The sequence below is a fragment of the Budorcas taxicolor genome, chromosome 4 (genome assembly GCF_023091745.1).
Source record: "Budorcas taxicolor isolate Tak-1 chromosome 4, Takin1.1, whole genome shotgun sequence".
In the NCBI taxonomy this organism is placed as follows: domain Eukaryota; kingdom Metazoa; phylum Chordata; class Mammalia; order Artiodactyla; family Bovidae; genus Budorcas; species Budorcas taxicolor.
Genome location: NC_068913.1, coordinates 5,102,333 through 5,174,421, shown reverse-complemented (window position 1 = coordinate 5,174,421; position 72,089 = coordinate 5,102,333).

Below are 72,089 nucleotides of genomic sequence, written 5' to 3'. Positions count from 1 at the left end.
CCAGTAGCTTATAATCTAGGGATCCTGGAGTCTTAGAGCTATACAAATGTTTTCCTTATACATGGTGAGGAAATGTATGCCTGAGGAAACTTAAAACTTTCATGGGAAAGGAGAAAAATTGCATTTTAGCAAAACAAGCCATGCAATAGTGTGCCTTTCTTTGGGGGGAATAATAAATAAATAAAAACAGTAGCATTGGCTTTATCACCAGTAAGTATTCCTAGGAGAGCAGACTAACTACCAAATGATAATAGCATAATAACTGGAGGAAAAGTAGATGCAAAACTAGATTCAATAGAGTCAGTTTCCATGATTGAGTGAACTGTAACACCAGGAAAGGGGATTTTCTGTACAAGGAGCAGAGCTGGGGTCATCACAAGCATCATTATGGGGAAAGACCCAGGGCCCAGGAAGGACAATGCTACTTCTCTCAGTGCTTTATGTAAACTGAGCTGGGTTGGAGAAATGTAGTAACCCACAGTTGTGATCTCCAGATGCCACTTCAAAGAGAAACACGGGAAGGCCCCACCCTCCACCAAGGAAGAAGTAAAAGTGTTAGTGAGTCTGATTAAAACATCAGCACAAAACCTTACTTGGCTTAGTAGAAGTAATAAAATTTTTACTTTTCAGCCATTTTTTAAGTGATAGACCCTCACAGCCATTATTTCTTTGTAGAGGACCTGACATTGCACTTGTTTACAGAGCTGTAAAGGAGTGCCTTGGAATAAAGAGCTTCCTGCACCTTCTAATAATCCCATCCCTCTCACCTGTCTTGCTCAATGGCCATTGAATTCACATTTTGTTGACCAGATTGGTCTCTATTGGCTGTCTTAAACTATCCATGCACAATCGATCAGAGAACCTGTGCAGCTGACCCAGTTTGGCAGTTGAGCTGGCAAAGCTGCTGCTGCTGCTGCTAAGTTGCTTCAGTCAAATATAAACTATATAGGTAAATAACTGTGTATACACATGTATGTATGTGCTGTGCTATACTTAGTCACTCAGTCATGTTCAACTCTTTGTGAACCCATGGACTTTAGAACACCAGGCTCCTCTGTCCATGGGATTCTCCAGGCAAGAATGTTTGAGTGGGTTGCCATGCCCTCCTCCAGGGGAATCTTCCCAACGAGGGCTCAAACCCAGGTCTTCCACATTGCAGGTGGATTCTTTACCATCTGTGCCACCAGGGAAGCCCCAAAATACTAGAGTGCATAGGCTATCCCTTTTCCAAGGGATTTTCCTGAGCCAAGAATTGAAGTGGGGTCTCCAGCATTGCAGATGGATTTCTTTACCAGCTGAGCTACCAGGGAAGACCCACATGACATGTGCCTTTATATATATATATATATATTAAGATGGTAAAATAAGAGTATTTGGTAAAGGCCATATGGATGATTTCTATACTGTCTCTTCTTTTGCAAATATTTCTGTAAATTTGAAATTATTTCCAAATAGAATTCTTACTAGAAAATCACACTCAAAGCTCACACACCAAATAACTACAATGTCTAGGAGGACTTCAATATTTCTAAACACTATTATGAGGGGACTTGTCCCATCAAGTAGCATAGAACAGGATTCAAGAGAAACTGAGATCTAAAGCAAAACTAGAGCTAGAAAATAAAGTGGGGAGGGAAAAGAATGCAGGGGTGTGCGGTGGGGGTGGGGAGCAGAGGCCACATACCAAGGCCCTTTGTAGCAGAGAGGAAAAAGTTAAATGGGAGGAGCCTGGATCTCTAAGTAAGAGGAGTTGAAGGCTTAGGGGAAAATTTGACATGTGTGGCTTCGACACACTATTAAAGAGTGTTTTTCCAGAATTCTGGTGGAAGCTGAGGATGGTTCTAAGAATATCTGGTGGAAGTTGCAACTATCACAAGGACAAAGAGTCCAAGACAGTTTCTAAAGATACAAAGGAGAACAAGTGATAAATTTCTTTTTTCTTTTTTTACTTTGAGGAGAGTTAAACTAGAGAAGGAAAAGAACCAAAACAAAGGCAGTGTCAAAATAAGCCATGTTTTTAAAAAATCTAAGGACCTGAATAGTTTAGAAAGTCAAGTGTCCTGAGAAGAGAAACTACAAGTTTTAGCAGTACTATGCTTGGAAAACAAAACAAAACAAAACAAAAAAACTTGTAGCTATGTATAGCAAGTGATGTTAACTAAACATTATGGTTACCATTCAGCAATATACATTAATATTAAATTATTATGTTGCACCTCTGAAACAAATATAATGCTTTATGTCAATTATGTCTCAAAGAAAGGAAAAGATTGTGATTGAGTTTACAGCATGGAAGTGATAGACATGAATCTCAGCAAATTCTGCAGATATTGAAGGACAGGGAAACCTGGAGTGCTGCAGTCCATGGGGTTGCAAAGAGTCAGACATAACCTAGCAACAGAAAAACAAAAAGTGGTGGAAATGTGACTTAATAGGATGGCTATGTGTAGAAAGCTGCTTTGAACGTGGTTGTGATGGAGAGGAGACAGAGAAGCAGGAGGTGGAGGTAGAAATGCTTATGAGAAAGGTCTCTTTTCTCCCCAGTAGGATAGACTTTTCTGCTTTTCCCACATGTATAACAATGAGCATACATTTTTTTTTTCCATCAGAATAAACACAATTGTTTGCCCAAAAATTTTAAAAATGCTACTATACAAAGTATTGTTATAAAATCAGGTCCAGCTCCCCACCACTCAAAAATCAATACTCGAGAAAAGACAAATGTTAGTAGAAAAGAAAATTGCTTTGAATCAGAATGCTGACAATCTGGGGAGATGGTGGACTCAGCATCCCCTCGGACTATTTCTGAAGATTTTGCTGGGTCATGAGTTTTTAAAGGGAAAAAAGGAAGCAATCTTAGCTAATCGTTGAGAGAGAGGGTCAGAGTTGTCACCATCCCCCACTGTGTGCAGGCTTGTGTCCAGGCTTGTGTTCGGGCTCATCAACTGTTTGTGATTGTCTTTAGATGCTGTCTCGTCCACACAGTCTGTCAGACTGCTGAAGGGAAAGATAGGGCAGAGATCTGGTTATCTGTTAATTACTTATTCTTCATTTCTACTTGTTTGATCTATGGAAAGAGCCAACAAGTTAGGCAAGGTGTTGTGTGCCCAAAAGATTTGAAACGTGTGTTTAGGCTGAGGGTGAGGAGAGTATGAGGGTGACTGGTTTAAGGTTAGTGACAGGACAAGGGGCCTCTTGCAAAGAGCTTTTTCCTGCCAAAGATGCTTATAGTATCTACCCCTGTATTAAAAGGGAATGCAGAGGAATTCCTTGTGGGTCCAGTGGTTAAGATTCAATGATTCAACTGTAGGGGACCAGAGTTTGATCCCTGGTTAGGGAAGGCCCACATGACTCAATGGTAAAGAATCCACCTGCAATGTAGGAGACATGCAGGAGTTGTGGGTTTGATCCCTGAGTTTGGACGATCCCTTCGAGGAGGAAATGGCAACTGACTTCAGTATTCTTGCCTAAAAAATCCCAGGGACAAAGGATCGTGGTAGACTACAGTCCATGGGTTCACTAAAGATTCAGAAACACTTTAATGACTAAACAAAAACAATGGGAGCTAATACTCTGCATGCCCTTTGGCATGTCCCCTACTCCCACAAAACAAAAAGAGGATTGAATAAATGAGGAGGTAGTTGATAGTTAATAAATAAAAAAGATTTCACAAAGAGTGTGAGGACAGTGTATGTGTGTTAGGCATGTGAGTAGAATAATAAGAACACAACCTTAGACATTATGACTAATAAGGTTAATCAGTTTATGTACATGATAATTCACTAGCCTGGCTCTGCTTCCTTATTCTCATAGTAAATATAAGGTGGAATAGAATCCTGAAAAGTGCTCATAAACTAGAGGATTTTCATTGTTGTGCTATGAAGAGGACTGCTTCTTGTGCACTCTACAAAGGGGTCTGTCCAACTAGAGAGGCCTGACACATGAGCCACACAGAGCACAGAGATTGAGCAACGATCCCTGCCTGGGCTCAATACCACCTGATGGAGCCTCGTGCTAGCTGGGCCCCATGGAGAGGGAGCAGGGCCTGGAAGCCAGAGAACTGAACTTCACCCTGCAGAGGTTTGAAGGCAGTGGGACTGCCTTCTGAGACTGTCTGTCTCAGTCCCACTCCTGGGGGTGAGAGGAACATTACAGAACCTGAGGATGTCCATGAAGAAAGACCAGGTCTGAAAGTTTTCTCCAGCAGGCCTTCCATCTGAACGACAGGCCTTTATGTGGAGGATAATAGAACTATTGTCTTCAGACATATGAGCTTTGAGGGGATGAAGTGTTTTAATTATTCCATGTGGCCCTGGAGCTAGAGTTAGGGCAGATAAAGAAATTTGTCCAGGTGCTGGGACCATCTGAAGATAGAGCACTGTCCATTGAGGGGAACTCAACCCTAGTCATGTAACCAGCTGGAGCAGAGGTTGAAGGCTGGGGGCAATGAAGGTAGAGATCTGGGAAGAACTGCAGTGAGGAAAAGCCAGTTCTGAAGTCTGCTCTACAACAGTGCTGGCCTTAACAATACAGAACTCACTTCAAAATGTGCTGAGAGTAGATCTCAGGTTAAGTGTTCTCAGCACCAAAAAAGGAACTTAAAAATATTCTGGGAGATGTTCAGTAGGTCTTTTACCTTGATAGTGGTGATGGTATTGATGGTGTTGCATATGTCCAAATTCAGAGATTCCCTGTGAACCAGTTATCTTTCAATAAAGTTGTTATTAAAAAAAAAAAAGAACTTCATAGGCTAGTGATCCATATAATGGCTCTTTCTAATTCTAATTCATATACAAGCCAACAAAAGCAAGACAAGAATGCAAATCTATGTTCTGAATTTCTATAGTTGGGAGGGTGGAGCATAGGGGTCAGAGGACTCTCACACTCTCCTCTAACAGCTATAAATATGGCAATAAACATTGATCTATTTGCTCCTGATGGCTATACAGAGTGAAATCAATATAGTATATTGAATGGGCAATCTGTTCCTAGTTAGAGCAGTACACACTTTGGGGTGGGCAATCAGCTGCATTTAAATATGAACCATATGACTTGAACTGAGAAGAAATGCCCTGTGACTAACAATACAGATCCAGGATCACAGTGCCCACCCCTGCAGATAGCTGTGATGGTCATTATGCTGTGAATTTCTAGGAGGTGATGGTCAGAAACATCTCACTGCATCTCAGTCTCCTTGACTGATCACAGACATGCTGTCAGCAGCACCACATTTGAAGGAGCTGATCTCCACCTGCTTAGAAAATAAGGGAAACAACAGGTGATCATAAACCCTGGAAACTGCCAGGAAACATGATTATAGGCATTTTCATCTTCGATACTTGCACTTGTAATCTGTCACTCTTTCAAAGGCTGTCTTAAGTGAATTTTCTACTAGGTTTCCACAGGGTAAGTGCAGTAAAGCATGGAATGTAATTTGTCATATTATTTTCTGCCCCTATGTCTTTTGTCTTCCCTCTTTTGATCTGTGCTCCTGCCTTGGAATGAAATGAAGTAAGAGAATGTACAGGCAAAATTTATATATTTTTTATAGTCTTCTGAGCTTATCTGCCTGTAAAAATCTTTATATATATATATATATATTTAACTGTTAATTTTTGCAAAATGTTGTCTGACCTGGATAACTGTGCTTTCTTCTAAACCAGTCACCTTTCTCCTCTTCTCTCATACTCACTAGAGTAATCCTTTGACAGAGTAAATAAGATGTCACTTCTATCAAACTCTGCTGTGGCTCCCTATGTCTTTTGAGTGAAAGTTGAAGCACTCACAATGACCTGTTTGTCCCACGAAATCCTGCTCAGGCTTCTCTGAACCAAACCATCCCCTCTTCCACACTTCCATCACATAAGACATGCTTATCTTCTGGAAAATCCAGCCTTCTTCCCATTAGGGTCTTTGTCTGACTGTGTCCAACTCTGAGCCTCATCTAAGCATAGGCAGTACTGACTACCTTGCAGTCTTTGCAGCTGTGCTCAAGCAACTGCTTCACAACAAGACACAGCCACTTTCTCCAGACTTTGTTTCTTTTTGCCATAGAAATAATCATTTTTCTCATTCTCTAGAACTGATGCATATTTATATTTATTGGGTATTCTGCAGCATCACATCCCATTAGAATAGCAGTTTCATGGTTAGGGGGAGATTTTTATTTTGTTCATGAATGTTTCCAAGCTCCTCAAATGGTACCTACATGTACTGGGTACTCAATATCTGTTTGTGAAATTAACATAGTAACATAAGAAATTGAAAAACTTATTTGACAATCTGTCATGCTTCTATCACACAGTGAGGGAATTTCTATATGATTAAACATTACATGAATAAAATTTAGCTCATTGATGTAACTCTGTCCTTGTCAGATGATAACAAACAAACAACAATCATTCTAAATATATATATATATATATATACACACACACATATATATATACATACATACATATGTCCCCAATTTTCCAGCTTATAGCTCTGTATACAAGATAAATTGAACATGTAGAATTTCACAGAATAATTACAAAGTAAAGTGAAATGAATAAAATGGTTATTTTATTATAGGATGGAGAGGCAACTAGGCAGATAAAAGAAACAAAGACACAAAAGTATGAATGCCTGTTTCATCTTCAGGGAAATTAAAGTGGCCCCATGTGGCAATCAAGAAAAAAGAAACCTTTACCAGGTCCCAGATGGGAGAACATGTACTTCTATTCAGGGAATCAAGGTGTTATTGTTGGCAAATTCACAGTACAGTGTAAGAAGGGACATGAGATTATTAAAGTATCCTAAGTACCCCTTTAAGATGTCTTATCTGACCATCCATAAGAATTCCATAAAGATTTTTTTAATAATTAGTTGAACAAATGTGTAATTCATGGCAAAGAATACAATAAATTCTGAGCTCCAGACCAAATATTCAATCAAGAACAATGAAAAGGGTGGTCCTAAGATGGTGAAGGAATAAGAAAGGGAGACCACTTTTTCCCCACAAATTCATCAAAAGAGCATTTGAATGCTGAGCAGTTTCCACAAAACAACTTCTGAAAGCTGGCAGAGGACATCGGGCATCCAGAAAGGCAGCCAATCCACTTCAAAAGAAGGTAAGACAAAATATAAAAGACAAAAAGAGAGACAAAAGAGTTAGGGACAGAGACTCATCCTGAGGAGGAATCGTGAAGGAGAAGTTTCCAAACAGAAGCAAACCCTCTCACCAGCGGATCTGTGGAGAATTTTTGAATCTCAGAGGGCAACATAACCAGGAGAAAAGAAAACACACACACACACACAGAATACAGACCTACCTGCAACTGCCAACAGAGAAGTAGCCCAGACGCTCACATCCACTACCAGCAATCGGGGGCTGGACAGGGAGGCGTGGGTGGAATGCTTAGGGTAAGGACTGGGCCTGAATGCCTTGAGGACAATCTGAGGGAGCTAACATGAGATAGCAAACCAAACTGTGGGAGAGACCAAAAAAAAAAAAAAAAAAAAAGAGAGAGAGAGAGAGAGAGAGAGAACTTTCACACAGAAAGCTCTAACCTAAGGCACAGTCTAGCCTGCTCACAGAACAAAGGATTGAGTGAATACCAGAGGAGAGCTAGCCTGCTGCAGACCAGCCTGTCCCTCCACTGGAGGCAGAGAGGGAGGTGGGTGACAGCTAGAGCCAGAAGTCAAGGGGCAAACTCCACCCCAGAAGTGGCATCCTCCACCAAACTGTGAGCAGGCTCCCAGTTGCTAACCAATACTTCCTGGGATCCTGGACTGTTGACATCTGCCAGGAGGGTCTCAGCCAGATATCAGCTCCCAAGAGGAGACACACAGCACAGTTGAAATAGTGCTCTCACAGCACACCCATGAAACCAAGCGGCTGGGACCAGGGAGTTGATTAAGACACACAGCACACCTGGGACAATGCGCTCACCAAGCACCAGATCGCCTGAGCTTCTCAGACCTGGGAAGGTCACAAAAGGCATGCCCAACTAAGTCTGTGCCTTTGTGAAGTACCCAAGAACCTGAACTTGAACAGCTTAGACCTGTGAATTGCATGGAATGCAAGGCCTACTTTGGACAGCATCCCTCCAGAGCAACCTGGAGCCTGAGCAGTATAGACTGGAAAAGCACATGCCACTATGAGTTGGGGCAAACCCAGTGTGGTCCATACACTGTGAGCACTCTCCACACACACCAGTGATATTTGTTTGCAGTGTTCCTCCCTCCTCACAGCACAGCTGAACAAGTAAGCCTAAATAAGTGACCACCTTTGCCCCCTTTTGTCAGGGCAGAAATTAGACACTGAAGAGACTTGCAAACAGAGAAAGCCAAAATAAACCAAGAAGACGGAACCTCTCTGGAAATGACAAGTGCAACAGATTAAAACCCTGTAGTAAACACTGACTAAGCATTAGATGGGGCCTATACCTGGAGAAGTATAAGATGGAACAAGGAGCTATCTGAAACTGAACTGACCCCACACAGCCCTAAACAACTCCAGAGAAATTCCTAGGTATATTTTTATTATTGTCATATTCATTTATTTTTAATTTTTAAGTTCTTTATTACTCCTTTGATTTTCATTTTTATAACCTAATTTGAAAACAATGATCCTGTTTTTAATGTAAATTTCATATACGTATTTTATCATTTTTGTGATTGATTTTGTTTTGTATTTTTAATATGGTATTTTTGAGAGTCTAACCTCTACTCTATATTTTTAATCTTTGCTTTTTGGTATCTGTTATCAATTTTGTACCTTTAAAAATCTAATCTTCAGTACCCATTTTTACTTAAGAGTGTGATTACTGGCTTGATTTCCCTCTCCTCTTTTGACCCTCCTTTTTCTCCCCCAGGTCACTTCTATCTCTTCACTCATCTTTCTCTTCTTTACTTAACTCTGTGAATCTCTCTGGGTGTTCTGGGCTGTGCAGAACATGTAGGGAGCTGATTACTGACTAGATTGGTCTCTCCTCTTTTAATTACCCCTCTTCTCCTCCTGGTCACCTCTATCTCGCACCTCCCTCTTCTCTTCTCCATGTAACTCTGTGAACCTCTCTGGGTGTCCCTTGCTATGGAGAATCTTTTCAGTATGAACCTAGACGTTTTATAATCAGTGCAGCATGGATGGAGAAATCTTGAAGCTACTGTAAGAATAAGACTGAAAGCCAGAGGCAAGAGGCTTAAATCCAAAACTTGAAAACACCAGAAAGCTCCTGACTCCAGGGAACATTAATTGACAAGAGCTCATCCCAAAGCTTCCATACCTACAACTGAAACCAAGCTCCATCTAAGAGCCAGCAAATTCCAGAGCAAGACATGCAATGCTAATTCTTGAGCAATGCAGGAATACAACACTGAGCATTAAAATACAGGCTGCCCCAAATCACACCAAGCCCAAAGAAACCCCAAAACTCACTAATCTACACTTCATTGCACTCCAGAGAGAAGAGATCCAGCTCCACCCACTGGAACAGACTCAAGCTTCCCTAACAAGGAAACCTTGACAAGCCACTCATCCAACCCTACCCACAGGGAGCAACCTCCACAATAAAGAGGAACCAAAAATTTCCAGCTTACAAAAAGGCCACCCCAAACTCAAAATTCTAAACAAAATAAAAAGGCAAAGAAATATTCAACACATAAAAGAATATGATAAATGCCCACCAAACCAAACAAAAGAGGAGATAGGGAGTTTACCTGAAAAATAATTCAGAATAATGATACTAAAAATGACCAAAAATCTTGAAAGCAAACTGGAGTTACAGATAAATAGAATAGACAAAAGGGTTGAGAATATGCAAGAAATGTTTAATGAGCACATAGAAGAAATAAAAAAGAATCAATAAATAATAAATAATGCAATCACTGAGCATAAAAGCACTCTTGGGGGAACCAACAGTAGAATAACTGAAACAGAGGATAGGATAAGTGAGGTGGAAGATACAATGTTGGAAAAAAAAAAAAAAAAGAGACAGAGAGAAAAAAATAATTAAAGGAAATGAGGAAAACCTCAGAGACATCTGGGAAAATGTTAAATGCCCCATAATTCGAATCATAGGAGTCCCAGAAGAAGACAAAAAGAAATGCCGTAAGAAAATACTTGAGGAGATAATGGTTGAAAATTTCCCTAAAATGGGGAAGGAATTAGCCATCCAAGTCCAAGAAACCCAGAGAGCCCCAAACAGGAACAATCCAAGGCAAAACACCCCAAGACACATATTAATCAAATTAATAAAGATCAAACACAAAGAACAAATATTAAAAGCAGCAAGGGAAAATCAACTAATAACACACAAGGGGATTCCCATAAGGATAACAGCTAATCTTTCAATAGAAACTCTTGAGGCCAGAAGGGAATGGCAGGACACACTTGAAGTGATGAAAGAGAAAAATCTACAACCCAGATTACTGTACCCAGCAAGGATCTCATATGAAGGAGAAATCAAAAGCTTTACAGATAAGCAAAAGCTGAGGGAATTCAGCAGCACCAAACTACCTCTTCAACAAATGCTAAATGAAATTCTCTAGACAGGAAACACAGAAAAGGTTTATAAACTCAAACCCAAAACAACAAAGTAAATGGCAATAGGATCATTCTTATCAATAATTGCCTTAAATGTAAATGGGCTGAATGCCCCAACCAAAAGACAAAGACTGGCTGAATAGATACAAAAAATAAGACCCTAAAATATGCTGTCTACAAGAGACCCACCTCAAAACAAGGGACACATACAGATGGAAAGTGAAGGGCTGGAAAAAGATATTTCATGCAAATGGTGACCAAAAGAAAGCAAGAGTAGCAATATTCATATCAGATAAAATAGACTCTGAAATAAAGGCCATGAAGAGACAAAGAAGGACACACCATAATGATCAAAGGATCAATCCAAGAAAAATATATAATAATTATAAATATATAGGCACCCAACATAGGAGCACCACAATTTGTAAGGCAAATGCTAACAAGTATGAAAGGGGAAATTAACAATAACACAATAACACAACTCACACACATGGATAGATCAATTAAACAGAAAATTAGCAAGGAAACACAACTTTAAATGATACAACAGACCAGTTAGACCTAATTGATATCTCTCGGACATTTCACTGGAAAACAATGAAATTCACCTATTTCTCAAGTGCACACAGAACACTCTCCAGGATAGATCACATCCTGGGTCATAAATCTACCCTTGGTAAAGTTAAAAAAATTAAAATAATTTCAAGCATTTTTTTCTGATCACAATGAAGTAAGATTAGATGTCAACTACAGGGGAAAAAAAGCTATTAAAAATAGAAATATATGAAGGTTAAACAACATGATTCTGAATAACCAGCAAATCACAGAAGAAATAAAATGTGCATAGAAATGAATGAAAATAAAAACACTACAATCAAAAACCTATGGGATTCAATAAAAGCAGTACTAAGGGGAAGGTTCATAGCAATACATGCTTACCTCAAGAAACAAGAGAAAATAAATAACCTAGCTTTACACCTAAAGCAACTAGAAAAAGAAGAAATGAAGAACCTCAGGTTTAGTAGAAGGAAAGAAATCATAAAATTAGGGCAGAAATAATTGAAAAAGAAACAAAGGAAACTATAGCAAAAGTCAACAAAACTAAAAGCTGGTTCATTGAGAGGATAAATAAAATAGACAAACCACTAGCCAGACTCATCAAGAAAAAAAGGGAGCAGAATCAAATCAATAAAATTAGAAATGAAAAAGGGAAAATCACAACAGATAACACAGAAATACAAAGGATCATAAGAGACTACTATCAGCAACTGTGTGACAATAAAATGGACAACTTGGAAGAAATGGGCAATTCTTAGAAAAGTATAACCTTCCAAAATTGAGCCAGGAAGAAACAGAAAATCTTAACAGATCCATCACAAGCATGGAAATCAAAACTGTAATAAAAAATCTTCCAACAAAAAAATCCCAGGACCAGATGGCTTCACAGGTGAGTTCTACCAAAAATTTAAAGAGTTAAAACTTATCCTACTCAAACTCTTCCAGAAGATTGCAGAGGAAAGTAAACTGCCAAACTTATTCTATGAGGCCATCAATACACTAATACCTAAACCAGGCAAAGATGCCACAAAAAAAGAAAACTACAGGCCAAGAAAATTGATGAGCATAGATGCAAAAATCCTCAACAAAATCTAGCAAACAGAATCCAACAACATATTAAAAAGATCATATATCATGACCAAGTGGGCTTTATTCCAGGGATGCAAGGATTCTTAAATATTCACAAATCATTGTGATACACCACATTAACAAATTGAAAGGTAAAAACCATATGATTATCCCAATAGATGCAGAGAAAGCCTTTGACAAAATTCAACATCTATTTATGATAAAAACCCTCCCGAAAGCAGGAATAGAAGGAACATACTTCAACATAATAAAAAGCCATATATGATAAACCCACAACAAACATTATCCTCGATGGTGAAAAATTGAAAACATTTACCCTAAAGTCAGGAACAAGACAAAGGTGCCCACTCTCCCCACTACCATTCTACATAGTTTTGGAAATTTCAGCCACAGCAATCAGAGATGAAAAACAAATAAAAGAAATCCAGATTGGAAAAGGAGAAATAAAGCTCTTTTTGTTTACAGATGACATGATCCTCTACATAGAAAACCCTAAAGACACCACCAGAAAATTACTAGAGCTAATCAATGAATAGAGTAAAGTTGCAGGATATAAAATTAGCATATAAAAATCCCTTGTATTCTTACACACTAACAATGAGAAAACAGAAAGAGAAATTAAGGAAAAAATCCCATTCACCATTGCCATGAAAAGAATAAAATACTTAGGAGTAAATCTACCTAAAGAAACAAAATATTTATTTATATAAAACACTGATGAAAGAAATCAACGATGACACAAATAGATGAAGAAATATACTGTGTTCATGGATTGGAAGAATCAATATAATGAAAATGAGAACACCATCCAAAGCAATCTATAGATTCAATGCAATCCCTATCAAGCTACTTTCAGAGAACTTGAACAAATAATTTCACAATTTGTATGGAAATACAGATCCTTGAATACCCAAAGAATCCTGAGAAAGAAAAGTTAAACTGGAAGAATCAACCTGCTTGACTTCAGACCATCATACAAATTGATAGTCATCAAGACAGTATGGTACTGGCACAAAGATAGAAATATAGATCAGTGGCACAAAATAGAAAGCCCAGAGATAAATCCACACACCTATGGAAACCTTATCTTTGGCAAAGGAGGAAAAAATATCTGATGGAGAAAAGACAATCTCTTTAACAACTGGTGCTGGGAAAACTGGTCAACCATTTGCAAAAGAATAAAAGACTACTTTGTAACACAATACAAAAAAATAAACTCAAAATGGATTAAAGATCTAAATATAAGACCAGAAACTATAAAACTCCTAGAGGAAAACATAGGCAAACCACTCTCTGCCATAAATCATAGCAGGATCCTCTATGACCCACCTCCCAGAGAAATGGAAATAAAAGCAAAAATGAACAAATGGAACCTAATTAAACTTGAAATCTTTTTCACAACAAAGGAAACTATAAGCAAGGTGAAAAGACAGCCTTCAGAATGGGAGAAAGTAATAGCAAATGAAGCAACTGACAAAGAATTAATCTCAAAAATATACAAGTAGATCATTGAGCTCAATTCCAGGAAATTAAACAGCTGAATCAAGAAATAGGCCAAAGAATTAAACAGACATTTCTCCAAAGAAGACATACAGATGGCTAAAAAACACGTGAAAGGATGTTCAACATCACTCATTATTAGAGAAATGTAAATCAAAACCACAATGAGTTACCATATCACGCTGGTCAGAATGGCTGCTATCAAAATGTCTACAAAAAAATAAATTTTGTAGAGGGTGTGGAAAAAAGGGAACCCTTTTACACTGTTGGTGGGAATGTAAACTAGTACAGCCACTATGGAGAATAACGTGGAGATTCCTTAAAAATCTGAAAATAGAACTGCCATATGACTCAGCAATCCCACTGCTGGGCATACACATCAAGGAAACCAGAATTGAAAGAGACACATATATCCCCAATGTTCTTCACAGCACTGTTTACAATAGTTAGGACATGGAAGCAACCTAGATGTCCATTGGCAAACAAATAGATAAAAATGGTGTAGTATATATACACAATGGAATACTATTCAGCTTTTAAAAAGAATGCATTTGATCTGTAGCCTATTATACAGAGTGAGTTAAGTCAGAAAGAATAACACCAATACAGTGTATTAATGCATATATATGGAATTTAGAAACATGATAATGATGACTCTATATGCAAGATAATAAAAGAGACACAGATGTAAAGAACAGACTTTTGGACTCTGGGAGAAGGTGAGGCTAGGATGATTTGAGAGAATAGCATTGAAACATGTATATTACCACATGTGAAATAGATAGCCAGTCCAGTTTCGATGCATGAGACAGGGCACTGAGGGCCAGTGAGCTGGGATGACCCTGCGGGATAGGATAGGGAGGGAGGAAGGAGGGGGGTTCAGGATGGGGGACACCGATGGCTGATTCATGTCAATGTATGGCAAAAACCATTACAATATTGTAAAGTAATTAGCCTCCATTTAAAATAAATATATTAATTTTTTTAAAAAAAAAGAACAAGGAAATATGATGGAAACAATGCATTACAAGTGTGTTTGTGCACACACACACACGACACCTGAAAACAGGGAAAACTCTAGAATGGGCTTTGGGTGGGAGCTGTATTTGCTCTGAGGTCATTTGCAGCATGATACAAAGAAGGAAGCAGTCAAAGTCAGAGCTTGCTATGATGGAGAATCTTAGAGTCAGTACCTGACAATTATGGATTCCTGGAGATACATAAACCAGCTATAACTTCCCCACCTTCTGACAAAAAGCTATGCATACAGAAAGGCCTACCTTTTCAGTAAGCAGAACAAATGGAGTGAAAGCACATTTAAGAGATTTCTACATCTTTTTTTCCTAAACTTAAATATTTTACTTTCACTTTCACATGGATGGGTTGGGGAGAGAATCTCAATCATGGAATTTATGTTGAGCAAATCCCAACTTGGAGTTTCTCCAGGCATATAGATGTGAAGAAGACAATGTTTCTACTCTAATGTGGATGGTTGTTGTTCAGTCACTCAGTCGTGTTTGTGACTCCTTGGACTGCAGTATACCAGGCTTCTCCATCCTTCACCATCTCCCAGGGTTTCCTCAAACTCATGTCCATTGAGTTGATGCTCTCCAATCATATTCTCTGTTGCCCCCTCCTCCTCCTAACTTCAATCTTTCCCAGCATCAAGGTTGTTTCTATGAGTTGGCTCTTTGCATCAGGTGGCCAAAATATTGGAGTTTCAGATTCAGCATCAGTCTTTCCAATGAATACTCAGGGTTAACTAGTTTGATTTCCTTGCTGTCCAAGGGACTCTCAAGAGTTTTCTCCAGCACCACAGTTCAAAAGCATCAATTCTTCAGTGAATCCTTCAAAATACATCATTTATCAAGGAAAATGACCCATCAATAGGGAAAGATAACTAAGGACACAGAAAACTGATATCCATGAATGGTTGATCAAGAAACAGAAAACTAAAAATTAATGGTTAATGTAGATCTGCCAAAAGTTTAAGTATTGGTTTTATCAAATGTTTTACAGTGTTCAAACAAGTTAATGCAACTGGTGATCTCAGCATGGAAATGAATTTAATTAAAAATGAAATAGGACAGTTGATAGATGGGTAAATGGAAAAAAAAAGTATAGAATTAAAGGAAACTAAATAACATTAGTTATATTCTTAATAAATTATAATATCGGATAGAGAAGTTTAATGGGAAATGTAAAGACATCTGAAGATAGAATTAATAAATTAGGGTATATGTCAAAAGATATTGGGCAGAACGTAGCTTGAACAGACACAGATATGGAAAACAGAAGAAATGGTAAGAAACACAGAGAAAACAGTAAGACAATCAACATGCCCTTGATTTGAATACTATAAAGAGAAGAGATAAAATAGGGCAAAATTATATTTGAAGCAAAAATGGCTGAGAGTTTCCCAGAACTTATGAAAGATATCAACTGTAATTTCAAAAGGTCTAGCAAAATTCAAAGCAAAAGAAACAAACAAACAAACAAAAAATCTAACTCAGCATAACGAAATCATTATGAAAACTGAGGTAAGTTGAAGTAAAGCTGTTTTCAGACAAAAGAAATTGAAGTAAACTCCACAAAGAATGTTCTAAACAGAAACAGAGAATAGCTAAAGGCTTTGATCTAGGGGGGAAGAAAATGAGAAGATAATCACTTTATAATCACAGTGAAACAGTAGTGTAAAGTGTAGAGTAGGTCTAGAGGTCAAGGTTTCATATCCCTTGTCAAGTGGTCTGGGTTTATTCCAGGAGAAATGAGAAGACACTGAAGCTTTAGGCTGATAAGTCATACATAGCTGTGTCTATGTTTTTCAAAAGATTACTCTGACTGTAATGTCAGAAAAAAGCTGTAGAAAGTGAGAGCTGAACACAGAGAGATGTGAGAAGGTAAACGACAGCCAACCAGCCCATAGAAGAAAACCCTATTGCCTTCACATTCAGTAATATAGTTTCATTTCCTTTATGTAATTTTTGAATATACTCCACTATATTCACGAGTTTTTAAAAACACTATAGAAGAGGATCTTTATACTCAACTAATTGTCTTCCTCTTGTAATCTAAGATTTCATACACTTCTTGCCTACGATACCAAATTTGCTGAGTCTAGCCAAATGGCTTGTTATTTACCCTCCTAATCTCCTATGCACCCTTACATGATCTTTATTTATTATGTATTCACTTATATTTCTAGTGTGAAGACTTCCAAAAGGAAAATACGGTTTTTGCAGATCATTTATACACTCATAAGAAGTTTCTAGGGACCTACCTGTGGTTAAAGGAGCTATCAAATACAAATTGCATCCTCATATTCCTAAATGTTGAACAGATTGCACTTATCCCTTGAATGCTGTACATTATCAGATATGTTACACACAGAAACACACATACTCATACACACATAATGAAATACAGTATGTGAGAAGAAATTTGAAAATATGATTGAACCATGTAGGATCTCTTTAATATTTATTGTAGTGTTTGAATTGGAAGAGGAAGACAGAGTGGACTAATGCTTTTCAAAAAATAAATCATTCAGTGGATTTGGAAGCCATTTTACTTGCTCAACTCCAGACTGTGTATGCTGTTGTTCAGTCATTAAATCATGTCTGACTCTTTGCCACTCCATGTACTCCAGCACTACAGGCATCCCTGTCCTTAATTATCTCCTGAACTTTGCTCAAACTCACATCCAATAAATCAGTAATGTTATCCAACCACCTCATTCTCTAACCCTCTCTTCTCCTCCTGCACTCAATCTTTTCAGCATCAGGGTTTTTTTTCCCAATGATTCAGCTCTTCACATCAGGTGACCAAAGTATTGGAGCTTCAACTTCAGCATCAGTCCTTCCAAAGAATATTAAAGGTTCATTTCCTTTAGGACTGACTGGTTTGAACTCCTGGCAGTGGAAGGGACTCTCAAGAATCTTCCCTGGCACCGCAATTCAAAAGCATCAATTTTTCGGCACTCAGCCTTTTTTATTGTCCAACTCTTACATACATAGATTACTACTTGAAAAACCATGGCTTTTCACATATGGATCTTTGTTGGCATAATGATATCTCTGCTTTTTAATAAACTGTTTAGATTTGTCATAGCTTTTCTTCCAAAGATCAAGCCTCTTTTTTATCTAATGATCTGAGAGAAGTATGTTCAGAACCCAGGGCATTTACTTGGGCATTTCCTGTGATTCCAAGCCTGCTGATCATTATGAAGATAATATTTTCCAATCATGGTTTGATGAAAGCAAGGCAACAAAAGATTTTATTATTTATAAAGAAGCATCAGTTTCACCCCACTAAAAATCTAGACCAGTTGAAATGCTGAATGAATTTTAAGGAGTGAAATGATAGACCTCATTATAGCTTGGGGCCCTTTTCAATAATAGAAAATAGATAATCTCATTAAAACTCCCAACATTTAAAAATAAATCAGTGAATCACCATTTCAAATAGAGAGCAGTATTATGAGCATAAAGAGTACAAACAGACATGAACCCTGTAAGGTGTGGGTTGACTTATAGGTGTTTGGTTTCTTATTCCAGTTCTGCTTTCAACTGCAGCTATGGTAAACCATTTCTGGGAGGCTGTTGTTTTTCAATCACTTAGTCATGTCCGACTCTTGTGATACCATGGACTGCAGCAAGCCAGTCTTCCCTGTTCATCACCATCTCCTGGAGCTTACTAATGTCCCTTGAGTAAGTGATGCCATCCAACCATCTCAACTTCTGTCATCTCCTTCTCCTCCTATCTTCCCATCATCAGGGTCTTTTTGAATGTCAGCTCTTTGCATTAGGTGCCCAAAGCACTGGAGCTTCAGCTTCAGCATCCGTCTTTTCACATGAATATTCAGGGTTGATATTCTTTAGGATTGACTGGTTTGACCTCCTTACAGTCCAAGGGACTCTGAAGAGTCTTCTACAACACCACAGTTCAAAAGCATCAATTCTTCAGTGCTCAGCTTTCTTTAATGGTCAAATTCTGACATCAACACATGACCACTGGAAAAACCATAGCTTGGATTATATGGACCTTTGTTGGCAAAGTAGCGTTTCTGCTTTTTAATATGGTGTCTAGGTTTGTCATAGCTTTTCTTAGGAGAAGGTGTGTCTGTTAGTTTCATGGCTGCAGTCACTGTCTTCAGTGATTTTGGAGCCCAAGAAAATAAAATCTGCTGCTGTTTCCACTTTTTCTTCATCTATCTACCATGAAGTGATGGGACTGGATGCCATAATCCTAGTTTGTTTGTTTGTTTGTTTGTTTGTTTGTTTTGTGTGTGTGAAGGGAATATGCTATGCACAGGCCTGTACTATAAATAATGGGCCTTGTTTGAAAAATAAAAATTACTTTCTCATTAACCCCAGGTGAAGGGCTGGGAGCAGTAAAAAATACATCGTGGAAAGACATCTTGAAAGTAAAATGTTGAAGTACTGATGTGACTGATGAAAAATCATTAGTGACTATTCAGGTAACAAGAACCTTGAAGGAGTTGCTGAGGAAGGGCATCACTAGCCAAAAGATTAAACAAAGTCATGAAAGGCCTGAAGGTTTGGCATTGAGAACTATGCATTGTATATCTTCATCCCCAATATGAGATTGTAAAGAACAGATATTTCTAGAGCACAAATAAGGAAGTAGAAGTTAATAATAAAAAGCATGTGAGGATTAGGAGCTGTGCTTTTGCCTGTGAATGGCATCAGACCCCAATCGCCACTTTATTTCTGAGTCTTCTTTTTATTTATTCTTCTGCAGCACCACTCCCTCAAGTTGGTTCATTGTTGGGATGGTCCCGACATTTTGAAGGTTGAGTTTTAAGTTAGCTTTTTCACTCTCCTGTTTCACCTTCATTAAGACACTCTTTAGTTCTTCTTCCCTTTCTGCCATTTGAGTGGTATCATCTGCATATCTGGGATTTCCCCTGGTGGCCCAGAAGTAAGGAATCTACGTGCAGTTCAGGAACCACAGAAGACATAGTCTCAATCGCTGACTTGGTAAGATTCCCTAGAGGAGGACATGGCAACCCACACCAGAATTCTTATCAAGAGAATCCCATGGGCAGAGGAAGCTGGCAGCCTAGTCCATACGGTTGCAAATAATTGGGCATGGCCAAAGCAATTTACCACATCTGCATATCTGAAATTGTTGATATTTCTCCCAGAAATCTTGCCTCCAGCTTGTGATTTGTCCAGCCTGGTATTTTGAACGACATACTCTGCATATACGTTAAATACACAGGGTGACAATATATAGCCTTGATATACTCCTTTCCCAATTTTGAACCAGTCTGTTGCTCCATGTCCAGTTCTAACTCTTGTTTCTTGATCTGCATCCAAGTTTCTCAGGAGACAAGTCAAGGTGGTCTGGTATTCTCATCTCTTTAAGAATTTCCATAATTTGTTGTGATCCACACCATCAAAGGCAATGAAGCAGAATTAGATGGTTTTCTGGAATTCCCTTGCTTCTATGATCCAATGTACACTGGCAATTTGGTCTCTGATTCCTCTGCCTTTTCTAAATCCAACTTGTACATCTGGAATTTCTTGGTTCACATACTGTTAAAATGTAGCTTGTGGGAAATTGAGCATTATCTTGCTAGTGTAGGAAATGAGCACCACAGTATGGTAGTTTGTATATTGTTTGACATTGCCTTTCTTTGGCATTAGAATGAAAACTGATCTTCTCCAGTTCTGTGGCCACTGCTCAGTTTCCCCAGTTTGCTGGTGTATTAATTGCAGCACTTTAACAACCTCATCTTTTAGGATTTTAAATAGCTCACCTGGAATTCCATCACTTCTGCTAGCTTTGTTAGTAGTAATGCTTCCCAAGACACACTTGACTACACACTCCAGAATGTCTGGCTCTAGGTGAGTGACCACATCATCATGGTTATTCAGGTCATTAAGACCTTTTGTATAGTTCTTCTGTGTATTCTTGCCACCTCTTCTGTTTCCGTTAGGTCCTTGCAATTTCTGTCTTTTATTGTGCCCATCTTTGCATGAAATTTTCCTTTGATATTTCCAATTTTCTTGCAGAGGTCTATAGTCTTTCCCATTCTATTTGATTGTTTTCCTTCATTTCTTTGCATTGTTCACATAAGAACTTACCTTAAGGCATTTTTGTTTCTCCTTGCTTTTTTTTTTTTTTTTTTTCTGGAGCTCTGCATTTAGTTGGTTATATCTTTCCCTTTCTCCTCTGCTGTTTGCTTCTCTTCTTTTCTCAGCTATTTGTAAGGCATCCTCAGACAACCACCTCTCCTTCACACAAACTCTGTTTGTAGAATGATATAATTTTGCATCAGGGAAGGGTATCCAGCATGGTTTCCTGGACAGAGAAAGATGCCAGGTAAAATAAGTGGCTGAGATCTAAAAAGGGGAGAAGAAAAATGCAGTCTGAACACCAATCAACAATAATATAAAGTGATTTAAAAATAACTGCAGCTATTTCAGACTGCCCACATATAGTTACCAAAGATGATTTGGAATCTTCTTGGGGTGCTAATAAAATATAGGCATTCCAGAGAAGTAAAAGGTTTGACGAGCCCTCATAATTGATATAGTCATTACAGAAAGAGAGGAACTTAATCAACTAAGTCATTGCCTCTCTCCTTTCAAACCATGAAAACTCCATTCCTCTAAGGAAAAAAAAAAAAAAAAAAGAAAAGTCTTATTGAAAAGCCTGGACAATCTGCATATTAACATATTTATATTTATACATGGTATAATATGAAGTCTCTTGCCTCCAAATTATTTTTGATACCTAGATAAATGCTAACAGTAGAAATATGTTGTGTACCACATAAGTTAAAATTGTCTAGTAACTAAATAAAAAGCAAAAAGGAACAAATTAGATTAATTTTATTAATATATTTTATTTAACCTTGTCAATAAAACAGTATTTCAACAAATATAAATATAAAAACGATGAAATATTTAATTTTTTTTTTTTTTTTTTACTAATTCTATGAAATCTAGTGTGTTACTTTACTGTCATGATGCATGTCAGGTAGAAGTATCCATATTTTAAGTAGTCAAATATACCTAAGTAGTTAGTGGCTACCATCTTGAACTGTGCATATATAAGTGGTCAAACATGAAAAGTACATCTACTGTGAAATCACTTAATCAAAACCTATCTATTTAATTATGTACATGTCTGATATTTCCTTATGTATAAAAATTTCATTCCATTAAATCAAGATGAATGAAAATATGTAGGAGTCAGAGAGATTTTTAAGTGACTAGACTGTGCTTTGTTCTGCTTTGTTCTTCCAGAAGGTTTGTTGCTGCTACACTGGGGGATTTAAATTTTAGATTCATTTTAGAGGAGGGCAGGAAAAGCATGATTTTGTTTGTTTGTTTTTGCATTTGGATTGACATATAAGTGACTTACAACATTGTGCCAGTTTCAGGTGTGTAACACACTGATTCAATATTTCTGTGCATTACAAAATGATTACACAATATCATCTTACCATCTGTCACCATGCACAGCTATTACAATATTATTGACTATATTCTTTATGCTTCACATTACATCTCTGTAGCATTTTATCACCACAAGTTTGTATCTTTTAATCGTCATCACCTATTTTGCTCACATTCCCATCCCTGCTGGGAAACACCTGTTAGACTTCTTTATCTATGTCTTTCCACTTTATGTTTGCTCCTTTGTTAGTTTGTTAGATTTTATATATAAGTTAAATAAAGCAATATTTGCCTTTTTCTCTCTGATGTATTTCAGTTAGCATAATAGCTCTAGGTTCATCCTTTTTGTCACAAATGGCTAGATTCCTTCTACTTCTTATTTTTTTTAAATTTTACTTTACAATACTGTATTAGTTTTGCTATACATCAACATGAATCCATGTTTCCAATCTTGAACCCCCTTCCCACCTCCCTCCCCATACCATCTCTCTGAGTCATCTTAGTGCACCATCCCTAAGCATCCTGTATCCTGCAACAAACCTTCTTATACCTGAGTAATATTCCATGTATGTACACTAGATACCTGAAAAACAGATTTGTTGAGTAGGCCCACTCATATGAAATTTTTTCATTAAATATTTACTTACAGAGAACAAAATGGCAGAGGAGTAGGTGGACTTGGAGTACATCTCTCCATGGATACATCAGGAATACACCTCAGATACAGAAGTGCTTGCAGAACACCAACTGACAGTGGACAGGAGGACCTGACCAGTGGAATAGAATATATAGAACCCCACAAAACTGGGTAAGATGAAGGAACTCAGGGGAAAAACAGGAGGGTTAGCACTGTGCTTGCCCTTAGTGGGTGGAAGAACTGAAGCAGGGGTCTGATCCCACATTGGGGTAATTGTCTGAGTCAGAGGAGAAATATTTAAGGCTGAGAGTGAAATAGCTGATCTGTGGCAGCCTAAATGGAATGAGAATGAGACAGTCCTTGCCGCAGCCATACATAACCCAGACAGGGATGCAGAGTTTGGGGATTGTGGAGTGATCCCAGGGTGAGGGATGCTGTTGATTGAGGAGAGACTGATAAAGGGGATGTGAGGGAGGAGACTTTGGTGGGAAATGCCTGTGGAGGAAAGCCAGGCAGCCGTGGAAGTAAGGTGATTCTGCTGAGTCACACATAGGGAATGCAGCCAGCACCACAGCTTCTCTCTCTCCATAGGCCAGCATTGGCAGCTGAACAATACAGAGGCTGGCCCATCAACCACTTGACACACTGATCTACAGAGTAGGACCCCACCCAGGGTTCCTTTATGTGCCTGATGGGCCAAACAATATAGAAGGACACCAGGCAAGATAGCCCTCTAAGTGCCTGAATGGGCAGAGCTACAGAGAAAGACTGGCTAACCCTAACTCTAACCCAGCTACAAGACACTTGACAAAAGACTCTGAAAGGGACATAACTCCTGCAGCAGAGGCAGCCTGTGTCCCTGGACGCTTGGCACCACCAGGGTCCCCACAAGCCAAGCAGCTGCACTACCTGCATGCTCAACTCTCACTGAGGCAGAACTGCCACGGGCAAAAAATATCTTGCTTCTGTGTGCCCAGAGTCACTTCTGTAGTGTCCGTGTAGTGTCCTGGCTCTTTGTGTCCTTGTAGACTGTGGCCTACCAGTCTTCTCAGTCAGAGAGGGGTATACTCCAGGCAAGAATACTGGAGCCTATTGGCCAATCAGTACTGGTTGCCATATCCTTCTAGGGCACTATATTTCCTGCTGACTGAGCCACCAACTCCCCTGAGTACCTGGTGCTGGCAGAACCCCTGCAACTGAAGCAGTTGCAGCACCTCCACAACTGGCCCTCAGAGGGGCAAACCCAAGTCTTCCCAGGCAGTCTCAGGAGCAAACACCAATGGACGACCCACACACATAGGTGGAAATAAAACCACAATTGAAACCCAGGGCAGTGTGGCGAAGGAAGAAGACCCAAACCTTCCCACGAACTGTACAGTTCAATTCAGTTCAGTCACTTAGTCTTGTCCAACTCTTTGTGACCACATGAATTGCAGCACGCCAGGCCTCCCTCTCCATCACCAACTCCCAGAGTTCACTCAAACTCACATCCATCGAGTCAGTGATGCCATCTAGCCATCTCATCCTCTGTCGTCCACTTCTCCTGCCCCAATCCCTCCCAGCATCAGAGTCTTTTCCAATGAGTCAACTCTTCACATGAGGTGGCCAAAGTACTGGAGTTTCAGCCCTAGTATCATTCCTTCCAAAGAACACCAAGGACTGATCTCCTTTAGAATGGACCGTTTGGATCTCCTTGCAGTCCAAGGGACTCTCAAGAGTCTGCTCCAACATCACAGTTTAAAAGCATCAATTCTTCGGTGCTCAGCTTTCTTCTCAGTCCACATCTCACATCCATACACGGCCACTGCAAAAACCAGAGCCTTGACTAGACGGACATTTGTTGGCAAAGTAACGTCTCTACTTTTGAATATGCTGTCTAGGTTGGTCATAATCCTTCCAAGGAGTAAGCGTCTTTTAATTTCATGGCTGCAGTTACCATTTGCAATGATTTTGGAGCCCCCCAAAAATAAAGTCTGAAACTGTTTCCACTGTATCCCCATCTATTTCCCATGAAGTGATGGGACCAGACGCCATGATCTTAGTTTTCTGAATGTTGAGCTTTAAGCCAATTTTTTCACTCTCCTCTTTCACTTTCATCAAGAGGCTTTTTAGTTCCTCTTCACTTTCTGCCATAAGGGTGGTGTCACCTGATTATCTGAAGTTACTGATATTTCTCCCAGCAATCTTCATTCCAGCTTCTGCTTTTTCCAGCCCAGCAAGTTCTCATGATGTTCTCTGCATATAAGTTAGATTAGTAGAGTGACAATATAAAGCCTTGAGGTACTCCTTTTCCTATTTGGAACCAGTCTGTTGTTCTATGTTCAGTTCTAACTGTTGCTCCCTGACCTGCATATAGGTTTCTCAAGAGGCAGGTCAGGTGGTCTGGCACTCACATCTCTTTCAGAATTTTCCAGTTTATTGTGATCCACACAGTCAAAGGCTTTGACATAGTCAATAAAGCAGAAATAGATGTTTTTCTGGAACTCTCTTGCTTTTTCCATGATCCAGCAGATGTTGGCAATTTGATGTATGTTTTCTCTGCCTTTTCTAAAACCAGCTTGAACATCTGGAAGTTCACAGTTCACATATTGCTGAAGTCTGGCTTGGAGAATTTTGAGCATTACTTTACTAGCATGTGAGATGAGTGCAATTGTGTAGCAGTTTGAGCATTACTTTTCGTTGGGATTGTAATGAAAACTGACCTTTTCCAGTCCTGTGGCCACTGATGAGTTTTCCAAATTTGCTGGCATATTGAGTGCATCACTTCCACAGCATCATCTTTCAGGATTTGAAATAGTTCAACTGGAATTCCATCACCTCCACTAGCTTTGTTCATAGTGATGCTTTCTAAGGCCTACTTGACTCCACATTCCAGAATGTCTGGCTCTAGGTGAGTGATCACAGATCGTGGTCATCTTGGTCGTGAAGATCTTTTTTGTACAGTCCGTCTGTGTATTCTTGCCAGCTCTTAATATCTTCTGCTTCTGTTAGGCCATACAATTTCTGTCCTTATCGAGCACATCTTTGCATGAAATGTTCCCTTGATATCTCTAATTTTCTTGAAGAGATCTCTAGTGTTTCCCATTCTGTTCTTTTCCTCTATTTCTTTGCATTGATCACTGAGGAAGGCTTTCTTATCTCTTCTTGCTATTCTTTGGAACTCTGAATTGAGATGTTTTTATCTTTCTTTTTCTCCTTTTCTTTTGCTTCTCTTCTTTTCAGAGCTATTTGTAAGGCCTCCCCAGACAGCAATTGTGCTTTTTTGCATTTCTTTTCCATGGGGATGGTCTTAATCCCTGTCTCTTGTACAATGTCATGAACCTGCGTCCATAGTTCATCAGGCACTCTATCTGTCAGATCTAGGCACTATAGTTAGATCTATCTATCTATTCAGATAGGCACTCTATCTATCACTTCAACTGTATAATCATAAAGGATTTGATTTAGGTCATTCCTGAATGGTCTAGTGGTTTTCCCTACTTTTTTCAGTTTAAGTCTGAATTTGGCAATAAGGAGTTCATGATCTGAGCCAGTCACCTCCTGGTCTTGTTTTTACTGACTGTATAGAGCTTCTCCATCTTTGCTGCAAAGAATATAATCAATCTAATTGTATTTTTCACCATCTGGTGATGTCCATATGCAGATTCTTCTCTTGTGTTGTTGGAAGAGGGTTAAATCCACAGGATCAACTAGGCAGACTCTGTGTCTATGGGATATATTAAAGGTCATTGAGAGCTCCCACAAAAGAAAATGCACTAGTTCTGATAGCTGTGAACATTGGAGGCCAGTACATTTAGGAGAAGGACCAGATTATAATCTGAGATGCCCGCACAGCAAGTCCACAGGTTGGCATAGTGTTGGAGGTCATCCTAGGGTGACTGTGACTCCCAGCGAGGGAAAGGACTCTGACTCAAGAAAAATATTTATTATTCTTATGTTCTGACTTGTTCTCTATATTCTTTTGGATTTTTTTTTCTTTTCTTTACTTTCTTCCCCACCCCCACTGCCCCGCCCATGTTGTAGTTGTCAATTTTATTGGCAGTAAGAAATCTAATTAAGGCTTTGGAGCCTTTATTATTATTATTATTGTTGTTGTTGTTGTTGTTGTTTTTATAAACCTCAGCCTTTATGCTGGGGTTTTTCAGTTCTGTGGAGTTTTCCTTTTTTTTTTTTTTTTCATCTTTTATCTTTAATTTTATTTTTTTATTATTATTTTTTATGCATTTATTCCTTTATTTGATTTTCCTACTGTTGTTTTCCCTTGCAGTTAATCTTGATTGTATACAAATCTTCTTAAATATGTCTATTTAACTTTGCTTATCTATCCTTTCTTTCTTTTCTTTCCTCTCAGAATATTCATTAGTTTTATTTTCATTGCTTTATTTCCCAATTGACACCTTGCATCAGTTTTGTTTTCCAGTTTGAGCTTTAGTTAGTTTTTTCCTGGTAGATATAATTTTTGGTTTCCTGTTCGCTGGGTCAGTCTATTGTACTTTATCTTTGTTGGACGGTTTTATCTTTGCTCATGGATGTATATGTATATGTGTACATTCCATTATTTTAATTATTATTTGCCTGATTTTATAACTGCCATTTGTCTGGGGTTCATCTTTGGTTTCTCATTTTTTGGTATTTGTTTTAATCTCACTTAATGCCATAACAAACACTTGTGTAATCTTCATTCCTGACCAAAGCTCAAACCCTTAGCCTTTGGAATGGCAGCACTGATTCCAAGACCCTAGACTACCAGTTAACTCTAGGGAGTATCGCACAATATGTTAAAATGAAATTATGAAAAAGCAAAGAAATGCTACACAAATGAAGGAACAAACTAGAAACACAGAAGCCCAAATAAATGAAGAGGAAATAGGCAAACTACCTGAAAAATAAATCAAAATAGTAATAGTAAATTTGATCAAAAACCTTGAAAATAAAATGGATAAAATGCAAGATTGAATTAACAAAGACCTAGAAGAATTAAAGAATAAACATACAAACAACACAATTACTGAAATTAAAGATACTCTAGAAGGAATCAATAGCAGAATATCTGAAGCAGAAGAACGAATCAGTGAGCTGGAAGATAAAATGATGGAAACAACTTCTGAAGAGCAGAATAAAGTAAAAAGAATGAAAAGAACTAAGGACAGTCTCAGAGACATCTGGGACAATATCAAATGCACCAACATTCAAATTATAGGGGTCTCAGAAGAAGAAGAGAAATAGAAAGGGTATGAGATGATTTTTGAAGAGATTATAGTTGAAAATTTCTCCAACATGGAAAAGGAAATAGTCAATCAAGTACAAGAGGCACAAGGAGTCCCATACAGGATAAACTCAAGGAGAAACATTCCAAGGCCCATACTAATCAAACTAACAAAGACTAAACACAAAGAAACACTATTAAAAGCAGCAAGGGAGAGGCAACAAGTAACATACAAAGGAAATTCCATACACTTAAAAACTAATATTTCAGCATAAACTCTGCAGGCTGGAAGGGAATGCCAGGATATATTTAAAGTATTGAAAGGGAAAAATCTACAACAAAGATTTCATTCAAAATTGATGGAGAAATAAAAAGCTTTTCAGACAAGCAAAATTTAAGAGAATTCAGGACCAACCAACCAGCTTTAGAACAAATGTTAAAGGAACTTACATAATCAAGAAATACAAGAGAAGAAAAACGAAAAAATAAAAAATAAAAAAAAAAAAAGATCTACAGACTCAACCCCAAACAATTAAGAAAATGTCAATAGGAACATATAAGTGAATGATTACTTTAAATGTAAGTGGTTTAGTGCTCCAACCAAAAGACACAGAGTTGCTAAATGGATACAAAAACAAGACCCATATATATGCTGTTTAGAAGACACACACTTTTGGGAAGCAAAAGAAAGCTGGAGTAGCAATCCTCATATTAGAGAAGGTAGACCTTAAAATAAAGAATATTACAAAAGATAAGGAAGGACACTACACAATGATCAAGGGATCAATCCAAGAGGAAGACATAACAATTGTAAATATCTATGCACTAAACATAGGAGCACCTCAATACATAAGACAAATGCTAACAGACGTAAAAGGAGAAACTTACAGAAACAATAATAGGAGGAGACTTTAACACCCCACTAACACCAGTGGACAGATCATCAAAACAGAAAATTAACAAGGAAACACATGTCTTAAATGATACATTAGAAAAGATGGATCTCATTGATATCTTCAAGATATTCTACCCAAATTCAGAAGAATATACCCTCTTCTCAAGTGTACCTGGAACATTCTCTGTGATAGACCACATCTTGGGTCACAAATCAAACCTCAGTAAACTTAAGAAAATTGAAATCATATCAAGCATCTTCTCTGACCACAAGACTATGAGACTAAATACAGTAAAAAAAAAAGCTGTAAGAAACACACAAAAAAGGGGGTTAAATAACACATTTCTAAATAACCAACAGGTTACTGAAGAAATCAAAAGGGGAATAAAAGATTTTCTGGAAAAAAGTGGCAATGAAAACACAACAACTCAAATCCTGTGGGATGAAGTGAAAGCAGTTCTAAGAGGGAAGTTTATAGCAATACAACCCTACCTCAAGAATAAAGAAAAACATTGAATAGACAGCCTAACTTTATACCTAAAACAATTGGAAAAGAAGAAGAAAAAAAAATAGTAAAAGGAAGGAATTCATAAAGATCTGAGCAAAAAAAAAAAAAAAAAAAAAGAAAGAATAGAAGGAAACAATAGTAAAGATTAATAAAACTGAAATCTGGTTCTTTGAGAAGATAAACAAAATTGACAAGCCTTTAGCCAGACTCATCAAGAAAAAAATGAGCAGAATCAAAGCAACAAAATTAGAAATGAAAAAAAAGAGGTTACAACAGACAATGCAGAAATACAAAGGAATATAAGAGAACAACTAAATGGCAATAAAATGGACAGCCTGAAAGAAATGTACATATTCTTAGAAAAGTTCAATCTTCTAAGACTGAACTAGGAAGAAATAGAAATTATGAACAACTCAGTTACAAGCACTGAAATTGAAGCTGTGATTAAAAAAAAAAAAAAAAAAATCCCCCAAAACAAAAGTGCAGGACCAGATGGCTTCACAGGATAATTCTATCAAACACTTAGAAAAGAGCTAATGCCTATCTTTTCTAAAATGCTTTCAAAAAATTGCAGAGGAAGGAAAACTTCCCAACTCATTCTACGAGGCTACCATCACTCTGATGCCAAAACCAAAGATAACACACAAAAAAGAAAACTATAGGCCAAGATCCCTGATAGTAGATGTTAAAATCTTCAACAAAATTTTAGCAAACAGAACTCAGCAACACATCAAAAAGCTCATACATCATGATCAAGCTGAGTTTATTTCAGGAATGGAAGGATTCTTCAACATATGCAAATCAATCAATGTGATATATTAATAAACAAATTGAAAGATAAAAACCGTATGATCAGATCAGACTAGCAGATGCAGAAAAAGCCTTTGACAAAATTCAGCACCCATTTATGATTAAAACTTCAAAAATATGGGCATAGAAGGAAATTACCTCAACACAGTATAGGCCATATATGATAAGCCTACAGCAAACATTATTCTCAATGGTGAAAAACTGAAAGGATTCCCCCTAAGATCAGGAATAAGACAAGGGTGTCTACTTTCACCATTATTATTTAGCATAGTTCTGGAAGTCCTAGCTACAGCAATAAGAGAAGTAAAAGAAATAAAAGGAATCCAGATGAGAAAAGAAATAAAGCTCTCAGTGTTTGCAAATGACATGATACTGTACATAGAAAACCCTAAAGATAGTATCAGAAAATTACTAGAGCTAATCAGTGAATTTAGCAAAGTTGCAAGATATAAAATCAATACACAAAAATCACTTACATTTCTATACACAAGCAATGAAAAATCAGAAATAGAAATTATAGAATCAATCCCATTCACCATTGCTGCAAAAATAATTAAATATCTAGGAATAAACTTACTTAAGGTAACAAAATAACTGTACACAGAAAATTATAAAACACTAATGAAAGAAATCAAGGATGGCATAAACAGATGTCATAAACAGAGATATTCCATGTTCCTGGGTAGGAAGAATCAATATTATGAAAATGACTGTACTACCAAATGCAAACTACAGATTCAATGTGGTCCCTATCAAACTACCAATGGCATTTATCACAGAACTAGAACAAAAAATTTTACAATTCATATGGAAACACAAAAGACCCCAAATAGCCAAAGAAGTCTTGAGAAAGAAGAATGGAGCTGGAGGAATCAACCTTCCTGACTTCAGATTATACTAAATCTACAGTCATTAAGATAGTATGGTACTGGGACAGAAACAGAAATATAGACCAATGGAACAAGATAGAAAGCCAAGAAATAAACCCATGCACCTATGTGTACTTTCTTTTTAACAAAGGAGGCAAAAATATACAATGGGGCAAAGACAGCCTATTCAATAAATGGTGCTGGGAGAACTGGACAGCTACAAAATGCTCAATCTACCACACAATTGCACTCATCTCACATGCTAGTAAAGTAATGCTCAAAATTCTCCAAGCCAGGCTTCAACAATATATGAACCATGAAATTCCTGATGTTCAAGCTGGTTTTAGGAAAGGCAGAGGAACCAGAGATCAAATTGCCAACATCCACTGGATTATGGCAAAAGCAAGACAGTTCCAGAAAAACATCTACTTTTGCTTTATTGACTATGCCAAAGCCTTTGACTGTGTGGATCACAATAAACTGTGGAAAATTCTGAAAGAGATGGGAATACCAGACCACCTGACCTGCCTCTTGAGAAATCTGTATGCAGGTCAGGAAGCAACAGTTAGAACTGGACATGGAACCACAGACTGGTTCCAAACAGGAAAAGGAGTATGTCAAGGCTGTATATTCTCACCCTGCTTGTTTAACTTTTATGCAGAGTACATCATGAGAAACGCTGGACTGGAAGAAACATAAGCTGGAATCAAGATTGCCGGAAGAAATAGCAATAACCCCAGATATGCAGATGATGCCACCCTTACGGCAGAAAGTGAAGAAGATCTAAAAAGCCTCTTGATGAACGTGAAAGAGGAGAGTGAAAAAGTTGGCTTAAACCTCAACATTCAGAAAACGAAGATCATGGTATCCAGTCCCATCACTTCATGGGAAATAGATGGAGAAACAGTGGAAACAGTGCTAGATTTCTTTTTTTTTTTTTTTTTGGCTCCAAAATCACTGCAGATGGTGACTGTGGCCATGAACTTAAAAGATGCTTACTCCTTGGAAGAAAAGTTATGATCAACCTAGATGGCATATTCAAAAGCAGAGACATTTCTTTGCCAACTAAGGTCTGCCTAGTCAAGACTATGGTTTTTCCAGTGGTCATGTATGAATGTGAAAGTTGGACTCTGAAGAAGGCTGAAGGCCAAAGAATTGATGCTTTTGAACTGTGGTGTTGGAGAAGACTCTTGAGAGTCCCTTGGTCTGCAAGGAGATCCAATCAGTCCATTTTGAAGGAGATCTGTCCTGGGATTTCTTTGGAAGGAATGATGCTAAAGCTGAAGATCCAGTACTTTGGCCACTTCATGCGAAGAGTTTACTCATTGGAAAAGACTTTGGTGCTGGGAGAGATTGGGGACAGGAGGAGAAGGGAATGACAGAGGATGAGATGGCTGGATGGCATCACTGATTTGATGGACGTGAGTCTGAGTGAACTCTGGGAGTTGGTGATGGACAGGGAGGCCTGGTGTGCTATGATTTATGGGTTCGCAAAGAGTCGGACATGACTGAGTGACTGAACTGAACTGAACATATAAAAGAATGACATTAGAACACTTTCTTACAACATACACAAAGAGAAACTCAAAATGGATTAAAGACTCAAAGGTAAGATCAGAGACTATAAATGTCTTAGAGGAAAACAGACAGAATACTCTGTGACATAAATCAAAGCAAGATCCTCTGTGCCCGACCTCCTAGAGTAACAGAAATAAAAACAAAAGTAAACAAGTGGCACCTGATTAAACTTACAAGCTTTTGCACAGCAAAGGAAACTGTAAGTAAGGTGAAAAGATAACCCTCAGAAAGGGAGAACATAATAGCAAATGAAACAACTGACAAAGGATTAATTTCCAAAATATACAAGTAGCTCAACGCCAGAAGAGCAAACAACCCAATCAAACAATGGGAAAAAGACCTAAATATACATTTCTCCAAAGAAGTAATACAGATGGCTAACAAGCATATGAAAAGATGGTTAACATCACTCATTATTAGAGAAAGGCAAATCAAAACTGCAATGTGATATCACCTCACACTGGTCAGAATGGCCATCATCAAAAAGTCTACAAACAATAAATGCTGGAGAGGGTGTGGAGGAAAGCGAACACTCTTGCACTGTTGGTGGGAATGCAAATTGATATAGCCACTATGGAAGACGATATGGAGCTTCCTTAAAAATCTAGGAACAAAATCACCGTATAACTCAGCAATACCATTCCTAGGCATATATTCTGAGGAAATCAAAATTGAAAAAGACATTGTTCATTGCAGCATTATTTACGATACCTAGAACATGGAAGCAACCTAGGTGATCTTCAACAGATGAATGGATAAAGATGTGGTGGTACATATATACAATGGAATATTCCTCAGCCATAAAAAGGAACACATTTGAGTCAGCTCTGATGGGATAGATGAACATAGAATCTATTACACAGAGTGAAGTAAGTCAGAAAGAGAAAGATAAATATTATATTCTAACACATATATATGGAATCTAGAAAAATGGTACTGAAGAATTTACTTACAGGATGGCAATGGAGAAACAGACAGAGAATAGACCTATGGGCATGGGGAGAGGGGAGGAGAGGGTGCAGTGTTTGGAAAGAATAACATGGAAACTTACATTACCATGTGTAAAATAGATAGCCAACGGGAATTTGCTGCATGGCTTAAGAAACTCAAACAGGGGCTCTGTATCAATCTAGAGGGTTGGGATGGGGTGGGAGATGGGTGGGATGTTCAAAAGGGAGAGGATATATGTATACCTATGGCTGATACATGTTGAGCTTTGACAGAAAACAACAAAATTCTATAAAGCAAATTATCCTTCAATTAAAAAAAAATACCAAGATGTCACATTACATCTAGCAAGTCAGGTACTTTTTTAAAGGAAAATATCAAATATCAACAAAATAATAACTGCAGCATCTTGTTGACCTTGAAATATATGTAGAAGTAAAATGTAAGACACAATATTTCATTGCATGAGTAGAAATTTATGAATTAGGGGAAAAAAAAGAAAAAAAAAAACCTCTGATGAACTAAATTAAAAAAAAAAAAATACATTCTACATTAACTTCAGTTGGTTGAATCCAGAGATAGGAAACCACAGGTACAAATGGCTAACTGTAAAGTTATTTGACTGCATGAAGGGTCTATGCCCCTAGCCCTTGTTTTGTTCAAATGTCAGTGACATATACACTATGTATTCTCTATCCGTCCAGCTATCAGTTCAGTTCAGGCGCTCAGTCGTGTCCGACTTTTTGCGACCCCATGAATTGCAGCACGCCAGGCCTCCCTGTCCATCACCAACTCCCAGAGTTCACTCAGACTCACGTCCATCGAGTCAGTGATGCCATCCAGTCATCTCATCCTCTGTCGTCCCCTTCTCCTCCTGCCCCCAATCCCTCCAGCATCAAAGTCTTTTCTAATGAGTAAATTCTTCACATGAGGTGGCCAAAGTACTGGAGTTTCAGCTATAGCATCATTCCTTCCAAAGAAATCCCAGGGTTGATCTCCTTCAGAATGGACTGGTTGGATCTCCTTGCAGACCAAGGGACTTCAAGAGTCTTCTCCAACACCACAGTTCAAAAGCATCAATTCTTCGGCCCTCAGCCTTCTTCACAGTTCAACTCTTACATCCATATATGACCACTGGAAAAACCATAGCTTTGACTAGATGGACCTTAGTCAGCAAAATAATGTCTCTGCTTTTGAATATGCCATCTAGGTTGATCATAACTTTTCTTCCAAGGAGTAAGCGTCTTTTAATTTCATGGCTGCAATCACCATCTGCAGTGATTTCGGAGCCCCCAAAAGTAAAGTCTGACACTGTTTCCACTGTTTCTCCATCTATTTCCCATGAAGTGATTGATGGGACCAGATGCCATGATCTTCGTTTTCTGATGTTGAGATATAAGCCAATTTTTTCACTTTCATCAAGAAGCTTTTTAGTTCCTCTTCACTTTCTGCCATAAGGGTGGTGTCATCTGCATATCTGAGGTTATTGCTATTTCTCACAGCAATCTTAATTCCAGCTTGTGCTTCTTCCAGTCCAGTGTTTCTCATGATGTACTCTGCATATAAGTTAAACAAGCAGGGTGACGATATACAGCCTTGATGTACTCCTTTTCCTATTTTGAACTGGTCTGTTGTTCCATGTCCAGTTCTAACTGTTGCTTCCTGACCTGCATATAGGTTTCTCAAGAGGCAGGTCAGGTGGTCTGGTATTTCCAAACTGTATAGCTAACTGCAAAAAAGAGAAGAAAAAAACCAACCCACGTGTTACACTACATACAAAAATAAAATCATAATGGATTAAAGACTTAAATGTAAGACCTGAAAACATAAAATTCCTAGGAGAAAAAGACAGTATTCTTGCTTACATTGGCTTGTAACATTTCTTCCATTTCAGTTTATAGGAATATTTTGAGAAGGATACTTATTAATTCTTCTTTAAATGTTGACTAGAGTTCACTTGTGTAGCTATCTGGTCCTGGGCTTTTGATTCTTGGGAAATTTGTTTATTTCTATTTCAACTTCATTGCCTATAACTGGTCTATTTAGATTTTCTCCCTGATTCTGCCTTGGAAGATTGTATGTTTCCAGGAATTTATTCCTTTCTTCTGGGTTGCCCTATTTGTGGTCATAAAATTATTCAAAGTAGTCTCCTGACTGTTCGGATTTTTGTGGTATCAGTTTTAACTTATCTTTCATTGCAGATTTTATTTATTTGGGCCCATTCTTTTTTTGTTTTTCTTGATGAGTCTGGCTAAAAGTTTATCAATTTTGTTTATTTTTTCAAGCAATGATCTCTTATATTCAACAATATGTTCAGGTTTTGATTATTTTTTTCAGTCTCTTTTTAATTTTTTCCACTCTGATCTTTACAATTTCCTTTCTCCTGCTAACTTTGGGCTTTGTTTATTGTGTTCCCGCCTGCCAGAAAAAAAAAAATTAACTAAGATGTAAAGTTCATTTATTTGAGATTTATCTTGTTTGTAGAGGTAACCCTGTATTGCTATAATTTCCCTCTTAAAACTACTTTTACTCTGCCCCACATATTTTGGAAAGCTGTTTCTATTTTCATTCATCACAAGGTTGTTTTTTTTTGTTTTGTTTTGTTTTTTAATACTTTTCTCTTTGGTTTCTTTGGACCTGCTTTTTAGTAGCATATTAGTCAACATCTTTCCAATTTTCCTAGGGCTGAGTGTCTTCTGGCTGCTGCTGCTAAGTCATTTCAGTCATGTCTGACTCTGTGACTCCACAGATGGCAACCACCAAGCGCCCCTGTCCCTCGGATTCTCCAGGCAAGAACACTGGAATGAGTTGTCATTTCCTTCTCCAATGCATGAAAGTGAAAAGTGAAAGGGAAGTTGCTCAGTCGTGTAACTTTTGTGCTAAAACTTGTAAAGTTTAGAGAAACCAAGGGTGAGTTTTGGTTTTTTTTTTTTTTTTTTTAATAGTATTTTAACCCCATAAAGGAATACAGGTCTTATTTTTATTTTAGATGGCCAATGTTTATCTGTTTGCTTCTCTATCACAACACTCTTTTGCCCAAGGGAATAACCACTGGCAGGAATCCTCTCGAGGAAATATGGGATTTAAAAATCAAGGTATATGCTGTCCTTGACTCTTTCATAGCTTCTCCTCTCCTCTGAGCCATTGGTCGTGTCTTAAAGCTGACTCAACTCTTGTTATAGGTTACAAAAAACAGCAATCTTAACTAAATGTGGTATAAACCATAAAGGTATCTACTTAACAAAGAAATACATAAAGGCAGATTTAATACTGGTTCAGAGGTGTAACAGAATCACCAAAGTCTTGATCATTCTTCACTGTTTGCAAATTTTTTATTTTTTTTTAAATTTCTGTTCTTAGTAATAAAATGACTACCTAGATTTTATTTTGCCACTGAACATTATTCTAAAAGAAGTGTGAAATTGTTGGTAATGGTATTTTTCCTGTAGAACACTATTATTTTAGAAAGAAAAATACTTGTCTATGATTCTCCCAGCAGATTCTAGTTTTATCATTTTGGACAAACTCAGTCTAGCTCAGTGGCTCATTAGCAAAAGGGACCAAGATCACATCAAACAGCTGTAACAGTGTTTCTTAACCTATTATTGTCACTGCCCTCAAGGAGTCTTTTTAGAAATTTTTATTAGTCACTCCCACTATGAAATTTTAATATCAGTGTTCATAATATATTTATTGGTGTACTTTATGTATGTATGTACTTTGTGAATAAATGTGACAATTCTTTTTTTTTTTTTTTTTCCTTGAGAATTGAGTGTTGTCTCCTTTGGGTTGGTGTCACCCTACTGTAAATTCATAAACTCAATCATGATTTATTCTCTGTACCTTGATATATTATGGCAACATTTAGCAAGTTAAAAAAAAAAAAAAAAAGGAAGAAAAGGTTCTGAGGTAGCATCAATCAATATCTGCCACAGTCCACATTTGGAATCACTTTTCAATCAATGTTCATTGCATATTCACTAATAAACATTCTTCATTAAGTAATATTTGCCAAGTCCTAAACAGGTACTCAAGATCTAGTCAGGAACTGAAAAAAATTAAGTAATTTTATAACTCAATAATTTAACAGGACATATTCAAACACTTCCATAACAAAGATTGACTTCCTCAATCAAATTCAAGATTCCTCCCTACCTTCTTCCTTTGTATATACAGAATATCTTGAAATAAGACACAAAATAAGTCTGGAGGCAAAACTCAATTAAAACAGGAATACAAATATTTAACTCCTATTGTTTAAGCACTAAATGAGACAATGTATCCTATTTTCTTTTTTTTTTTTTTTTTGGTACATTATTAAAACTGGTGCAGACAAAAGTGTCATTATCATTTTTTGAGTTTTAAGAGTTTTTTTTTTTTTAATCTTATTCTTATGAATGATACTCAATTAGTGATTTGGCAATATTAGAGAATCAACAAATCAATAAATGCTAGACTCATAATTGAGTAAAAAGTTTCTGTGAAAACCAGAAATTGGAACATGTAACCAGTAAAAATAATCCTTAGTTTGAACTTCTTTTTGACCTTTAAATACATAAATCTTCAGTAACTGTAGTTTCTCATACAAATTACTTAGAAATATCTGTGACATTCTGGAAAAAAATTGTTAAAAATATCCACCCTAATTGCTGAGTTATATAGCCATGTTTACCTGATCAAAAAATAAATATTTATTTTCTGTTAGTCTTGTAGCATTTTATATTCTTTTTTGACTCAAGAAACTTTTAAGTGAACTCAGAATTTGTGAGAATCTGCTCATTAACCAAGAGACATCAAACTAAAATCATTTGCAGCAGCATGGATGGACCCAGATAATGTCATAGGAATGAAGTCAGACTGAGAAAGACAAAAATCATAGAATATTGCGGCATCTAAAAAAAAGAAGATACAAATAAACTTATTTTAAAAAAGAGAAAAAAACAGTAATAGAGTCACAGATGTGGAAAACAAATTTATGGTTATCAGGGGTTTTCCCCTGGTAATAAGAGAAGAGATAAACTGGGAGACTGGGATTGACATATGTGCACTGCTATATGTAAAATAGATAATTAATAAGGACCTACTGTATGGCAAAGGAAACTACAATTAATATCTTGTAATGACCTATGGGAAAATAATCTGAAAATAATATAAGTATATAAAAATATATTTTATATGTATATGCATATACCTGAATCAGTTCGCTGTATACCTGAAAATATCACACAACATTGTAAATCAGATTTATGTCAATTAAATAAATAAAAGAACAGATTGATGGTAGCAAATGAGCAGTGGCTGGCATGGCACTTAGTGCCCAAGGCGCTTCATTCAACTCCCTGCAGCCCATCATCCTGTTCTGTTTTCAGAAAGCTAAACACCTCCAAGAGCATGGCTTTCCTGTAAAGGATCAAATCATTTTCCCCCCAAACTACTGCATCCCTTAATGTGCCCACTTCCCCCTATCAAATAAAGTGATCCTAAAGGTCTTTTGAACTTTTAAGTATTTATGAATGCAAAGAAAAATTGGATTTAGATATAGCTAATGCTTCTTGGCATTTTCCCACTGAAGAGTGCTGGTATGTGGGTGCCACGTTCTGTCTGGAATCTCTCATTTTCCCCTATGTGCCTAGAGGATGCTCAACTGTATATTTTAAAAGATTGGCTTTATCTCGAATCTGCAGACCCTCATCACCATATGCAAGAGCTTGAAAAATAATCATATTCAAAAGAAGTGGAGCATTTCACATGCCACTGCCAAGCAGAGATTAAAAGGGAGCCTTCCAGGCTTATTGGAATATCCAGATTTTGACTCACTGAAGGCTAGATAGCAAACATTTCCTTATGCTATTCACATCAATTTTGTACATTTGCCCCAAATGTTAAATGTAAACTAAATATAAATTTCAAATAGAAATAAAAATATAAAAATTGTCAAGCAATACATATGAAACCTGTTTTTACTTATATTCTGGTTTACTATTGTTTTAACACTGTTGGTATTTGCCTCCTCAATTCACTCTGTATCCCTTTCCCATTTTATATAGCTCACCTGCCTAGTGGAGGATTGTACATTTCTGATCCATGAGTATAAGACTGAACAAAGGCTCTGATTTCCTTCACCAGATAGAAGCAATATCCTGGTTAAAAAACATTCTGAGTAGTAGAGTATTAGATATGAATTACTGAAGACTAACTTTTTTTTTTTTTTCACTTTGAGGTAACCACATTATAACGTGTTAATTCTAAACAATATCAAAATTAAATATTTCAAAAATCTGAGCATTAAATGTAACTGAATGTTTGTTAAGGTCATTGCCTTTATTTTATAAATAAGAAATGGGAACCAGAGTATTTATCCAACAAGCACCTAAGAGTAAATCACTATTAAAGCACAATGCCACTCTTAGGATTTTCTTTCATATTATGTTATATTACATTAGATTATGTCATAGCTTATTGTATATTTACTATTGTATATTATGTAAAATAATATACAGACATAGCATATAATTTAGGATGTTTTCACCTTATTAACATATAGTTAGACTTTCATGCATTGGAGAAGGAAATGGCAACCCACTCCAGTGTTCTTGCCTGGAGAATCCCAGGGACGGGGGAGCCTGGTGGACTACTGTCTATGGGGTCGCACAGAGTTGGACATGACTGAAGTGACTTAGCAGCAGCAGCAGAGTAATAGAGATAAAACTAGCCAGAATGTTGTTATTTGATAAAAAAGAGTGTGATGTTTTTGACTTTTATAAGGCTGGCAGTTGAATTCAGAAAAGAAACTCAGAAAAGCAAACTACATTAAATACATGTCACATTTTGTTGGAAAAATGAACAGTAGAAAATATTTGGCAGTTACTAAGCATCAAATGAATGCTGCACAACTTATATTCTAGTCTTCATTTCAGTTTCATTAAATATGCATTGTTAAATGCATTGTATAGCTGTAATATACCAGAAGTTTAATAATGCTACATAGTTTTTCAGCATCATGCAACTGTACACTGGCAGGTCTCTCTGACCCCAAAGTCTGCACTCTTCAAACTACAAGATGTTAACTCAAAACTGAATTTCAGATCTTGAATTGATTGTCGCTGCCATCAGTTTCAGTGTGTAAATTTGGTTCACTTTGTCCTTCTTGCTATTGTTTTACAAAACCTTCTGGATTTCCACAATTGTGTCTCTTTGGAACTCTTATACTGGGACTCCATATTTTATATTTAAATGTCTGGATGAAAGGGACCATCAGTGGTTCTGTGCCTTTCCTGTAGCCCTGAGGACCCCTGAGGATTTGTCCCATGGTAAAATCCTCCTGGCAACAGTTGCTCAAAAATTGTGAAGATTTCTCTTATTCTAGATTTGAAACAATTGGAAATACAACCAAGAACCTGGCAATACCCAAGTACTTCTCCTTCACTGTCAAGGTTGTTTATGCAGGAAGGAGGAACTGGAATGGCTTGACTCAGCTGCATTGGAGAAGGAGAACCAAGTAACGTGAGGACCATGTGACTAGCAGACATCAAAAAACTGCCAAAGCCAATGACTTCCCCAAGTCCAGCTGGTCCACACTCGATTCTGCATCATCATGCTACCAAATTGGTGATCAGACCCTTGTGCCAGGGTATCAGGGAAGTTCTTATTCTGATCATATTTGTACAGTCATTAACAAAACGGATGCTGAGTCTGGAAGAGCACAAGCTTTATTCAATGACCAAAGAATGAGGAGGGGCTTCCCAAGTGGTGCAGTGGTGAAGAATCTACCTACCAATGCAGGAGACTCAAGAGACGCAGGTTTGATGCTTGCGTCAGGAAGATCTCCTGGAGGAAGAAATGGCAAACCACTGCAGTATTTGCCTGGAAAAATTCCATAGACAGAGGAGCCTGGCAGGCCCACGTTCATGGGGCCTTAAAAGAGTAGAACACTACTGAATGAACATGTACATCACTGAAAGAATGGGAAAACAAGAACCTAGTTCATAAGTCAACTCTGCAACCCAAGTTGAGCTGTGACACCAAAACTACAGAAGAGTCAGGGAGGGAATGTGAACCAGTGGGAGCAATATTCATGAGTTATCTGAGAACACTGGTGTGGTTTGGACAAGGGTGTGGTTTGGGCCTGGAATGAAGGCAACTATTCTTTTTAGTACTTTTGTGAGCTTCTTCGGTTGTTGTCATGGCAACTGGTAACTGTCATGGCTTAGTGGGTGTGTCACTTAGCTAATGTATTACAGTGAGTGTATAATGAGGCTCAAGGTTCACTGGAAGTCTGTTCTGCAGTCTTGGACTTTATTGATTTTAACAGGTTTCTTTTTTTTTTTTTTTTTTTCCTTTGCAGCTTTTTCCTGAAACTTAGATAAGAGTAATTGGTTTCTGTTCCAAGGTGGGGCAGGAGTATAATGCGGCAGCAACTTTGGTAACAATACCTCCTGAGCACACCTTTTCCCCAGTATAAATGATATGGAATGTTACACAAGGATTTGAGGTCACAAGATTTCTGCCATGCAAGAGCTGAGTGTGTGGTGCTTCTGCAAGCTTTCTGTCCTTGTGGAAAGTGAAGTGAACTTAGAGGCAGTGTGAACCACTGAAACCAGTTTGAAGCAGGTAGCCATTTGCAGGACATACTTAGAATTCACATTGAAAAACATAAGTATATACAGTTTTCAAAATACATCATGTCACTGAGGAGCATGTGCATTTTTGCTAATTTATGAGTCAGTTTCTCCTTCTCCCTGAGAAGTCTTTTGGGCTGGACCAGGTCCTGTTCACTGCTTTGCTCTATAGAGTTTTTCATTATTTTCTTCCACTTAAATTACTGCCATTTCTCAGACTACTTGAAGATATATGTGGGTGCTTTTCACTTCGTTGACCTATTTTTTTAATAACTTTTTAAAATTTTTTTCATCTTACTCCACTACCTAGTAACAATCTCAATCTTTCCATTACCCTGGAAACTGCACATACACTGAAGTCATTTGAAAACAAATTACAAGCTTTTGCAGTTCACTTGCTTGGGCATACAAATGAAGACATTTTTGACATCATGAAGGTACAAACATTGCCTCCTTGCCAAACTACTTAAAGCTGTAGTCTAGAAATGACCCTCACACTTTAGAGGTTGAGAGCCTAAGGCAATGATGATAATGCAGAGTAAGGCTTGACAACTGGTTTTCCTCCCCCTTATTGAAATTCAAGTGCCCAACTTAAGCTTTGATTGCCAGAATATCCATTTCAAAGAGCCATCCAATTCAAAGACCTTGGCTATCTCCAACAAATATATCTTCAGCAGCAAGATTAGATAAATAGCCAGGCCATGACTCCCACTGAGGTTTCTTTGTTTTTGAGCTCTGGATCTCTGTCAGTAAATCACGGGGCTACTTGATTTTGCCTCTTCCTATGGCAGAAAGTGAAGAGAAACTAAAAAGCCTCTTGATGAAAGTGAACGAGGAGAGTGGAAAAGTCGGTGAAAACTAAGATCATGGTATCTGGTCCCATCACTTCATGGGAAATAGATGGGGAAACAATGGCAACAGTGTCAGACTTTATTTTGGGGGGCTCCAAACTGAACTGAATGGTTTAAATTTCTGCTCTTACCTTTCAAGTTCACCAATAAATTCTGAAAGAGATAGGAATACCAGACCACCTGACCTGCCTCTTGAGAAACCTATATGCAGGTCAGGAAGCAACAGTTAGAACTGGATATGGAACAACAGACTGGTTCCAAATAGGACAAGGAGTATGTCGAGGCTGTAGATTGTCACCCTGATGATTTAACTTATATGCAGAGTACATCATGAGAAATGCTGGGCTGGAAGAAACACAAGCTGGAATCAAGATTGCTGTGAGAAATATCAATAACCTTAGATATGCAGATGACACCACCCTTATGGCAGAAAGTGAAGAGGAACTATAAAGCCTCTTGACAAAAGTGAAAGAAGAGAGTGAAAAAGGTGGCTTAAAGCTCAACATTCAGAAAACAAAGATCATGGCATCTGGTCCCATCACTTCATGAGCAATAGATGGGGAAACAGTGGAAACAGTGTCAGACTTTATTTTTTGGGGGCTCCAAAATCACTGCAGATGGTGACTGCAGCCACGAAATTAAAAGACACTTACTCCTTGGAAGGAAAGTTATGACCAACCTAGATAGCATATTAAAAAGCAGAGACATTACTTTACCAACAAAGGTCTGTCTAATCAAAGCTATGGTTTTTCCAGTGGTCATGTATGGATGTGAGAGTTGGACTGTGAAGAAAGCTGAGCACCGAAGAATTGATGCTTTGAATTGCGGTGTTGGAGAAGACTCTTGAGAGTCCCTTGGACTGCAAGGAGATTCAACCAGTCCATCCTAAAAGAGACCACTCCTGGGTGTTCATTGGAAGGACGGATGTTGAAGCTGAAACTCCAATACTTTATCCACCTCATGCAAAGAACCTGATGCTGGGAGGGATTGAGAGCTAGAGGAGAAAGGGAAAACATGGCATGAGATGGTTGGATGGCATCACCGACTCGATGCACATGAGTTTGGGTGAACTCTGGGAGTTGGTGATGGACAGGGAGGCCTGGCATGCTGCTATTCATGGGGCCACAAAGAGTCTGACACGACTAAGCGACTGAACTGAACTGATGCTGTAAATTCCTGCTCTTATGTTTCAAGTTCACTAATAAAGAATGAGACTTCATCACCCTAGGTCCCCACAATGGACCCCGGTAAAAAGCAGCATTCAACCCCCCAGTTCTCTCCCATCTCTCCTCCTGAGACCTCCTCATGCGTGACCACTTGCAGTTTCCAGGTGTTATAAGCTAAGCTATATATCTTTATTTTATCAATGATTCTTAATGGCTATAGATGTAGGGTTTATTTTCTCTCTTTTTATTTATTTTTGCCTTGGAATTGCAGGATCTTAGTTCCCTCACCAGGGATCAGAACCCATATTCTCAGGAGTGGAGGAGTAGAAGGACAAAGTCTTAACCACCAGAACCCCAAGGAATTCATGGAAGGATGTCTTGATATCACCATATAATCCACAAGGGCTGATCCAACCACAGTATAGTTTACTGATAGACAATTATCATGGAAATAGGAGTCGGGGCTTTTGGGAGATGCATAGATCCTAAGCCCCCATAAATGAGCTTAATGTCCTTATTAAAGATACACCAGAGAGCCCTCTGGCCCTTTCCACACTATGAGAGAGAGAGCACAAAGGCTATGAACAGCTTTCATCAGACCATAGCCACCTTTGACACAGGAGGGAATGGGGCAGGGCACCATCTTTAAGTGAATGAGAGCCATAGGACTTGACAAAATGTGAATACAACCAATTAGGCCCAGGAAGATGAAAGATTCAACTTCTAGTCAACCTTGAGCTTCATTATACACTGATTTGGATATATTAGAGTAAGCTAATAACACCTTAGCACATCCTTAGCACCATAACAATTCCAGAGCTTACTATCAAAGATCACAAAGTGGGCAGTGACCCGATTTCTGGAAGTCTCCACCCCCTCCCCCAAATAATTGCAGTAATCTTTCCTCTCATTAGCCTATGAAATTCTTCAGCACATAAAAACTAACCACACAATATTTTGAGGGTACTGTTGCCTTCTGAGATGGCTTACACTCTGCTTGTGGAATGTGTTTCTTTCTACATAAATTCACTTCTTACCAATCACTTTGTCTCTTACTGACTTCTTTCTGCCAGGAGACATCAATAACTTTAGCTTCATTAGGTCCTACAACTAGGTGTGAACTCAGTTAAAAGACTGTGGTTTCAAATCCTAACCTGGATTTTGGCTAGATTTGAGTTCATATCTATGAGTTCAAGTCCCAATCAGAGATGCACAGTTTCACCTTGGTACCTTAATCTTGGACATTCAGCCTCACAAAGATTCAGGTGAGAAATAAATTTGTGTTTTTTATTAGCTACCTGGTCCATGGCATTTTCTCATAGCAGCCTGAAAATTCTAAGATGCTTATGCTTTCACTAACTACTGATTTTATCAGATTAGAATGCACAAGTCCTCCTTATAGCCAGTCTTGCAAAATCTCTCACTTTCCATTCCTTTGGGTGAGATTATGTATTTCCTTTAGTTTCTGTGAAATAAAATCTATATTTAATTGCAAGACAAGAAAAAATTTAACATAAAAGTTTTTTCAGTCCTTGGCTTCCTCTCTCCACACCATGTATTGTGTATATGCTCTATGCATCCACCAGACCTCCCCCATTTGTAGAAATACTTGCTCAGTCGTAAGGCAGCATTCTCCTAGCATCAAGACAGCTCCTTAAAAAACAGCATTCTTTCCAGATTGTCTAAGGGGACACATGACCTACCAAGATGACATTTAGATCTAGATTATGTGAGCTGTCAATAATATGTCATTTCATATTTAGCCCTCTTTCTCCAAAACTTATATAACTGTGCCTGGATTTCTAATGAGCAGAACAATTATGAGAGCTTTCTAAAATGCCCTTCTCAGGTTGTAATCCTGAAATTTGGCTCAAGTAAAATTTTCCATTTCTTTCTTCTGTCAACTGATTAATTTTTGTTGACACTTCCTACTCTAGACATTCAGATACAGAAAATCACAATTATACAACTCTAATTCTAGAGTATAAAAACTTCTTTTTTTAAATTTGAGAACAAATGCTTTAGACACTAGAAATGGAATAGAAAATTGGCAGCAACTCAGACATCTTACTTTTCCTGTTCTAGCACTTATTTCCTTCCTCCTAACAGTATTATTAAAATTTGCCTACCTTTACAGCTGACTTCTTTTGAACTGTGGTGCTGGAGAAGATTTTTGAGAGTCCTTTGGACTACAAGGAGATCAAACCATCCAGTTCTAAAGGAAATCAACACTGAATATTCATTGAAAGGACTGAGGCTGAAGCTGAAGCTCCAATGCTTTGGCCACCTGATATGAAGGGCCAACTCATTGGACAAGACCCTGATGCTGGGAAAGACAGAAGGCAGTAGGGGAAGGGGAAAACAGAGGATGAGATGATTGGATGGTATCCTCAATTCAATGGACATGAGTTTGATCATGCTCTGAGAGACAGAAAAGGACAGGGAAGACTGGAATGTGGTAGTTCATGGGATTGCAAAGAGTTGGAACTGACTAAGTGAATTAACAATAGCAAACCTAACCTACCACCTTAAGAGATTGAAACAAAGTGATAAATTAAACATAAAACAAGCAAGAAAAGAATGAAATGAAGATTCAGTTCAGTTCAGTTCAGTCACTCAGTCATGTCCGACCCTGAAACCCCATGAATCGCAGCACGCCAGGCTTCCCTGTCCATCACCAACTCCCAGAGTCTACTCAAACTCATGTCCATCGAGTTGGTGATGCCATCCAGCCATCTCATCCTTTGTCGTCCCCTTCTCCTCCTGCCCTCAATCCCTCCCAGCATCAGGGGCTTTTCATATGAGTCAACTCTTTGCATGATGTAGCTAAAGTATTGGAGTTTCAGCCTCAGCATCAGTCCTTCCAATGAACACCCAGGACTGGTCTTCTTTAGAATGGACTGGTTGGATCTCCTTGCAGTCCAAGGGACTCTCAAGAGTCTTCTCCAATACCACAGTTCAAAAGCATCAATTCTTTGGCACTCAGCCTTCTTCACAGTCCAACTCTCACATCCATACATGACCACAGGAAAAACCATAGCCTTGACTAGACGGACTTAGTTGACCAAGTAATGCCTCTGCTTTTTAATATGCTGTCTAGGTTGGTCATAACTTTCCTTCCAAGAAGTATGCGTTTTTTAATTTCATGGCTGCAGTCACCATCTGCAGTGATTTTGAAGCCCCCCAAAATAAAGTCTGTTATTTTTTTCATTGTTTCCCCATCTATTTCCCATGAAGTGATGGGACCAAATGCCTTGATCTTAGTTTTCTGAATGTTTAGCTTTAAACCAACTTTTTCACTCCCTTCTTTTACTTTCATCAAGAGGCTCTTTAGTTCATCTTCACTTTCATCCATAAGGATTGTGTCATCTGCATATCTGAGGTTATTGATATTTCTCCCACCAATCTTGATTCCAGCTTGTGCTTCTTCCAACCCAACATTTCTCATGATGCACTCTGCATATACATTAAAGAAGCAGGGTGACAATACGCAGCCTTGACATGCTCCTTTCCCGATTTGGAACCAGTCTATTGTTCCATTTCCAGTTCTAACTGTTGCTTCTTGACCTGCATACAGGTTTTTTAAGAGGCAGGTAAGGTCGTCTGGCATTCCCATCTCTTTCAGAATTCTCCACAATTTGTTGTGATCCACATAGTCAAGTACATTCTAGCTGAATTTACTATTTAAATTTTTTTTTTTTTCTCAAGAACATCAGTGGAATGTGAAAGTCTATATACTATCACAGAGGTGACTGAACTGCTAACAACACTGAGAAATTATCATCCCTATTGTAAAAAGGAATTGGAAAAAAAAAAAATACCTTATAACCTTTTAATAGTACTATCATATTTATCATCACCACCATAAGTTTTAGACACAATTTCTAATTTATTTTTAGATTGCAGAATTTTAGTTTTGATTGTGCTGTTTTTTGTTAGCCTCAACTTCAAAGAAATATTGATTTTAACATTTAGTCATTCAACATATGTCCCAAACATATAGTGTTTCTCTACTGTAGACTTTAAGCATTTCATGCTAATCCTTTATCTGCTTCCTGCAGAGATATATTTTCTAAGATATTAACTAGTTATGTTTTGTAAATTCTGAAATATAACTAATGAAAAGGATGGCATTACACTGCGATAATTTTCCTGAGATTTATGCTTTATTCCTTACATATAGAAATTTGAAGAAGATGACTTTTTAGATTCCCTCTATTTTAGGGAACCATTTTAGGATTAAGGAAGGAGCATTGATGTAGTTACATTGATATAACTATTGAGGGAATGCAGTCATATCTGCTTGCATAGACTGGTAAATTATCTCATAGGAGATCACAGAAAAGCAATTTGGGGTTAACGTACAATGTCATGGTGAATCTATTTTCAACAAGATGGCTCATATATATTCAGCTTCATCACAGCTAACAATCCAATATCATACCCTAATCTTGTTTGGAGTTAACTTATCCAAGTGGCATCACAAAGAATACTTATTTCCACTATACTTTTTTCATAAACTGAAAGCTTTTTCTCACACTGACTTTGAGTATAAGCATAAATCCATTTACACAACGACATCACTGGGCCTTAAATTTTGTTTCTTCCAATCAGTCTTTTTCATATTAACAGTTGTTTTAGCTAAAATTAATATCAGTAGCTCACTTTTGAACTCTAATATAATTTTTTTAGCCATCTGAGAGGAAAATTTTATTAATTAACAATCAGTTCAGCTTGCCAAAATTCATCAAGTCCACAGCCTCTAAGATGGAAACTTTCAATATATAATAAAATTCCTATGGGGAAATACATCAGAAACAGCTTTTACATCATGCCCATTTCAACAGTGACTACAAAATCTACTTTACTTTGGGTATTTTTCACAGATGAATGATATACAGACTGCAATTTATTTGTAAAGATTTATTGAGTTTATTGGATGCTTAACTCTGTTGGCGTTCATCTCACTCAGAGCATCATTAGAGGCAAAGAGTGTTGATATGTATGTTTACATTATCATTCTGAAAAATGTAATTATCACCTAGAAGAAAACTTGCAGTGAAAAATTGCAGCTTCTGCCTTTACTGTTTAAAGCATCCCTTGGATACTGTTTAAAGGTCACCTTGGATATCTCTTTGAGGAAAAAAAAAATCAAAATCAAAATGTGCTATAAGGAATTTGATTTTATTTATGTTAATTTCCATGTAGCATCCTATTTGTGTATGATTTTATATCTATTTTAATACAGTTCTTTCAAGCACAGCAACAGCAAAACTCTACATTATCCTGCTTATATATTATATATCATAGGATCCATCACAATTTCAGAAATCCATAAACAGTCTATAAAATTCATAAAATTTGAAAACCATTTCTTATATTTGAGATATTACAGCATATTTTAAAGATAATAAAAATTGAATCATATATATTTTTTCTTATCATTCAGTTCAGTTCAGTTCTTTTCTGTCGCTCAGTCGTGTCCGACTCTTTGCAACCCCATGAATCACAGCACTCCAGGCCTCCCTGTCCATCGCCATCTCCCGGAGTTCACTCAGACTCACGTCCATTGAGTCAGTGATGCCATCCAGCCATCTCATCCTCTGTCGCCCCCTTCTCCTCCTGACTCCAATCCCTCCCAGCGTCAGAGTCTTTTCCAGTGAGTCAACTCTTCACATGAAGTGGCCAAAGTACTGGAGCTTCAGCTTTAGCATCATTCCTTCCAAAGAAGTCCCAGGGTTGATCTTCAGAATGGACTGGTTGGATCTTCTTGCAGTCCAAGGGACTCTCAAGAGTCTTCTCCAACACCACAATTCAAAGGCATCAATTCTTTGGTGCTCAGCCCCCTTCACAGTCCAACTCTCACATCCATACATGTCCACAGGAACAACCATAGCCTTGACTAGACAGACCTTAGTCAGCAAAGTAATGTCTCTGCTTTTGAATATGCTATATAGGTTGGCCATAACTTTTCTTCCAAGGAGTAAGCATCTTTTAATTTCATGGCTGCAGTCACCATCTGCAGTGATTTTACAAAATGATAATTAATTGATGTCCATCACTAGATAATTCTTCAAAACTACTTTTAATTATTAGTATGTATTATTTTATTTTAAATTTAATTTCACAAACTAGTAAAACCTAGAAGAGTATTTGAAAATATTTTTTCATTTTAATTTTTATAAGATAGGATTCTAGTTACTTTTGAGTAATCACTGTAATACTATGTTTCTACTTATATTTCCTCTAACATTTATATTTTTCCTATTTTTTTTTTCCCTTAAGGCCACACTACTTTTGAAATTATACCATGAAAAATGTGCAAGCATAGCATTTCCAGAATGATTTTTCTGGACAATTGCTCCCTCTCCTTCTTACTTCCAGTTAATGATTCCTCTCCATCTATATGACAATCACAAAAGCAGTGACTGGCATGGTTTCCATTTCTGCCCCTGTCACAGCTTTTCAAGACCTTTTCTGAGCCTCTTCATTCCTGTCCACCCAGTGGATAATCCAAAATGGGCATCTGACCAGAGATTAATTAACCAACTACTTCAAGTAAGCTGTGGAATCAAACTGAAAGAAAGAAAAAAAGTCATCCTCTTTAGGACTTTATTCTGTTTTTTAAATTGTAGTTAAGATCTCCCACTGTTCTTGGACCCGTGTTTTCAGATATAACATCTTAAAACAGTTTCTCTACCTCTAAGTCTTTTTTTTTTTTTTTTTAAACAAAGCATATTTTAAATGAGATAATAGTTGACTTACATACGATATTATATTAATTTCAAAAATACAACATTGTGATTCACAATTTTTAAAGGTTGCACACCATTTAAAGTTGTTTTAAAATATTGGCTATATTCCCTGTGCTACACAATATATCTTTGTAGCATATTTAACTTTTACATAAGTTTGTCCTCTTAATCTCCTACTCCTACATTTCCCCCACCACCACCACCACCACCAGACCTTCCATACTGGTAAACACTAGTTTGTTCTCTTTATGTGTCTGTCTCAGTTTTGTTATGTTCATTTGTCTTATTTTTTAGATTACTCATGTAAGTGATAATATAGAGTATTTGTCTTTCTCTGACTTATTTAATTAAGTATAATAATTTCCAGGTCCATTCAGGGTCTTTCAAGTGGCAGAATTTCATTCTTTTTTATGTCCTGAGTAATATTTCCATAAATAGATAGAGAGATAGATAGATAGATAGATAGATAGCAATAAATAGATAAAAACATCACATTCTTTTAATCTATTCATTTATTTATGGGTATTTAGGTTGCTTCCATATCTTGGATATTCAATGATGCTGCTGTCTCTTAACACTAGGGCACATGAATTTTAAAATTATATTGTTTGTTTCCTCTAGTTTTGAGTTTTCTCGATACCAATCACCTGACTTTGAAGTGTGGACAATATGATTTATGATTAAGAAAAAATTGTTTAATGGGGCAAAATCCACATAATAAAGTTTACCAGTTGAGTGGCATTGATTATGTTTGCAATGTTTTGCAATCACTACCATTGTCTATTTCAAAACCATTTTCATCACCCCAAAAGGAATTCCTGTATTCATTACTGGGTCCCTCTCCCTCTTCTTCTCTCCTCATCCCTGGCAACTGCTAACTTACCCTCTGTGAATACAGATTTCCATAGTAGGGACATTTAACATGAGTGGAATCATATAATGTGCCTTTTGTCACTGACTTCTTTCATTTAGCATATTTTTTTTTCAAGTTTCAGAGCATGTATCAGAAAACCACTGCATTTTACAGCTGAAAAATATTCCATTGTTTATATATACCACAATTATTGTATTCATTCATCTGTTGATAAACATTTGAGTTTCTCTACCTTTGGCTATCATGGAATTTCTGCTAATATGGACATTGTGCTTGTGCAAGTATTTAAATTCTCATTTTTAAGTATTTTGAGCTTATACTTGAGTGGAATTATTCCTGTATTATGTAATTTCATGTTTAACTTTATGAAGGACTGCCAAACAATTTCCACAATTGCTGAACCTTTTTACATTCCTGCTTTGGTCACCTGATGTGAAGAGCTGACTCATTGGAAAAGACCCTGATGCTGGGAAAGATTGAAGGCAGGACAAGGGGACGACAGAGGATGAGATGGTTGGATGGCATCACCTCCTTAATGTATATGAGTTTGAGCAAGCCCTGGGAGATGGTGAAGAACAGGGAAGCCTGACATGCTGCAGTCCACGGGGTCGCATATAGTCAGACGACTGAGCAATTGAACCATGACCAGCAAGTAAGAGGCATGGATTTTCCAATTTCTCTGCATTCTTATCAACAATGCTAATGCTCCACTGTCTTGAAATGTATCCTAGTAAATGTGCCGTGGTATCACAATATGGTTTTGTTTTGTATTTCCCTCATTACTAAAGTGTAGGGCACGTTTCCATGTGCTTGTTGGTTACTTGCATATCTGCTTTGGAGACATACATCAGGTTTTAAAAGGAGCACAATACTTCTGGTACCCATGCCATATTAGTCTTGACTAGGTTACGCTGTGGTTAACACAATCCCAAATGTCTATACCTTAACATTAAGATGTTAAGAAATTTTAAAATGTCACTTGTAATATCTTACAGCATGAATTATATCCATCTACTAAGATGGCTTTGGAGAAGGCAATGGCAACCCACTACAGTACTCTTGCTTGGAAAATTCCATGGACAGAGAGCCTGGTGAGCTGCAGCCCATGGGGTCACACAGAGTTGGACACGACTCAAGTGACTTAGCAGCAGCAGCAGTAAGATGGCTTCTTTATGGAAAAAATAAGAAAGCAGTGCTGTTTGTTAGAAGTGTAACATTATGTGTAATTGTGTAATATTGGTTGGTTTTGACTGTTTTTCCCAAGGTATCATACACGTCACACACAGACATAAACTCTGCAGAGAGTGTTCAATTTAAAAATAGAAATAATAAAACAAACTAGGAAAAGTATAATAATTCAGGGTCTGTAAAAAAGGAAGGTGAGGTAAGGTGAAGTCACTCAGTCTTGTCCGACTCTTTGCGACCCCCTGGACTGTAACCTACTAGGCTTCTCCGTCCATGGGATTCTCCAGGCAAGAATATTGGAGTGGATTGCCATTTCCTTCTCCAGGGGATCTTCCCGACCCAGGGATCGAACCTGGGTCTCCATTTTATGAATTGGAGGTAAAAAAGGAAAAGGTCAACAATTTCAGGAGCATACATATGAAATATTTTCTGAGAAAGACAGACCCCCAGTAAAGATGAGACTGGAGGCTTGTATCTGGTAATGACTTTTAGTGTAGATTCAGGCATTGACTTTCACTCAGTCTTTTTGGTAATATGAACCTCAAGATGTTTCCTTTTAGGTAAGAAAAAGCCTTGCGGGTGGAATATGGGTAAAAGCAAGTTAACATAGTGGCTTTGGCGGTGGTGGTTTAGTTGCTAAGTTGTGTCTGACTCTTGCAGTCCCATGGACTATAGCCTGCAAGGCTCCTCTGCCCATGGGATTCTCCAGGCAAGGATACTGGAGTGGGTTGCCATTTCCTTCTCCAGGGGATCTTCCTGACCCAAGAATTGAACCCGGGTCTCCTGCATTGCAGGCAGATTCTTAAACTGGCTTTAAGAGTTGTGAATTAAAATAAACCAAGTTTGCACTTATCAGTATATAAATTTCTTGAAAAGGCAAAGAGAAGACAGTCCCATGTTTTTTTTTTCTTTTTCACTTTCTTTTTCCTTTGCTTTCTTTTTTAAAGCAAATTTAACTTAAAAAAAAATAATGAATATGGTGTAAGAAATTCTTTAACATTTTGAGCCTAACAAAGACTCTTGTGTCTATAACCTATAATTAGCAAATGAATTGAAAAAGCTTGAAACTCCCAATGAGGTAAATACATTTATGCCCTTTTCAAATGTGAATAAGGAGGAAAGTGGAAAAGAAAGAACTCTCAAAAAGTGGAATAAGAGGTCACAGAGAGTACAAGATAAGAGAGATTTCCAAAAGTGGGAACACTGACAATCAGCCAATATCTTCACTCTCTAAATGGTGCCCACAAATATTTTTCAGAATTTCTACAATTTCCCATTTCTCGCTTGTTAATTGTGTGTTAAGGGTGGAGTATGAAGTTTCCTAACACTTGTCTTTTCACTGTCTAATTATTTGGACCATATTTAACTTGATGGAGTTGCCTTCATAACAGCCAAAGTTCCTGAACTTTGAGCTGTATATAAAGATTGGATTGGACTTTCTACTGTCTTCCTCTGGGGAGTTGTTTCCTGATGGTTTAAACAAGTGCATATTAATTACGCAAATTCTTTGTGACACTTCCCTTTCAACGGTGGAGCTTAATTCACTTCTTGTTGAGCATTGACTTGATTCAGTGGTTCACCTCTACTTTGATGGGACTGATGTTCTGTCATGTCCAAGACTAAGTTATAAGAAGCTTTGTGTCTTTCCATTTGTTCCTCCTAGGTGACTTCCACTGGGGGAAAACTGCTAAGCCACAAGGACATTCACAGCCCTATGAGAAATCCAGGAAACCACTATGTGGTTTAAGTATTCAGGTGACTTATAGACCCAGGCACCAAGATGACTGAATTCCCATCAGAGGCTCTGAGCCAGAACCACCAGAAAAACTTCTTTTGACCCTCAGATACTGGGGGTCAAATAAATGTTTGCTGATTTATGTTTGCTGCTTTAAAGCTGCTAGATTTTGGAGCTGTTTGCTACATGCCAATGGGAAACTAACACCAGTTGCCTGTGCTCTGTTCAAGAATGAGAGATTAAAAGGGGCCCTTGAAAGGTTATATCTGAGTGGAAACACACAAGAAACAGTATGAGTTCTCCAAATAACTTTACCCTTTATATGGTTATCTTGATAGCCCAGAAATTGAGACAGTGCCACACAGGGTGGAATTAGTCAGACTCTTTGAGTCAAGAAAGACTCCTGCACCTGCAGAGGGCTGCAGGGGATAAGTGTTCTCATTTTTTTCTTTCTTTTTCTTAATTAAAGTTTTGAGATTTCACCTTTCGTTTGTTATCACAGACAGCTTATAAAGTTTAAATTAACATAGATGTCCTATTCTAGTGAAAATGGAAACCAGGCCACTGTCAGACCCGAGTGAACTCAACGTTGAGAAAAAATCATGTGGTCCCCAAACAGAGTCTGTGAAGCCCAGAGCCTTGGCTTGCCATCCTCCCAGTTGGGAATTTTGTCAGATAGACTGTTCTTTAAGGGAAACAGGTTTTTTTCTTTGCTTTCAGTTCAGTTCAGCTCAGTTCAGTTGCTCAGTTTGTCATGTTCGACTCTTTGCGACCCCATGAATCACAGCACGCCAGGCCTCCCTGTCCATCACCAACTCCTGGAGTTCACCCAAACTCATGTGCATCGAGTCAGTGATGCCATCCAGCCATCGCATCCTCTGTCGTCCCCTTCTCCTCCTGCCTTCAATCTTTCCCAGGATGAGGGTCTTTTCCAATGAGTCAACTCTTCGCATGAGGTGGCCAAAGTATTGGAGTTTCAGCTTTAGCATCAGTCCTTCCAATGAGCACCCAGGACTGATCTCCTTTAGGATGGACTGGTTGGATTTCTTTGCTTTACTTAGCTATAATTTTTTCTTGCAATGAGAACTTTCAAGATATACTCTATTAGCAACTTTCAAATATGAAACATGGTATTAATTTCAGTCACCAATGTTTCTCATTACATCACCAAACTTATTTACCTCATAACTGAGACTTGTATCTTTTGACCACCTTGACTAATTTCTCCCATATCCATCCACCACAGTCAGTTTTAAGGTCAATCTTTCAAGAAAAATACTCAACAAAATTATATTGCAGGAGCAATAGACACCCTTTGCTCCAGTTTTCTCCTGAGTTTATTCACAAATCATTTCTATCTCCTAAAAATGATTAGATTGAAGTCGTGATCAACCTGAGCCACCAGTTAAAATATATGGTCTTTTATTGCATGCTTTCCTCCAAACCTCTTCCCACAATTTCTGAATTTCTGTTCCAGTTGGTGGTCAGCAACAGAAATAGAGATCCTGAGAAAGACTGTGAGGACTTAGAAGGCACTAGGCACTCCTGTATTTACAGATGCCCCGGTCATGAAGAGTGATGCCAGCGGAGCATCTCCCCCTTGAAACTGAGGCTCACAGAAAACACATCGGCCCAGAGTTACCACTGACAGGACTATGCTCCCAACGATGAGGTCCTTCAGCAAGAAGATGAAAAGCAAAAGTGATCATTCTGGCCCATTTGAAAAGAAAACGAGGTTTTATTTTTGTATTCCCAAAGAATGGAGGTTGGTTTGTAGTGCTCAAATTAGTGGTCTTTTTGGGGTGCTGATAATTTAATTTTTGGCAGGAGGGATGCAAGTCGGTCCCTGGATGTTGCATGATGCAGAGGTTTGTGTCCATGAAAGATGAGCTTGTATAAGTGAACAGGCCACCAGGCTGCTGTCAGGCTCATGCTCCAGGTGTTACTGGGTAGAGGAAGAGTCAGAGAGAAGCCCCCCGCATGGGCTGCCCTTGTGTGTCTTGGTAAAGACACACAGAAGAATCTGAAGTCTTACCCGTGGCAAAAACAAGTTTATTAATGAAAGAACAGAACGAACACCTCAAGGGAGAGGTGGGCCAAGTTAAGAGAGGCACTGGCCCTAAAATGATGAAGTATGGGAGCTTTCAAGAGAGGGTTTTTAAATATCCATCTAGATGGGACTGAAATAAGAGTTTTGATTGACAGTTGTATGTTACATAACAACAGACTCTATTGTACATTTCTTTCCCATAATTCAATCTGCTATAATCAGATCTGTGTATGTATAGAGTATTTACGAACCCTTCAAGGCTCCTGGCTGCCTAAGGTCATTTGACACAGCTGTGCACCAAGGATGCATACACTGGTGCTGGAAAAGTCTCTGAGGTTATTTTGTAGAATATCTGTGAACGCCCCTGGGTTGCACTGGGGCATGTCTGGGATGAGTCTTAGACATCAGCTTGAATCTTTTCCAGCTTGGCCATCCCTCCTTGCTCATGCCTGACTTCCTACCTAACAATGGGAGGCAGCCACAGTGTTGGTGAAGTTAGGGGGCCTACAGAGAAGACAGGGCACAATTCCTGCACTGGTTCATGGATGTGTCTGCCTTCTACGGAAGATGCTAAAGAGAAGGCCATGCCCCTCCATCTCCCCTCCACCCTCCTGTCCATGGAACGGGGTCAGTAGTGGTCAGTGTTTCCATTCCACTAAAGTCAAATTCACTTCCCCTTGTGTTCCTTTGGCAGTGCCTGTGGAGCCCAGGCAGGCACAGAGAATGCTCATCACTTTCTCCACATTGCAGCTTCCTTGTGCTCAGACCCACAGTGATCTCTGAGTGGCCCATGTACTGGACTTTGGAGCCAGACACAGTCCAGTCCTACCAGCTGCCTCAGTGAGGGAAAATAGGGGTGAGAGTGAACAGTCAGGGGAGTCCTGGATGTTCGTATTTCTCTTGCCAGGGCTAAGAATGAACCTGAGTCATTTGATGGCCCTAGCTTCCAAAACAGGCACTGTGAATTCTTCCTCAGGGAAATGATGGTGGGGGGCAATAAGAGTAGCTGAAATGTCCCACAAGATATGCTTTTGCATCACTGTTATAAGTGTCCCCAAGGAGCCCTGGAACGTCCTTTGGAGATCACCAAGAATTAAATGAGACTTGTCAAGGGTTCAGCTGTCACCTTTAATTTTGAGCTTGTTTTTAGATACACAGTTTTAACCAAGATAAGCAAGGTTTTTTTTGTTGTGTTTTCTATGTGTTTATTTGTTTTCAAAATTAGCTGTTTTTTTCTTATTATCTGTCTCCATGAATGTTAGTCACTCAGTCGTGTCCAACTCTATGTGGTACAGCCCATGGACTGTACCACGCCAGCCTCCTCATGGGATTTCCCAGGCAAGAATACTGGAGTGAGTAGCCATTCCCTTCTCAGGATCTTCCTGACCCAAGGAAGATTTTTCTACATAAATATCCTAATTTTAAAAAAATCAAGAAACATGTAGCTCTAGTTGTACGTTTTGCAGAAAATTATAAAGGTCAATGACAGAAGAAAAAATTAGAAAATAGAATAACCAAGTGTTGAGATTATTAAAGATAAATGGGAGACTGTTACAGGGTTTGCAGCATAGTTACACTATAATCAGATGGAGTAGTTTACTGAGGCATAGAGGCAAGACAGCTGAACTGTAATGCAGGTTCCAGACCCTCAGAGTCCTCAGCAAACAGGTGAAACCATGCTGCTGAATGTTGAGAACATCAAATTCTCTATACAAGTTACTCTTCCATTTCTTCTAAGAAAATAAACATTTTTAAAAGTGTAGAATTATTTCCTGGTTGCAAATTTTCTTCAGAGATATCTGTATAATCTAAATATTATTTTGTACAATTTGTTTTGTGGGTTTGTATAGAATGTTCTGATCAGTTATATTATAAGTATACTAAAGTTATACATAAAGCATGGCTTCTTTTAAGTTAACAGTTTATAAACAGAAATGCAAACTGAAGTTAGCAGTGAAGAGATACACACAATTTTAGAAGAAAGAAAAAAAAAAAAGTTCTCCAAGGATAACATACTCTTTGAACTGAGAATGGGGAGATATGTAACAAAAAGCAATAAATTCCTAGGTGAAAACAAGCAAACAAAATGTTTATTTGCATTTCCTTGAAAAATTGTGCCTTCTTGCTTTAACGGGTTCCATTGCTGTTGCTGCTGCTAAGTCACTTCAGCCGTGTCCAAGTCTGTGCACCACGATGGATGGCATCCCACAAGGCTCCCCTGTCCACAGGACTCTCCAGGCAAGAACAATGGAGTGGGTTGCCATTTCCTTCTCCAATGGGTTCCATTAGTAACTTACAAACAATTGCCAAGTAGAAGTCTCAAAGTGGTTGCAAGAAAGCACAGGTGGCCTGGCAGTGCATTTAACAGATTTGAGTAATTCATGCCACTCTTTTCTAAAACCCCCAAAATAAGAATTATTTATTTAGTCTGTCAAGACAGAACAGAAAACTATTTGTGAAACAAGTCTGTGCTGTGTTACAAATGATCCCAATTATAGTGAGTAAGCTGGACAGCATGTCTTCAGTTCGAGCCTCGCTACACATGTGGATGAGAAATCCATTCTCCAGCAAGGAAGCATTCCAGCTCTCCCTGGATCATTGTTTCCTGTAACAATCCAAATCAATCCATCACCCAGTTGCTGGAGACTAGGCCTCACAATTAGACTTTGTTAAAGGAGTGTTTATATTATGAACAGCCATCAACAAGTGCAGCAAAAGAGTAAAAGCCTTTTCCATTTCTTCCTTCACTTTCCTATAAATATTGAAGCTCTCGAGGGGCCTCTCTCCTAAGGCACTTCGTTGTTCATCACAGAAGGGATACATTTTCTGTGTGCAGGTTTGTATAATGATCTCAGAATGAATTGTTGTCATTAGTCATAGCCTCTACACAAAACTCTTCATCTTGCAGAAGATATTTCGAGTTAAATTCCAAGAAACAGTCTTTGTTTGACTTGGAAATTTATGGATAGGGAGAAGCAATTGACCTCTGTGTCCTTGAGAGAGGTAATTGAATGGGAGACTTTGGACTCCACTGAGTGATTCATTAATCATGGGAGTGATTCAAATGCGGAGGGGGAATGCTTTCTATTTCACGCCAGAAAGTTGTTCAGAATAGGAAGAAACAATTATGATGGGGCTATGTCTAAAACTGCTTCCTCCCCAAGGGTCACTCTCCCCTTCCAAGGCCCTCTTTTGGTAATGACCCCTGCCCCCATCAGCTTTTCTCAGTCGTGGTGGATCAGTGTGAAGGGACACAAGGGTATGCTGTATGCAGTCCTGAAGAGCCCATCCTCTGCACAACATGCAGCCAAGGTTGCACCAAAAATATCTTCTCCATCAACAGAGCTAGTTATTGAACACCAATTAACTTATTATTTGATATTTAATCTGTTGTACCTTACTTGTATCATCTTATTTAGTCTTCATAAAAATCCAATAGCTAGTCCTCTGGAGTAACCTCTGACCAAGGCACTGCAGTACTGACCAAAGTTCCATGGTGGGTGAGTAAGTAATCCTGGGGTGCCAGCCCAGGGTCACTAGAATCCCTGCAGGTGCCCATTTCTCTTCCTACTGATGACAGTCAGGTACTAATGGACCTCTGTTTGCTGTTTGTCCTAATGTCTTAAAGATTCTGGCTCTTTTTCTCTTTATGATTTGATCATTGTTCACTGCTTATGAAATGTTGACCACAGTTTTTGTTACTGTTTTCCATTTTTTACTTTTCAGTGCTTCTCAGAAACTGGAATCTCCAAATGCAACATGATTTAAGAAAGAACATTTTCTAATTAAACTGAGCATCCTTCAAATCCACTGATATTCTGTACTGCACTAACTTTCACAGTGTAAAACGTCTTGGTTCAGGAGAGTGAGCTCACCATATCTGAGGAACTTTCTCTACATGAGAAGCTACCGGGAATCCTGGTTCAGAGACAGTCTTCCTGGATCTGAATCCTGACTCTGTGCAAATACTCATATTTCTTCACTTGTGTATGTTTCAGCTCTCTCATCTGTGAAATAAGGATGATACGATGCTATTCCACAATGCTGTTAATAAGAAAATTACGAGGGTGGGTCTTTGTACACAGTGAATACGCAACAAAGCGTTCCTCTTATTCTATGGCTTCCCTCTCAAATAAAGAAGATGTTGTCACCCAGGAATAAAGGAGACATCTGTGACACTGCTAATCATGAGCAGTTCTTTGCTACTGCAATGGGAATAATCAGAAGTGTTCAGGATCTCTCAAATTCCTAGAAATACTAATTGAGGGATGCCCCATGACCAGCTAATTGAGAGACCAGTCACCACGCCTCCCAGGAACTTTATCTTGAGAAATTCTTAGATGGTTATTTTTATTTGCATTATATCTGCTGTAAATCAGAAAGGGATGAAAATACCAAAGTGAAAATGAACATGAAAGTGAAAATCACTCAGTCACATCTGGCTCTTTGCGACCCCATGAACTATACAGTCCGTGGGATTTCCTAGGTCATTTTCCCTATAAAAACACTGCTTTATATCACAGTATTTTATTTTATTTTATTTTTTTTATATCACAGTATTTTAATATGAACAGATCATTATTAACTCACTTTGTGTTACTTGAGATATTGTGAATTATTGTGAGCTGCCCTAAACCAATTAGAGGCAAACAAAACAAAATTTTATATATATAAAATTGTGTGCATATGAAATTTAGGTAACATTCACATAAATATGACCATTTTAAAGTGAACAATTAGTTAGTATTTTGTACATTTACAGTATTTTGCAACCACCTATTTATCTAGTTCCAAAACATTTTTATTACCCCCGAAGGAAATCCCATGGCCATGAAAGATTTACTCTCCCCACCTTCTTCCAGCCCCTGACAGTCACCAATCTGCTCTGTCTCTGTGGATTTACCTATTCTGAATTTTTCATATTGATGGAATCATATAACATGACATTTTTAGAAACTGGTTTCTTTCACTTGACAAAATGTTTTCAAGGTTCATAAACATATGTGGAGCTTTTATCAGTGTTCCCCTTTTGATGACTGAACAATATTCCATGGTATGGATAGACCACAACTTGTCTATTCATGTATCTACTGATGGACATTTGGATCTTTCCCATATTTTGGTCATTGAAAATAATGCTGCTGTGAACATGAGTGTAGATGTACTTGTTTGATTATCTGTTCTCAATTCTTTTGAATATAAACCTAGCACTGTATCACAGGAAATGTTTTGGTCAATAATAATGGTTGTCAAAGACATTTGAAATGTAAGATTTAATTAAAATCAGGCTCAGATTAATTTCTGCTGGAAAAGGGATATTATTAAACACATTAATTGACAGGTAGTAAGGAGATCCAACCAGTCCATTCTGAAGGAGATCAGCCCTGGGATTTCTTTGGAAGGACTGATGCTAAAGCTGAAACTCCAGTACTTTGGCCACCTCATGCGAAGAGTTGACTCATTGGAAAAGACTTTGATGCTGGGAGGGATGGGGGGCAGGAGAAGAAGGGGACGACAGAGGATGAGACGGCTGGATGGCATCACTGACTCGATGGATGTGAGTCTGAGTGAACTCCAGGAGTTGGTGATGGACAGGAAGGCCTGGCGTGCTGCGATTCATGGGGTTGCAAAGATTCGGTCACGACTGTGTGACTGAACTGAACTGAACTGAATCATACAACTCACCCCTTAGCTCAGTGACTTCCTGATGTTTTACCCTTTTAGGTATTTTTATAATGGCAATCTATAGGCATCATGCAATCAGAAATATTTCTAAACCAATGGCTTGAAACAGGGCTGATTACAGGTCCAACTATGAACACCATCTCCAAGAGACACATGGAATAGGCTTTAGTCAACAACTACATTTTGATCAAGCAAGAGTGAGGTTGTTTGCAAATTACTGTGATTAACCCATGCATATTGCATAGTCTTTATTTCACCACTGAGAGTCAATTTCTAGCATTCAACACTTCTGCTAACAAGTTACTACATTTCCTCATAAAAAACAAATTTTGCTTTCATTATTCAAGTTGGTGTTTGATTGATTGAAATACTGATAGTAAAAATCTGGTTTTAGCCTCTCCTGTGAGAAGGATTTTTGATATAATCTCTCAATCACTGATAATTGTTTTCTGACAACCTCTGAGATTAAAGGTTAAACAAGGCTTTGTGTGCACAACATCACATTCTTTATGCACAGCATTTTATATAACTTGCAGCGTGAGTCTTTAAACATCTCTAAGAGATAGGTAGCACAACTACTTTTTTTTCATTTCTATAGCTAACAAAATGGCTTGTACAAATTTACATGATGAACAAACAGGAGAATCAAGAATTTTGATCGTCTAGTGGAAATTTTTGGAGAAGGCAATGGCACCCTACTCCAGTCCTCTTGCCTGGAAAATCCCATGGACAGAGGAGCCTGGTAGGCTGCAGTCCATGGGGTTGCTAAGAGTTGGACACGACTGAGCGACTTCACTTTCATTTTTCACTTTCATGCATTGGAGAAGAAAATGACACTCCAGTATTCTTGTCTGGAGAATCCCAGGGATGGCGGAGCCTGGTGGGCTGCTGTCTATGGGGTCGCACAGAGTCAGATACAATTGAGCGACTTAGCAGCAGCAGCAGCAGCAGCAACAGCAGTGGAAATTTTACTTATGTTTTTAAAAAAGTGAAAAGGCTGTTAAAACCTTAGTCAGATCAGTTCAGTTGCTCAGTCATGTCTGACTCTTTGTGACCCCATGAATCGCAGCACGGCAGGCCTCCCTGTTCATCACCAACTTCCGGAGTTCACTTAGACTCATGTCCATCAAGTTGGTGACGCCATCCAGCCATGTCATCCTCTACCGTTCCCTTCTCCTCCTGCCCCTAATCCCTCCCAGAATTGGAGTCTTTTCCAATGGGTCAACTTTTCACATGAGTTGGCCAAAGTATTGTAGTTTCAGCTTTAGCATCACTCCTTCCAATGAAAACCCAGGACTGATATCCTTTAGAATGGACTGGTTGGATCTCCTTGCAGTCCCAGGGACTCTCAAGAGTCTTCTCCAATGTCACAGTTTAAAAGCATCAATTCTTTGGCACTCAGCTTTCTTCACAGTCCAACTCTCACATCCATATATGACCACTGGAAAAACCAGAGCCTTGACTAGACAGAACTTTGTTGGCAAAGTAATGTCTCTGCTTTTGAATATGCTATCTAGGTTGGTCATAACTTTCCTTCCAAGGAGTAAGCGTCATTTAATTTCATGGCTGTAATCACCATCTGCAGTGATTTTGCTGCTGCAACTGCTGGCAAATCGCTTCAGTCATGTCTGACTCTGTGTGACCCCTTAGACAGCAGCCCACCAGGCTCTGCCATCCCTGGGATTCTCCAGACAAGAATACTGGGGTGGGTTGCCATTTCCTTCTCCAATGCCTGAAAGAGAAAATTGAAAGTGAAGTCGCTTAGTCATGTCCTACTTTTAGCGACCTCATGGACTGCAGCCTACCAGGCTCCTCCATCCATGGATTTTCCAGGCAAGAGGATTGGAGTGGGGTGCCATTGCTTTCGCCATGATTCTCAGTGATTTTGTGATTTTCAGTGATTCTCAGTGATTTTGGAGCCCCCCAAAATAAAGTCTGACACTGTTTCCACTGTTTCCCCATCTATTTCCCATGAAGTGATGGGACCAGATGCCATAATCTTAATATTTTGAATACTGAGCTTTAAGCCACCTTTTTCACTCTCCTCTTTCAATTTCATCAAGAGGCTTCTTAGTTCCTCTTCACTTTCTGCCATAAGGGTGGTATCATCTGCATATCTGAGGTTATTGATATTTCTCCTGGCAATCTTGATTCCAGCTTGTGCTTCTTTCAGCTCAGCATTCCTTATTATGCACTCTGCATTAAGTTAAATAAGCAGGGTGACAATATACATGATGTACTCCTTTCCCAATTTGAAACCAGTCTATTGTTTCATGTCCAGCTCTAACTGTTGCTTCCTGACCTGCATATAGGTTTCTCAAGAGGTAGGTCAGGTGGTCTGGTATTCCCATCTCTCAGAATTTTCCACAATGTATTGTCATGCACACAGTCTCCACACCTCTTAAAAACTACAGCAGCAAACTTTTAAAGTATTTATTATCTTGAAGCCATGTATTGCAATAGAAAAAAAAATAAAATTTTAAATAACAGGAGTTTAAGATAAATTTTAAGATTTTATTATCAGTAGGACTTTCTTTAATTCACTCAATTGTGGGGGATTTTTTTTTTTTTTAATTTTCCAAATGAACTATATGGATGACAGTACCTGTGAAGCTGGGTTTTCAGGTAGATTATAAAAAACATATCAGAAGATTCTTGCATACAGTAACCATGTACAAAGATAGCACTGTCAAGTACAATGTTATCTATATCTCCTTAAGAGTGGGGCTCATGCATACTTTTCCTATACTTCAATGGATAATATTATGCTTTTTAAATTATTTCTCATAGCATTATGGCAAGTCATGGCATTCAGGTCAGTTCAGTTCAGTTCAGTCACTCAGTCGTGTCCACTCTTTGCGATCCCATGAATTTCAGCACGCCAGGTCTCATGTCCATCACCATCTCCCTCAGTTCGCTCAAACTCACATCCATCGAGTCGGTGATGCCATCCAGCCATCTCATACTCTGTCGTCCCCTTTTCCTCCTGCCCCCAATCCCTCCCAGTATCAGAGTCTTTTCCGATGAGTCTTTGCATGAGGTGGCCACAGTATTGGAGTTTCAGCTTTAGCATCATTCCTTCCAAAGAACACCAAGGGCTGATCTCCTTTAGAATGGACTGGTTGGATCTCCTTGCAGTCCAAGGGACTCTCAAGAGTCTTCTCCAACACCACAGTTCAAAAGCATCAATTCTTCAGCACTCAGTTTTCTTCACAGTCCAACTCTCAAATCCATACATGACCACTGGAAAAACCAGAGCCTTGACTAGATGGACCTTTGTTGGCAAAGTAACGTCTCTGCTTTTGAATATACTATCTAGATTGGTCATAACTCTCCTTCCAAAGAGTAAGTGTCTTTTAATTTCATTGCTGCAGTCATCATCTGCAGTGATTTTGGACCCCAAAAAATGAAGTCTGGCACTGTTTCCACTGTTTCCCCATCTATTTCCCATGACGTGATTGGACAAGATTCCGTGATCTTAGTTTTCTGAATGTTGAGCTTTAAGCCAACTTTTTCACTCCCCTCTTTCACTTTCATCAAGAGGCCTTTTAGTTCCTCTTCATTTTCTGCCATAAGGGTGGTGTCATCTGCATATCTGAGGTTATTGATATTTCTCCCAGCAATCTTGATTCCAGCTTGTGCTTCTTCCAGCCCAGCATTCCTCATGATGCACTCTGCATATAAGTTAAATAAGCATGGTGTCAATAGAAACCACAAATGATGTGGATGGTGAACAAACTCTGCTTATTGTTCCCCCATTCCAAAAATTGCCTTATTTGGGAAGAATTTACAGGTTTATTCAGCAACCTGTAAATTCTTGTTAAATAAGGCAGAGTATATTCATTAGCAGTGACTTCTGAGAGAACTTTGAAGGTTTCCCATGACTTTCATCTCAATGCTCTCATTTTCTTCCTATCCTTTCCAGCCAATGTGTAGAAACACACAATCTAAGTTTACCCATTGGGTCTGAAAATTCATAAGCAGAGCAAAATCTGATTTTCCCTCTCCATGCTTACCTCATTTAGGTCTCAATTATGTAAAGTTCTGGTGACATCACAAATATATGTATAGATGCTAATAAGCATTAGGAACCATAGCTCCTGGAACAATTTTATTAAAAATATTTGAAGGTACATGTTCCCAGGATTCTGAGGTGCTAAATTCAAATAATGAAATCATTTCTCATATGAGAAAGATTACTCATTAATGCACTTCAACTTAATATACCAGAAGTGAGAAAGCTATTAAAGATTATCATAAGATGTTGAAAAACAACTTGACATTCACCCACTTACATTCATTCTTTCCAAATATATCATCATTCTTTCTGACCAGAGTTATTAAATTTCTATTAATGTCTGAAGAATATAAAATGTTGTATAATTTCTCCATTATAACTGACTGATGCTTAAAGAAGACAAAATGACATCACCTAAAAACCGTGCCTCAGGAAGATCCCCTGGAGCAGTAAATGGCAACCCCTGAAATACTCTTGCCTGGAAAATTTCATGGACAGAGGAGCCTGGTAGTCTATAATCTATGGGGTCACAAAGAATTGGGCACGATTGAGCGAATTCACTCATTTCACTCAAAACGCAGGTTTAATCTTTACTTCTCATAAAACCTGAGCCATATTTAGATGCCTTTTTCTAACAAATTAATCAACTTCCCTTTCCTAAAACAAACAAATAAGTGTCCATGAATTGTTCTTCCTCCATCATCCAAACTTGAAAGAATAGCCATCATTGACAGTGTCTACATTTTTGCTTTCATGTTTACTCCTAAACCTGTAGAAGTCTGGTCTCCCTATATTCCCATTTCAATTACTTTCCAAAAATATACCTAATCTACACAAACCACCCTCCTAAGTAAAATATTAATTATAACAATAACAATTAAAAAAAAGCTTTCAAGAATATCTCTTTGGCAACTCAATAATGTAAAGCTGCAGAAAGAATATTTCCTTTTGAAAATAAATACTGTGCATAACATTACTATAGGCTCTCACTTCTTTTTTCTCCCTATTTTTCATTTATTAATTTCATAATAAAGAAGAATTATTCTTCCCAAAGCTTGTTTGTAATTTTGCACACTTTCCTGATGGCATTTTTGCCATGGTCATGTTTCCCTTATAATCTTATAGCCTATTTCATTGTGTTCATCATTACAATGGCACTGGTTTGCAAGGTTTGATTTTCATGTAGGGGAGTTGTACTATACAATCACTGCAAACTTTTAAAATTCTGTATTATCCTTAAATACATTAATTTTATATGCATTTATTTTCACTTCTATAACTTCATATACAACATTTATGGCTTTATAAAAATAACTGTATTTACTTCTATGTAATACTCTAGTATTCTTGCCTGAAGAATCCTGTGGACAGAGGAGTCTTGTGGGCTGCTGTCCATGGGGTCACACAGAGTTGGACATGGCTGAAGCGACTTAGCATGCATTCATGTATTGGAGAAGGAAATGGCAACCCACTCCATTGTTCTTGCCTGGAGAATCCCAGGGACAGAGGAGCCTGGTGGGCTGCCGTCTATGTGGTCGCACAGAGTCAGACATGACTGAAGCGACTTAGCAGCAGCAGCAGCACTTCTGTGTAATGTATTACATGACATCTTTAGTATATATGTGCATAATCACACGCAAACCTAGATAGAGAGACACTTTACCGAAGTGTATTTATGCAGTGATGTACAGTTATTTCCTCTGGTACCATCACTGTTCCTCTGGAAACCTTTTTTAATTCTTGATACACCTCCCCTTAGATAAACACCACTCTGCTCATTTTTAACTTCACATGTCAATTTGATCTATTCTTATACATTATATAAATAAAATCATTCACTATACACATTTGGACAAAGAGTATTTTAGCTCTTTGTCATTAATTTTTATTGCTTTGCAGTATTCCACTCCAAAGTGGAATGCATGTAAGCATACCACTTACTGATTTTCATGATATAAGAAGTATCTTTGAAATTCTACCAAAATTTATACATGAAGAAACAAAAAACATTAAAGTACATTGTTAAATTCTATCAAATATTTCTAGGAAAGAATAATGCAATTTCACAATATCTTTTAGAGACATAAAACATTTCATTACAAATCAGTTTATGAAACCAGTACAATCTTGATATAAAATAAGATAGAGTAGTAGAAAGGGAAATTATGATTAATATCAATTAATAATGTATATCAACAAAATATTAAGCTAAAACTAGCAATATAAGAAAAGAAAAATGATTAGGACAAAGTGAAGTAAAATTCTCTCAGTTGTGTCTGACTCTTTGTGACCCCATGGACTGTAGTCCCTGGAATTCTCCAGGCCAGAATACTGGACTGGGTAGCCATTCCCTTCTCCAGCAGATCTTCCCAACAAGAAATTGAACTGGGGTCACCTGCATTGCAGGTGAATTTTTTACCAACTAAAAATGTCTACTCGAATGTGATAAAACAGAAAATTAAGGAAGAGGAAAATAATTGAAGCAGAAGAAGATTAAGAAGAGATAGAAAGAATAAGCAGGATAATCATACAAAATATACGTTATCATGCATGCTTCGATCCTTTAGTTCAGTTCAATTCAGTCGCTCAGTCGTATTCAGCTCTTTGTGACCCCATGAATCGCAGCACTCCAGGCCTCCCTCTCCATCACCAACTCTCGGAGTTCACTCAAACTCATGTCCATCGAGTAGGTGATGCCATCCAGCCATCCCATCCTCTGTAATACACTTTTGCTCCTGCCCCCAATCCCTCACAGCATCAGAGTCTCTTCCAATGAGTCAACTCTTCGCATGAGGTGGCCAAAGTACTGGAGTTTCAGCTTTAGCATCATTCCTTCCAAAGAAATCCCAGGGTTGATCTCCTTCAGAATGGACTGGTTGGATCTCCTTGCAGTCCAAGGGACCCTCAAGAGTTATCTCCAACACCACAGTTCAAAAGCATCAACTCTTCCGCACTCAGCTTTCTTCACAGTCCAACTCTCACATTAGGTAGCAGTAAATTCTGTTCACATAACTATGCTAAAAGTAAGCCACTTTTTTTTTTTTTTTTTAACTCATTGACTGGAATAACCACAGTGGTGTGTTCAATCACCTAGAGGGAGATATCCTGGAGTGTGAAGTGAAGTGGGCCTCAGGAAGCATTACTGTTAACAAAACTGCTGGAAGTGATGGAATTTCATCTGAGCTATTTAAAATTCTAAAAGGTGAAACTATTAAAGTGCTACAATCAATATATCAGCACATTTGAAAAATCAGCAAAGGCTACAGGGCTGGAAAAGTTCAGTTTTCATTCCAATCCAAAGAAGAGCAGTGCCAAAGACTTCAAACCACCATATAATTGCACTCATTTTGTTTGTTACCAAGGTTACACTGAAAATCTTTCATGATAGGCTTCAGCAGTAAATGAAGTGAGAACATCCAGACGTACAAATTGAGTTTAGAAAAGGCAGAAGAACATGAGGTCAAATTGCCTACATTTGTTGAATCATAGGGAAAACGAAGTCCAGAAAAACAGTTACCTTTGCTTTATTGACTATGCTAAAGCCTTTGACTGTGGATCACAATAAACTGGAAAATTCTTCAAGAGACGGAATATCAGATCACCTTACGTGTCTCCTGAAAGGCAACAGCTAGAATTTTACATGGAACAATGGATTGGTTCAGATTGGGAAAGGAGTCCCTTAAGGATGTACGATAACACCCTGTTTGTTTAACTTACATGCAGAGTTCAGTTCCGTTGCTCAGTCATGTCTGACTCTTTGCAACCCCATGGACTGCAGCATGCTAGGCTTCCCTGTCCATCATCAAATCTCAGAGTTTGTTCAAACTCATGTCCATCGAGTCGGTGATGCCATTCAACTGTTTCATCTTCTGTCATCCACTTCTCCTTATGCCTTCAATATTTCCCAGCATCAAGGTCTTTTCTAATGAGTCAGTTATCCACATCAGGTGGCCAAAGCATTAGAGTTTCAGCTTCCTCATCAGTCCTTCCAATGAATATTCAGGACTGAGTTCCTTTAGATACAGGACTGGTTGGATCTCCTTGCTATCCAAGGGACTCCTAAGAGTCTTCTCCAAAAAAAAATCATAGTGCAATCATCGATATTGTATAGTTGACGGACAAGATTGAAGAACTCTGCATAGAAGAGAAGCATTGCCCTTTGATGACTGGAATACAAAAATGTTAGACCTCAGGGTAGAAATTATAAGGGACTCTCAAGAGTCTTCTGTAACACTACAGTTCAAAATAAACACAGAATACTTCACGTGAAATGCCAGTCTGGCTGAATCACAAGCTGGACTGAAGATTTTCAGGAGAAAAATCAACAACTTCATATATGCAGATTCTGCTGCTGCTGCTAAGTCGCTTCAGTCATGTCTAACTCTGTGTGGCTCCATAGACGGCAACCCACCAGGCTCCCCCGTCCCTGGGATTCTCCAGGCAAGAACACTGGAGTGGGTTGCCACTTCCTTCTCCAATGCATGAAAATGAAAAGTGAAAGTGAAGCCACTCAGTCGTGTCTGACTCAGCCACCCCATGGACTGCAGGCCCCTCCGTCCATGGGATTTTCCAGATAAGAGTACTGGAATGGTTTGCCATTGCAGTCTCTGATATGCAGACTATACCACTCTAATGGTAGAAAGTGAAGGGGAACTAAACAGCCTCTAGATGAAGGTGAAAGAGGAGAGTGAAACAGCTAACTGAAAACTCAACATTTATAAAACTAAGATCTTGACGTTTGTTCCCATCACTTCATGGCAAACAGAAGGCGAAAAAGTGGAAGCAGTGACAGATTTTATTTTCTTGGGCTCCAAAATCACTGTGGTCAGTGACTGCAGTCATGAAATGAAAAGAAGCTTGTTCCTTGAAAGGATAGCTATGACAAATCTAAACAGTGTATTAAAAATCAAACATGACACTTAGCCAAAAATGTTTGTATAATTTATTCCCCCCCTCCCATCCCGCCCAGTGGTCATGTATGGATGTGAGAGTTGGACCATAAAGAAGGCTGAGCACTAAAAACTGATGCTTTCAAACTGTGGTGCTGGAGACGACTCTTTAGAGTCCCTTGGATAGCAAGGAAATCAAATCAGTCAATCCTAAAAGAAACCAACCCTGAATATTCATTGGAAAGACTGATGGTGAAGCTAAAGTTCCAATGCTTTGGCTATGTGATGCAAAGAGCAAACTTACTGGCAAAGACCTTGATGCTGGCAAAGATTAAAGGCAAAAGGAGAAGAGGGTGACAAAGGATAAGAAGGTTAGATAGCATCACTGACTCGATTGACATGAGTTTGAGCAAACTCCAGGAGATAATCAAGGACAGGGAAGCCTGGCATGCTGCTGTCCATGGGGTTGCAAAGAGTGGGACATGACTTAACAACTGAACACCACCAACATATAATATTATAAAAATATTTGTTGTCCACAAACTCATTTATGGAATCTGACACCCAAATCAAATCACGTAAGATTTTTTTCCTTTTCAATTGCCAGGAAAATACTCAAGCTACTGGACTCAAAAGAGTCAAAGCATACTTTGACTCAGATGGTGTCTTCAATATTCTCCTTTCTTGAATATTATAATTTGC